The 72,089-nt window shown below is 36.1% G+C and overlaps 3 protein-coding genes and 1 long non-coding RNA gene across 10 annotated transcripts in view; 2 read left to right on the top strand and 2 right to left on the bottom strand.

The window, feature by feature from the left end:
- Nucleotides 1-1,187, top strand: part of LOC107797276 (prohibitin-3, mitochondrial-like) — a 3,468-nt gene extending 2,281 nt beyond the window's left edge. For 2 of the 3 annotated variants that reach the window (XM_075226571.1, XM_016620144.2), the window contains exon 2: nt 839-1,187. The gene's annotated coding sequence lies outside the window, so the exon portion shown is untranslated. Of the gene's footprint in view, nt 1-156; nt 269-838 lie in introns of all 3 variants that reach the window. The other variant, XR_001650656.2, reaches the window with a different exon arrangement.
- Nucleotides 1,188-35,509: 34,322 nt separating this feature from the next.
- LOC107789357 (uncharacterized) lies at nt 35,510-41,220 on the bottom strand. 3 transcript variants are annotated; one of them, XM_075226570.1, is made up of 5 exons: nt 40,463-41,220; nt 39,144-39,182; nt 37,907-38,008; nt 37,456-37,779; nt 35,510-35,747 (listed from the first exon to the last, which is right to left on the bottom strand). In XM_075226570.1, the coding sequence occupies exons 3-4, from the start codon at nt 38,006-38,008 to the stop codon at nt 37,489-37,491; spliced, it is 393 nt and encodes a 130-aa protein (XP_075082671.1). In that variant the 5' UTR covers nt 39,144-39,182; nt 40,463-41,220; the 3' UTR covers nt 35,510-35,747; nt 37,456-37,488. The 3 variants fall into 3 exon arrangements, 1 of the variants encoding a protein (XP_075082671.1); XR_012697322.1 differs by lacking the exon at nt 39,144-39,182 and having other exon boundaries at nt 40,463-41,210; XR_012697323.1 differs by lacking the exons at nt 39,144-39,182; nt 40,463-41,220 and adding an exon at nt 39,240-39,865.
- An 11,289-nt stretch (nt 41,221-52,509) lies between these two features.
- On the bottom strand, nt 52,510-66,571 carry LOC107789359 (O-fucosyltransferase 10). 3 transcript variants are annotated; one of them, XM_075226567.1, is made up of 10 exons: nt 66,011-66,571; nt 62,604-62,682; nt 62,112-62,179; nt 61,499-61,587; nt 59,131-59,328; nt 57,845-58,064; nt 57,574-57,741; nt 54,817-54,984; nt 53,946-54,136; nt 52,510-53,217 (listed from the first exon to the last, which is right to left on the bottom strand). In XM_075226567.1, exons 1-10 carry the CDS (start codon nt 66,317-66,319, stop codon nt 53,025-53,027), a joined length of 1,683 nt encoding a protein of 560 aa, XP_075082668.1. In that variant the 5' UTR covers nt 66,320-66,571; the 3' UTR covers nt 52,510-53,024. The 3 variants fall into 3 exon arrangements, with proteins under 3 accessions (XP_075082668.1, XP_075082669.1, XP_075082670.1); XM_075226568.1 differs by having other exon boundaries at nt 57,845-58,049; XM_075226569.1 differs by lacking the exon at nt 54,817-54,984.
- Nucleotides 59,819-61,492, top strand: LOC107789360 (uncharacterized). Its single transcript, XR_001648830.2, has 3 exons — nt 59,819-60,161; nt 60,288-60,325; nt 61,068-61,492. It is a non-coding gene; the product is annotated as an uncharacterized LOC107789360 (long non-coding RNA).
- Nucleotides 66,572-72,089: the final 5,518 nt, after the last annotated feature.

Here is a 72,089-nt window from a genome sequence, read left to right as displayed (position 1 = left end):
GGCTATTACACCAGTCTCTCAAGGTTCTTTGATGAACTAGTTTCTACTTCCAGAATTTTTCTTGGTTGTGTGCCAAACAAGGTTTGCATCTAATTTGTCACATTTTGCGAAGCTCCATTGTATTTTTAAACCTTATTAAACTAGCAAGTTCCTCAGAGAGACTGGAGATAACTTTCATTCAACTTGGCGACTTGCTATATGCTTAGGAGTATTTGTATGTTCAACAAACCTGCTGTTTCTGTGCGACCTTGGAGTTCTCCTATGGGAGGTACTCGATCTCTCTTCTCTGTTCATGTTCTTTGCTCTGGTGGTTATCAAGATTTGTTTACTTTCTGGTGATCTTATTGTTGTAAATTACTAAAGAATTATTCAATATTACTGATCAAAAAAGAAAATTATTCAATATTAGCTATCGGCTATAGATCCTAATGGTTGGATACTAAGATATCAATCATAGCCTAACATGTGTGGATTCAAGAGATGGGGCCTACCAGCTTTTAAAAGTTGAAGCTTTTCATGAACACTTGCATCAACTGCCGAAATATGACCCAATTTTTTGATCTTGTTGTTTCATTTGCTCTTATTACTGAATTGAGGTATTATTTGTTTTTTTGAACTATGCTAGCAATTTGAGGCTATTGAAAAACCTGTATTAGATGGTGGGGTTTTATCGTGGGTTTAAGACCAATGCTTTTGCTTGCTTCCTCAAATGAAGCAGAATGTTTCATTTCATTCTACCTAATCCTCTGGAAATGGTGCGCTTTATTTGGTTAAATACTTGCCTATCTTTTGCTTGTTGCCTTGTGCAACGTTTAATGTGGTTTTTGTTCTCTTTCAGGTGGACTCTTTAATGGTGGTGTATTTTGCTGTTATTCTTGGTAACTTCTGCAGCCTCTTTTTACCAGTCTTTTTCCGGTTCAAAGATGGACAGCATTGATTAATCCTGGATAGCTTATGTTAGCATCGAGCGAAGAAACCAGGAACATTGAGCATGGAGCATGTTTCTACTTGGCTCCCTTTATGATATATGCAATAGTGTTTATTTAGACAATCTCATCACTCTTCTCCACAGCTTACCCTATTTGCTAACTTACTTTAAATAATTTTCATGTCATGCGACATTTTGAAGAGCCTAATGGCTCTTGCACGTGAATCTCCGAATAAAAAATCAGTATTTTCTTGCTTTACGTTTATCCCAGGTCTGAGTTAATTCTTTGAAGTCGGCATGGTTTTTGCAGCGAAACTTATTAGTTCTTGAGTTTCTGCAGAAAGTATTTGTTTGCTCAAACATAGCTTGCAAAAACTAAAAAAAGAACTTTGCGGACTTTGTTCTGCATTTTTTTTAAATAAACACCATGAAATAAAAATATTCCTAAAGATATGGGTAATACTAACAAGTCCAGTATGCTTCCCGCAAGTCTAATTTTCCAATTTAGCATGCAACTAATCTAATTCTTGTTTGATCCTTGTTAAGCTAAATTTGATTGTTATACTCAGTTTTCATATGAGCATTCTGTAAATCAAGATTGTCTTTTCACTAAATCAAAAAGCTTTCAACAAGTTCATCAATCGATTCAACCATTTTTTATCATAGAACGTTACTTAACCTCTCTTACCAAATCAAGATATGGGACCTCATAAAATCATTTTCCATGTGTTAAGATATTGAAAACGGGGAAGAAAATACTTCATATATAAAAAGAAAAAAAAAATGGGAAAGCAAATAAAACTCACAACTTTAATCCAACAACAATGATCGAACTTACACTCCAGAAACAAAAAAAAAAAAAATGGTCAAACCACTTTTATCACAAGTTTCATGCCTTAGTATGAATTCGGAAGAGGAAGAAAGAAGGTCAATACCCAAAAAAAAAAAAAAGTGAATGAGACAGTTACCCACAAAATTAAAATTATTTACCCTTACCTACCCATTTATTTTTCTACCCATCAAACTAATTACATTTTACATAGTAGTTTTTGTGGGGAATTTTCCCCAATTCTTTTTTATTTCTATGATTCTTTTGTTTTTTCTTTTTTTCTTTCTTTTCTCCTTTTCTTTTTTCTCGTTTTCTTCTTATTTTTTTCTTTTTATATTTAATTTATTTATTTTTGTCCAAATCGTATTATTGTTATTTTTACCATAACTTATTTCACACTCAAATTTGACTCCTTTATTTTTTTCTTTTTATTTATTTTCTTTATTTCTTGTTCCTTTTCTAATTCCACGTGATTGCCATGCAAACCTTGATCTCCTTCCGTACAAATATCAGTATACACTCTACCATTAGCAGTAACACAACCAGTTATGGAGCAAGAAAACATAATATACGACCACCAAATCTCCATATATACTAGTTAGAATAGAAATGATAATAAAATATTAAAAAATGCAATAAAAATATAAGTAGCAAAAAAGACTTCTAGTACCATATGATACCAATATGGTATACATGTATACCAACAAAGTATATGATTGCTCTAGAATATTGCTACAACTATCTGTGACTATACTACTGAACCAAAACATCAAAGGATGCAATAAAAGTATGAGAAAATTACATGCTCACATTGCAAGCTAAATATTCGCAAAGCTATTTGCTCATTCCGCATAGTAACATGGTATATAATTGTATGGGATCGTTCCAACAATTGCCTATAACTATAAAAACTATTACAAAATACACATAATCTATGTCCATCGGCACACAAAAATTCCAGCACTGCAAATCATGTTTATATAAATAATTTCAGAATAGAATTCACTTAAAAATGTAGCTAAAACAACCAAAAAATGTTCAAACTACCATATGATACCAATATGACCTATAACTATACCAACACGGTATACAGTTTTACTTGTTAATTCCCAGCAACTATATGACTATACTACTATTACATAATACACATACATATAGAGAAAAATAAAAAATAGTGTACCACATATTAATATAATAAAATATTTCAAGATATTGTACTATATTACTATTATTAAAGAAAAATCAAATAGTGTACCAATTAAATGCAGTTAATACAACCAAAAAAGGATTCAACTAACATATGATATCAATATAGTATATAGCTATACTAATAGGGTATATAGTTGTACGGGGTCATTCCAACAACTGCATATAACTATAAAAACTATTACATAATACACAAAATCTATGTCCATAGGTACAAGAAAATCCAACACAACAAAACATGATCATATAAACTATTTCAGAATAGAATTCACTTAAAAATGCAGCCAAAACAATCAAAAAATATTTCAACTACCATATGATACCAATATGACATATAATTATACCAATAGGGTATATAGTTCTATCAATTAATTTCAGGTAACTATATATGATTATACTACTATTACATAATACACATGCATAAAGAGAAAAATCAAAAAATAGTGTACCACATATTAATATAATAATATATTTTAAGATATTGTACTATAATACTATTATATAAACCAAACGCATAAAGAAAAAATCAAAATGATTACATAATACACATGCATAAAGGAAAATTAAAAAAAATCAAGATATTGTACTATTCTACTATTACTAAAGAAAAATCAAATAGTGTACCAATTAAATGTAACTAATACAACCAAAAAAAGTTCCAACTAACATATGATACCAGTATAGTATATAGCTATGCCAACAGGGGTATACTGTTGTACGCAAAGAGTTTAAAAAAGATTTTTTTAATTCAATTATTAAACACTCATTAGTCCTCTATAATACCCACATGATATATATCATATGACGTTAGGATATCTTAGAGGACTGGTTCACTCCTTCAAAAAATACTTTAGCTTAAATTTAATATTTTAATTTTTATAATATTCTTAGAAAGTTTTACTTGTGAAAAAAATTTAAAAAATAGATTCATATTTTAGATATAAATATAAAGTATCTTTTGTGAAGTTCATACTGATTTGCTTAGCTTATCATCGAACCATATCAAATTTCAGGCACCGAAATCACAATCAAATTTTGAAAAATGACTCGAACAATGATAAAGAGTTACGAGAAAATATGAAATTTGTAGGGAGGGAGAGAGTGTTTTGTGGTGATGAAAGGCATTCAATAGGTGATGTCACACCTCTTTTTTCCCGAGGGATAGGGGAGATTTTTCAATTAAAGTGATATTAATCGAAATGAGATTATTTATTTAATTCAAAATCGCCACTTGGAATAATTGTTATGGTGTCCCAAGTCACCGATTTATTTTAAAATCCCAAATCGAGAAAATTGACTCTTATTTATGGTCCGCGAATACAGAAGACCGGATAAAAAATTTTGTTAACCCGGGAGAAGGTGTGAGACACTCCCGAGTTCCGTGGTTTTAGCACGATCTCTTAACAATTAATATCTGGCTCAATTATCTGATTTATTACATGTCTACAACCTATTCTGCATTTTTACTTTTTAACCGCTTTTAATTATTTTTAGCACTTTTAGTATTTATGAAATTTATTTAAACAAGTCGCGCACTTGTCGTTTTTGCACACATCACAAATCACGCCGCATGAAACGCACCCGCAATATACGAAATATTTATTTTATTATTATTTGAAGTTGTGGTCAAGTCGAGTGAACGCGCACTTGAGTTGGGATTTACATATCATGACCATGCCACGGGAACCGTACTCATAGTCACGATGATTTATTTAAACGCGCCTAAAGCAGGTTACGATGTTTATAAGTTGTTTACTCAAACTATTTTGAAATTGTTGTAAGGTTATGAATTATGGAATTATTTGTGGAAGAATTGAATTTATTATTTATAGAAATGTGGGCTAGCTTAGAGAAAGATGGGCCAGCTATGTTATTTATTACTTTGGGTCTGATGAGACTAAATCTTTTTGCCTAAAATTCTTTTTTCTCCAAAAGCCCAAAAATCAATTTCCTTAGAAACATGCCCCAAGCAAATTATTCAACTCAATATCCCATATTCTATATATTTCTTAAACAAAACTAATGACACCACAATCTCATGAATAAAATTAGTAAACAAGCCAAATTACAGTGATTCAATAGACTCTTTATCCGGTTAAATCAACCTAGAACAAAACTTTGCAACTCTAAAATTAACATCATGGTCCAATAAACATATGAACAAGGAAACAATCAGATTCAAATGATCCAAATATCAATAGAGTGAACTACTACTTCATGCTACCCAATAATCACACCGACAGACAAGAAGGTAAATGGACAAAATAATCAGTGAAGAAAGGGAAACAAACAGACCTTTGAAATAAATTAACAGAGTTAAAATTACAAGAGAGCTAAACAATTCGACGAGTGTTGATTGGAGCTTTCACCGGCCACGGAACCTCGAACGAAAAATCGCGACTTGCAACCCCGATCGACCTTGCAAAACCGGTGATTTAGTGTCTTGTTTTTGCTAGGTTTAAAGTTGTTTTTGAGGGGTGCTTTTGCTGGATTTTTCGAAAGAAAGAATGACACGAGTAGAAATTCCCTTATCATAGAGGAAGAAAAATAAATTTCTCTCAATTTCCTCCCCTCTATTTTTTTTTCTTTCTCACATTTCTCTTCTATTTATAAAAACATTTTCGGAATTTGTTCAAATTTTGTTTTTTAATTATTTTATTATTTTTTAATTAAAAAGAATTCCCATTTCCCATTTTTCTTATTTTAAAAACAAAATAATTTCCCACTTTCCTTTACTTTTATTTTTTAATTTCTCACTTTTTTACTTTTATTATATTTAAATTCCCACTTTTTTTACTTATTTATTTATTTTTTATTTTCAACTTTTTTTTATTTTCCACTCTTTTTTACTTTTTTAAAACAAAAAAAACATTTCAGCAAACTTTTCCTATTTTTTATTCAAATCCGAAATATTTTTAAAAGTAATTTTTTTTCCGGGTTTTTAATTTATTTTATTTTAAAATAAAGATAAAGATAAAAATAAAAATAATATTAATAGTAATAATTGACCTTTTAAATTATTTTTAAATTTTACCATATATATAAAATAAATGTCACAAAGCTAAAAATATATATATTAAATTTCTAAAAATATTTACACAGTAGAAGATGATAAAAATTCAAATATATTCAAAAATTAGGTACTCACAGGTGATAATTTCATTCAACAAGAGAAAATTAAACTACATGCACGTAGTGAGTTAATTGAATCGTAATTTGTACATATTGAGCAAACCTCTTTTGCTGTATACACAAAATCATCACATAACTAAATAATAGTTATTCCTTACCCATTAATTTGTCAATATTTAAACTAGGGAGTGGAGACCCTATGTTGGAAAAGGCAACTAGGGAGTGGAGACCCTATGTTGGAAAAGGCAACTAGGGAGTGGAGACCTTATGGTTATAATAACATCAACTAGGTAGTGGAGACCCTATGTTGGAAAAGAGACTAGAGAGTGGAGATCATATGTCTAAAATAACATCAACTAGGGAGTGGAGAACCTATGTTGGAAAAGAGACTAGGGAGTGGAGATCCTATGTCTAAAATAACATCAACTAGGGAGTGGAGAACCTATGTTGGAAAAGAGACTAGGGAATGGTGACCCTATGTCTAAAATAACAATCAACTAGGGAGTGGAGACCCTATGTCTAAAATAACATCACCTAGGGAGTGGAGACCCTATGTTGGAAAAGTAGACTAGGGAGTGGAGACCCTATGTCTAAAATAATCATCAACTAGGGAGTGGAGACCCTATGTTGGAAAAGTAGACTAGAGAGTGGAGACCCTATGTCTAAAATAACTTCAACTAGGGAGTGGAGACCCTATGTCTAAAATAAAATCAACTAGGAAGTAGAGACCCTATGTTGGAAAAGAGACTAGGGAGTGGAGACCCTATGTCTAAAAATAAAATCATCTAGGGAGTGGAGACCCTATGTTGGAAAAGAGACCAGGGAGTGGAGACCCTATGTCTAAAAATAAAATCAACTAGGGAGTGGAGACCCTATGCTGGAAAAGAGACTAGGGAGTGGAGACCCTATGTCTAAAAACATCAACTAGGGAGTGGAGACCCTATGTTGGAAAAACGACTAGGGAGTGGAGACCCTATATCTAAAAACATCAACTAGGGAGTGGAGACCCTATGTTGGAAAAGCGAGTAGGGAGTGGAGACCCTATGTCTAAAACATCAACTAGGGAGTGGAGACCCTATGTCTAATACATCAATTAGGGAGTGGAGACCCTATGTTGAAAAAGCGACTAGGGAGTGTATACCCCATGTCTAAAATAATTATAAACTAGGGAGTAGAGACCCTATGTTAGAAAAGCAGACTAGGGAGTGGAGACCCTATGTCTAAAATAACTTCAACTGGGGAGTGGAGACCTTAGACTAAAGAGTGGAGATCCTATGTCTAAAATAAAATTAACTAGGGAGTGGAGACCCTATACTACCATGATTTGGAGCTTTCTTTCTTTTTCCTTATTTTCATTTTCATCATTTTATTAAGAGAATGAGTAAAATGCGGGAAAGAGTTTGGAGAAGACTTCCCTTTTTGGAGTCATTGCGGCAGAGCTATTTTAGTCTCTGCGCGTTTTTTTTTGTTGCACCTACTTCTTGAAAGGTTGCCTTGGATTACACCTGTTTCTTGTAGTTCAAACAAAGGACAATTTGTCAGTTTGAAACGGTGGTTGGTTTTGCGGCCTTGTGTGTTTCAATCATTTGATCTCGGCCCGGTTCATTTGATGATACTTTCAACTGCAACTGGTTATTGCCTGAAGACCGATTTATTTTCTGGCCCCGGAGAACCTTTGGCTTTTCCAAAACTTTACCATGACGGTTAGTCACGTGGGACTTAACCTTTTCAACTTTATTTTGCCTTTGTGGGCATTTTACTTTGATTTTCTTCTTTCAAGAGTTTTTGATTTCGAGTCATCGGCCATCATGGCCAATCGGAGTCGACTTGATGCCCATGCCGAGGCTGGGTGCCTTTTCTCCATATTTATCCCGTATCAAGTGATAATCCTGTAAATCCGTCTTGCCATCCCTTCTTTGTCTTAGTTTCGGAACAGAGTTAGACCGAAAGGGATGTAAAGAAAAACAAACAATGGAAGGACAAATGAATTTGGACGAGAGGTATCCCTTTTGTGGAAAGGAAAGAAGGACTTATCTGGAGTGCATGTGGACTTCAATGAACATAACAAGCCTTTTGGGCTGGATGCCTCATCTATGTAAACCATCCAACTCTCAGAAATTCATCACAACTTATGCCTCAAAATCGAGAAACCTTGCCAGGACTCTGTCGATGCCGATGGCTGTGAGGATCCCCTTTTTGATCAGTGGCGCCCTTTGCGGGTTTTCACCAGCTGACCTCTCTCATTTCTCTTCTCACTATCACCTTATAGTGCTCTTTGCAAGTTTTCACTAACAAAACTCTCTCATTTTCAATTTCTCTGCTTACCATCGCCTTATGGCGCCCGTGAGGGTTTTCACCAATAAGACTCTCTCATTTTATTTCTCTCATTTTGATTGCATTGGATCCAAGTAGTTGTATTCTCCGATCCTTGAACATTCTCACCCATTGATCGGAATGACTTGAAAGGATTTGGGTAAAAAGAATTTGGACTGAATTACAACTTTGGAACCTTTCAGGCGAAAACATCGCCAAACCATTATATCATCTGCCCTAGTTTCACTTTTGGGGGAATTTGAATTTTTATTTTGGTGTGCCTGAACCCCAGAGAGAGGCTGCCTACGTATCGTTTCATAATCAAGTCAAACGTAGTCCAAGAACTTTGCTTTTGATTTTCTTTTGTTTTTTTTTTCTTTTGCTTTTTCTTCTGTTTTGTTTTCTTTTCTCATTTTTTTTCTTTTCCCTTTTCCCTTTTTTTTCTTTTTCTTTTTTTTTCTTTGTTTTTTTTTCTTTCTTGTTTTTTTCCCAATAACTCCTTTAGGTTCCAAAGAGGGTAATCAAAGAAAGGTAACCAGCTCAAAGGGTTAGAAAAAGTGTTAATGATGTTTGGATAGCAAGAATGAAAGCCTTCGTCATCTCAATCAGAGAACATTAATGCTACATAGAGGGTAAAACATAGTACCTTTTGACTGCATCCACATTGACAGTTGTTTCAGGGACATTTCCTTCTATGCTTCCCAGGTACAACGCTCTCTTTTGACAGTACTCTCATTACAATGTACGGACCTTTCTAATTTGGAGCCAATTTTCCTTTAGCTTCTTCATGAGGTGTGAGGATACGTCTCAGAATGAGTTGTCCTATTTCAAATTTCCCGGGCCGCACTTTCTTATTGTAGACACGGGCCATTCTTTGTTGGTACAACTGCCCCTGGCAAATTGCGGCCAATCGTTTTTCATCAATCAGTGTCAATTGTTCCAATCGGTTATTGGCCCAATCTTTATCCTCAATCTCGGCTTCAACAATGATCCGAAGAGAGGGAATTTCAACTTCTTCCAATTTCATTCAGACTTGGCTTAGGCCTACTGTTCCAATTCTTTATTTATTTTCTCACAAGCCTTATCTTTAACACATTCTGCTTCTTGATTCATTATTTCGAGGTTTGACAACATTTTAAGATCTGGGCATGAAGTCCGCAAGTATGTCATATTATTAAAATCTGCATTAACAGAACTAAAAAGAGAATAAGGAAGGTGGCAAGATTAAGAAAGCAGACACTCCCGGACAATGAAATATTAATTTCATTTGGTTTTTTTTTTTTTTTTTTTAATTTTTAAAGATAGAAAGGTTTACATCAGAAAGTAAGATAATAAAAGTAAAACGTCCGAATTACACCCTGAAATAATTCGGACGCAGAAAAGATAGCAAGACCGGCTACCGAGACTCCCATCTGACAGAGAACTTTTCAGGTTTGGCGCCCGTTTTTAGGTTTCTCTTCAGCCGCGGCAATGGCTATTGTTGCTTTCAATGCTGGATCATCAATTTTTCAACTTCCCTTTTGAGGGTCCAACAGTCCTCTGTATCATGTCCCACTGCTCTAGAGTGGTATTCACATCTAGCATCAGCTTGGTGCGAGGGTGACTCAGGGTTTGGCCGGTTCGGGGCCACCGACCGCAGTAGATCTAGCCCGATTAGCTTTTGAAACAAACTTGAATATAATTCACTAATAGGGGTTAATTGATTCCTTCTGTGGGGCTCTCTTGGGCGAGGATTGTATTGGGGAATATTTGGTTGGGGATTATATAGAGCTTGGTAGGGACGGGCATTTCTGGGAGGTGGAGCTCGATTTTGTGTATAATGTTGTGGTCGCGTGTAAGGTTGCACGTTCATCACCGCATAGGGAGGCGGTGCCACGGCATAAGTTGTATCTTGATGGGGATAATAGTGTTATGGGACCTTAGGAAGCATATATGATTGGTTGAATGACATGCAGGGCCCCTCGAGCTTGAAGCCATCATGGCTCCCTCTTCTCTCCCGTTTTTGTTCATCAAATCCCCCGAACCATTCATAACGGCCTGTGATGTGGCCGTAAAGGCAACATGACTCAAGATTCGGTCTGTTTTTAAATTATTTTCGATCATCTCCCCAATTTTGATAGCCTCGGCGAACGGATTACCCATAGCGGACATCATGTTCTGGAAGTAGTCCGCCTCTTGGGACTGTAGGAAGACCATAACCATTTCTGCTTCGTCTATTTGAGGCTTTACCCTGGCGGCTTGCTCGCGCCATTTGACAGATCTTGCGTAGTTCGGGAGATCGGGAATAGACTGACCCATTTTTTTTTATATAAAGACTTTTAAATATTTCTTTTATTTTTTTTCTTTTTATGGAATTTTGAATTTTTTTATTTTTTATTTTTAAAAAGAAGGAATTCTAAAGAAGGAAAAAAATATTTTAAATTTTGATTTGAAATTTTTTTTTGTTCTTTTTTTTTCGAATGAAAGACTTTGGAAAAGAAGGAAAATATTTTTGTATTTAATTTTTTTTTTTTTATTTTCTAAGGAAAGAATTCTAAAGAGGAAATCAAGGAAAGGGAAAATATTTTTAAATTTGTTTTGAAAATTGGGTCGGAACCGATGAGGTCTGCCTACATATCTCGCATCCGGTGAGAATTAGACCCGCGTAGTTCGGTAAGTTTTGACGCAGAGGAAAATATGACTTATTTTGAAATGACTTCTTTTTTTTTTCTTTAAAATTTCGGCAGAGTTTCGGGATATTTTGAATACCGGAATTTTCAGAACTGGGCATTTTTCTTTCCTATCTCACTCTTGGTTTTCTTGATTTTCTTTCCCTATTCTAGAAACCGGTCAACATACAAGCCGAAGCAAATAAATGCACAAGTAGCACGTAAAAATGCATCAGGATAGTCTTTTGATTTGGTACACCTATCCTAGACGGACCCAGTCCTTCTGTTGAGTCCCCAAAGTCAAATGCACGTGATGCAAACAAGCGTACCTACTAGGGATTCGGCATGAGGTTATGTCATTCTAAGTTTAAATCCTTGATGTATTGTTCTAGACCTGGTTTACCCGAGCGGACAACTCGAGTCGGGGGAGGGGGCAGCGTACCGGGAATACAGAAGCTTCACCGGCTTTGCAACTTGTCCGATCCTCGTTCTAAAATTAGGGTATAACTCTAACAGAAAAGAAGCCACGCGAAGCGTACGCTTCCCAAAAGATTTTAGAAGATTCAGAGAGAAGAAGGGTTTTCGTAACAATTTATATACAGTTCACAAAATATCAAAACGGTAAAAAGCGGTATTTAGCACATTAGGTTCAAACACGTAAAAATCAGATAATAAACAAAAGCGAAGTATAAAAGTCATATAAGCTCGAATTCTGAACCCTGAACCAGAGATTCTGGGTTCTTGATCCCTAGCAGAGTCGCCAGAGCTGTCACACCTCATTTTTCCCGGGGGATAGGGGAGTTTTTCCAATTAAAGTGACATTATTCGAAATGGGATTATTTATTTAATTCAGAGTCGCCACTTGGAATAATTGTTATGGTGTCCCAAGTCACCGATTTATTTTAAAATCTCAATCAAGGAAATTGAATCTTATTTATGGTCCGCGAACACAAAAGACCGGATAAGGAATTCTGTTAACCCGGGAGAAGGTGTGAAGCACTCCCAAGTTTTGTGGTTTTAGCACAGTCGTTTAACAATTAATACCTGGCTTAATTATCTGATTTATTACATGTCTACAACATATTCTGTATTTTTACTTTTTAACCGCTTTTAATTATTTTTAGCACTTTTAGTATTTATGAAATTTATTTAAACAAGTCGCGATGTCGCGCACTTGTCATTTTTGCACACATCGCAAATCACTCCGCGTGAAATACATCCGCAATCTATGAAATATTTATTTTATTATTATTTGAAGTTGTGGTCAAGTCGCGTGAACGCGCACTTGAGTTGGGATTTACGTATCATGACTATGCAATGAGAACCGTACCCAGAGTCACGATGATTTCATTTAAACGCGCCTAAAGAAGGCTACGATGTTTATAAGTTGTTTACTCAAACTATTTTGAAATTGTTGTAAGGTCATGAATTATGAAATTATTTGTGGAAGAATTGAATTTATTATTTATAGAAAAGTGGTCTAGCTTAGAGAAAGATGGATCAACTATGTTATTTATTACTTTGGGCCTGATAAGACTAAATCTTTTTGCCTAAAATCATTTTTTCTCCAATATCCCATATTCTGAACATTTCTTATACAAAAGCAATGACACTACAATCTCATAAACAAAATTAGTAAACAAGCCAAATTACAGTGATTCAATAAACTCTTTATCCGGTTAAATCAACCTAGAATAAAACTTTGCAACTCTAAAATTAACATCATGGTCCAATAAACATATGAACAAGGAAACAATCAGATTCAAATGATCCAAATATCAATAGAGTGAACTATTACTTCATGCTACCCAATAATCACACCGACATACATAAAGGTAAATGGACAAAATAATCAGTGAAGAAAGGGAAACAAACAGACTTTTGTTATAAATTAACAGAGTTGAAATTACAAGAGAGCTAAACAATTCGACGAGTGTTGACTGGAGCTTTCACCGGCCACGGAACCTCGAACGAAAAATAGCGACTTGCAACCCCGAACGACCTTGCAAAACCGGTGATTTAGTGACTTGTTTTTGCTGGGTTTAAAGCTGTTTTTGGGGGGTGCTTTTGCTAGATTTTTCGAAAGAAAGACGAAAAAAGAATGACACGAGTAGAAATTAACTTATCCTAGAGGAAAAAAATAAATTTCTCTCAATTCCCTCCTCTCTACTTTTTTTTTCTCTCCCTTTTGTTTATCCTCACATTTCTCTTCCATTTATAGAAAATTTTCGGAAGTTTTTCAGAATTTTTGTAATTATTTTATTATTTTTTAATTAAAAAAAATTCCCACTCCCCATTTTTCTTATTTTAAAAAAATAATAATTTCCCACTTTCCTTTGCTTTTATTTTCCACTTTTTATTTATTTTTTATTTTCCACACTCTTTTACTTTTAAAAAAAAAGATATTTCAGCTACCTTTACTTTTAGTTTTTAATTCTATACTTCTACTTTTCCTATTGTTTTTATTCAAATCCGAAATATTTTTAAAAATAAAAAGAAATTATTTTTTTTGGGTTTTTAATTTATTTTATTTTAAAATAAAGATAAAAATAAAAATAAAAATAATATTAATAGTAATAATTGACTTTTTAAATTATTTTTAATTTTTACCCTGTATATAAAAAAATGTCACAATGCTAAAAAAATATATATTAAATTTTTAAAAATAATTACACAGTAGAAGGTGATAAAAATTCAAATATAGTTAAAAATTAGGTGCCCACATGTGATAATTTCATTCAACAAGAGAAAATTAAATTACATGCACGTAGTGAGTTAATTGAATCGTAATTTGTACATATTGAGCAAATCTCTTTTGTTGTATACACAAAATCATCACATAACTAAATAATAGTTATTCCTTACCCATTAATTTGTCAATATTTTAACTAGGGAGTGGAGACCCTATGTGGGAAAAGGCAACTAGGAAGTGGAGATCCTATGTAGGAAAAGACAACTAGGGAGTGGAGACCCTATGTTAGAAAAGGCAACTAGGGAGTGAAGACCCTATGTCTAAAATAACATCAACTAGGGAGTTGAGACCCTATGTTGGAAAAGAGACTAGGGAGTGGAGATCCTATATCTAAAATAACATCAACTAGGGAGTGGAGACCTATGTTGGAAAAGAGACTAGGGAGTGGAGACCCTATGTCTAAAATAACAATCAACTAGGAAGTGGAGACCCTATGTTGGAAAGGAGACTAGGGAGTGAAGACCCTATATCCGAAATAACATCAACTAGGGAGTGGATACCCTATGTTGGAAAAGTAGACTAGGGAGTGGAGACCCTATGTCTAAAATAATCATCAACTAGGGAATGAAGACCCTATGTTGGAAAAATAGACTAGGGAGTTGAGACCCTATGTCTAAAATAACTTCAACTAGGTAGTGGAGACCCCATGTTGGAAAAATAGACTAGGGAGTGGAGATACTATGTCTAAAATAAAATCAACTAGGGAGTGGAGACCCTATGTTGGAGTGGCGACTAGGGAGTAGAGACCATATGTCTAAAACATCAACTAGGGAGTGGAGACCCTATGCTACCATGATTTGGAGCTTTCTTTCTTTTTCATTCTTTTCATTTTCATCATTTTATTAAGAGAATGAGTAAAATGCCGGAAAGAGTTTGGAGAAAACTTCCCTTTTTGAAGTCATTGCGGCAGAGCTATTTTAGTCTCTGCGAGTTTTTTTTTGTTGCACATGCTTCTTGCAAGGTTGCCTTGGATTACACCTGTTTCCTGTGGTTCAAACAAAGAACAATTTGTCCGTTTGAAACGGTGGTTGGTTTTGCGGCCTTGAGTGTTTCAATCATTTAATCTCGGCCCGATTCATTTGATGATACTTTCAACTGCAACTGGTTATTTCCAGAAGACCGATTTATTTTTTGGCCCCGGAGAACCTTTGGATTTTCCAAAACTTTACCATGATGGTTAGTCACGTGGGACTTAACCTTTTCAACTTTATTTTGCCTTTGTGGGAATTTGACTTTGATTTTCTTCTTTCAAGAGTTTTTGATTTCGAGGCATCGACCATCATGGCCAGTCGGAGTCGACTTGATGCCCCTGCCGAAGCTGGGTGCCTTTTTTGCATATTTAGATCGTATCAAGCGATAATCCTGTAAATCCATCTTGACATCCCTTCTTTGTCTTAGTTTCGGAACAGAGTTAGACCGAAAGGGATTTAAAGAAAAACAAACAACGGAATGGACAAATGAATTTGGACGAGAGGTATCCCTTTTGGGGAAAGGAAAGAAGGACTTATCTGGAGTGCATGCGGACTTCAATGAACATGACATGCCTCTTGGACTGGATGCCTGATCTGTGTAAATCGTCCAACTCTTAGAAATTTATCACAACTTATGCCTCAAAATCAAGAAACCTTGCTAGGACTTTGTCGATGCCGATGGCTGTGAGGATCCTCTTTTCGATCAGTGGCACCCTTTGCGGGTTTTCACTAGCTCACCTCTCTCATTTTTCTTCTCACCATCGCCTTATAGTGCTCTTTGCAAGTTTTCACTAACAAGACTCTCTCATTTTCAATTTCTCTGCTTACCATCGCCTTACGGCGCCCGTGAGGGTTTTTACCAATAAGACTCTCTCATTTTATTTCTCTCATTTTGATTGCATTAGATCCAAGTAGCTGTATTCTCTGATCCTTGAACATTCTCACCGATTGATCGGTAGGACTTGAAAGGATTTGGGTAAAAAGAATTTGGACTGAATTATAACCTTGGAACCTTTCAGGCGAAAACATCACCAAGCCATTATATCATCTGCCCAGTTTTATTTTTGGGGGAATTTGGATTTTTATTTTGGTGTGACTGAACCCTAGAGAGAGGCTGCCTACGTATCGTTTCGGAATCAAGTCAAACGTAGTTCAAGAACTTTGTTTTTGATTTTCTTTTGTTTTTCTTTTCTTTTGCTTTTTCTTCTGTTTTGTTTTCTTTTCTCATTTTTTTTCTTTTCCCTTTTCTCTTTTTTTTTCTTTTTATTTTTTTCTTTATTTTTTTCTTTTTCTTTTTCTTTCTTGTTTTTTTCCTAATAACTCCTTCAGGTTCCAAATAGGGTAATCAAATAAAGGTAACCGGCTCAAAGAGTTAGCAAAAGGGTTAATGATATTTGGATAGAAAGAATGAAAGCCTTCGTCATCCCAATCAGAGAACATTAATGCTACATAGAGGGTAAAACTTAGTACCTTTTGACTACATCCATGTTGACAGTTGTTTCAGGGATATTTCCTTCGATGCTTCCCAGGTACAACGCTCTCTTTTGACAATACTCTCGTTAGAATATACAGATCTTTCCAATTTGGAGCCAATTTTCCTTTAGCTTCTTCATGAGGTGGGAGGATACGTCTTAGAATGAGTTGTCCTATTTCAAATTTCCTGGGCCGCACTTTCTTATTATATACATGAGCCATTCTTTGTTGGTACAATTGCCCGTGGCAAATTGTAGCCAATCATTTTTCATCAATCAGTGTCAATTGTTCCAATCGGTTATTGACCCAATCTTTATCCTCAATCTCGGCTTCAACAATGATCCGAAGAGAGGAAATTTCAACTTCTTCCAATTTCATTCGGACTTGGCTTAGGCCTACTGTTCTAATTCTTTATTTATTTTCTCACAAGCCTTATCTTCAACACATTCTGCTTCTTGATTCCTTATTTCGAGGTCTGACAGCGTTTTAGGATCTGGGCATGAAGTCCGCAAGCATGTCATGTTATTAAAATCTACATTAACAGAACTGAAAAGAGAATAAGGAAGGTGGAAAGATTAAGAAAATAGACACTCCTGGACAATAAAATATTAATTTCATTTGGTTTAATTTTTTTTTTAATTTTTAAAGATAGAAGGGTTTACATCAGAAAGTAAGACAATAAAAGTAAAATATTCGGATTACACCCTGAAATAATCTGGACGCAGAAAAGATAGCAAGACTGGCTACCGAGACACCCATCTGACAGAGAACTTTTAAGGTTTGGCGCCCGTTTTTAGGTTTCTCTTCTGCCGCGACAATGGCTATTGTGGCTTTCAATGCTGGATCATCAATTCTTCAACTGCCCTTTTGAGGGTCCAACAGTCCTTTGCATCATACCCCACTGCTCTAGTGTGGTATTCACATCTAACATCAGCTTGGTGCGAGGGGTTTCGGGGTTTGGCCGGTTCGGGGCCACCGGCCGCAGCAGATCTAGCCCGATTAGCTTTTGAAACAAACTTGAATATGATTCACCAATAGGGGTGAATTGATTTCTTCTGTGGGGCTCTCTTTGGAGAGGATTGTATTGAGGAACATTTGGTTGGGGATTATATGGAGCTTCGTAGGGACAAGCATTTCTGGGAGGCGGAGCTCGATTTTGTGTATAATGTTGTGGCCGCGTGTAAGGTTGCACGCTCATCACCGCATAGGGAGGCGGTGCCATGGCATAAGCTGCATGTTGATGGGGATAATAGTATTTTGGGACCTTAAGAAGCATATATGATTGGTTGAATGACATGCGAGGCCCCCTCGAGCTTGAAGCCATCATGGCTCCCTCTTTTCTCCCGTTTTTGTTCATCAAAACCCCCGAACCACTCATAACGGCATGTGATGTGGCCATAAAGGCAACATGACTCAAGATTCGGCATGTTTTTAAATTATTTTTGATCATCTCTCCAATTTTGATAGCCTCGACGAACGGATTACCCATAGCGGACATCATGTTCTGGAAGTAGTCCGCCTCTTGGGCCTATAGGAAGACCATAACCATTTTTGCTTCGTCCATTTGAGGCTTTACCCTGGCGGCTTGCTCGCGCCATTTGACAGATCTTGCGTAGATCGGGAGATCGGGAATAGACTGACCCATTTTTTTTTATATAAAGACTTTTAAATATATTTTTTTAGCTTTTTTCTTTTTGTGGATTTTATTTTTTAAAAGAAGGAATTCTAAAGAAGGAAAAAAATATTTTGGATTTTGATTTGAAGTTTTTTTTTGTTCTTTTTTTTCGAATAAAAAACTTCGGAAAAGAAGGAAAATATTTTTGGATTTTCTAAGGAAAGAATTCTAAAGAGGGAATCAAGGAAAGGGAAAATATTTTTAATTTGTTTTTGAAAATTGGGGCCGGAACCGATGAGGTTTGCCTACGTATCTCACATCCGGTGAGAATCAGACCCGCGTAGTTCGGTAAGTTTTGACGCATAGGAAAATATGACTTATTTTGAAATGACTTCTTTTTTTTTTCTTCAAAATTTCGGCAGAGTTTCAGGATATTTTGAATACCGGAATTTTCAGAACCAAGCGTTTTTCTTTCCTACCTCACTCTTGGTTTTCTTGATTTTCTTTCCCTATTTTAGAAACCGGTCAACATACAAGCCGAAGCAAATAAATGCACTAGTAGCACATAAAAATGCATCAGGATAGTCTTTTGATTTGGATACACCTATCCTAGACTGACTCAACCCCTGTGTTGAGTCCCCAAAGTCAAATGCACGTGATACAAACAAACGTACCTACTAGGGATTCGGCATGAGGTTATGTCGTTCTAAGTTTAAATCCTTGGTGTATTGTTCTAGACCTGGCTTACCCAAGCGGACAACTCGAGCCGGGAGGGGGGGGGCAGTGTACCGGGAATACAGAAGCTTCACCGGTTTTGTAACTTGTCCGATCCTCGTTCTAAAATTAGGGTATGACTCTAACAGAAAAGAAGCCACGCGAAGCGCACGCTTCCCAGAAGATTTAGAAGACTCATAGGGAAGAAGGGTTTTCGTAACAATTTATATACAGTTCACAAAATGTTAAAGCGGTAAAAAGCGGCATTTAGCACATTAGGTTCAAACACGTAAAAATAAGATAATAAACAAAAGCCAAGTATAAAAGTCATCTAAGCTCGAATTCTGAACCCTGAACCAGAGATTCTGGGTTCTTGATCCCCAGCAGAGTCGCCAGAGCTGTCACACCTCCTTTTTCCCGTGGGATAGGGGAGTTTTTGCAATTAAAGTGACATTAATCGAAATGGGATTATTTATTTAATTCAGAGTCACCACTTGAAATAATTGTTAGGGTGTCCCACGTCACCACGTCACCGATTTATTTTAAAATCTCAAATCGAGGAAATTGACTCTTATTTATGGTCCGCGAACACAGAAGACCGGATAAGGAATTTTGTTAACCCGGGAGAAGGTGTGAGGCACTCCTGAGTTCCGTAGTTTTAGCACGGTCGCTTAACAAGTAATACCTGGCTTAATTATCTGATTTATTACATATCTACAACCTATTATGTATTTTTACTTTTTAACCGCTTTTAATTATTTTTAGCACTTTTAGTATTTATGAAATTTATTTAAACAAGTCGCGATGTCGCGCACTTGTCATTTTTGCACACATCGCAAATCACTCCGCGTGAAATACATCCGCAATCTATGAAATATTTATTTTATTATTATTTGAAGTTGTGGTCAAGTCGCGTGAACGCGCACTTGAGTTGGGATTTACGTATCATGACTATGCCACGGGAACCGTACCCACAGTCACGATGATTTATTTTAACGCGCCTAAAGCAGGCTATGATGTTTATAAGTTGTTTACTCAAACTATTTCAAAATTGTTGTAAGGTCATGAATTATGGAATTATTGGTGAAAGAATTGAATTTATTATTTATATAAAAGTGGGCTAGCTTAGAGAAAGATGGGACAGCTATGTTATTTATTACTTTGGGCTTGATGAGACTAAATCTTTTTGCCTAAAATCTTTTTTTCTCCAATAGCCCAAAAACCAATTTCCTTAGAAATAACTCGTGCCCCAAGCAAATTATCCAACCCAATATCCCATATTCTGTACGTTTCTTAAACAAAACCAATGACACCACAATCTCATGAACAAAATTAGTAAACAAGCCAAATTACAGTGATTCAATAAACTCTTTATCCGGTTAAATCAACCTAGAACAAAACTTTGCAACTCTAAAATTAACATCATGGTCCAATAAACATATGAATAAGGAAACAATTAGATTCAAATGATCCAAATATCAATAGAGTGAACTACTACTTCATGCTACCCAATAATCACACCGACAGACAAGAAGGTAAAATGGACAAAATAATCAGTGAAGAAAGGGAAACAAACGGACCTTTGATATAAATTAACAGAGTTGAAATTACAAGAGAGCTAAACAATTCGACGAGTGTTGACTGGAGCTTTCACCAGCCACGGAACCTCGAACGAAAAATCCCGACTTGCAACCCCGATCGACCTTGCAAAATCGGTGATTTAGTGGCTTGTTTTTGCTGGGTTTAAATCTGTTTTTGGGGGGTGCTTTTGCTGGATTTTTCGAAAGAAAGACGAAGAAAGAATGACACGAGTAGAAATTCCCTTATCCTAGAGGAAGAAAAATAAATTTCTCTCAATTCCCTCCCCTCTACTTTTTTTTCTCTCTCCCTTTTTTTTCTCCTCACATTTCTCTTCTATTTATAAAAACATTTTCGGAATTTGTTCAAATTTTGTTTTTTAATTATTTTATTATTTTTTAATTAAAAAGAATTCCCATTTCCCATTTTTCTTATTTTAAAAACAAAATAATTTCCCACTTTCCTTTACTTTTATTTTTTAATTTCTCACTTTTTTACTTTTATTATATTTAAATTCCCACTTTTTTTACTTATTTATTTATTTTTTATTTTCAACTTTTTTTTTTTATTTTCCACTCTCTTTTACTTTTTTTTTAAAAAAGTTTTAGCTACCTTTACTTTTACTTTTTAATTCTATACTTCTACTTTTCCTATTTTTTATTCAAATCCGAAATATGTTTCAAAATAAAAAAATATTTTTTTTCGGGTTTTTAATTTATTTTATTTTAAAATAAAAATAAAAATAATATTAATATAATAATTGACCTTTTAAATTATTTTTAATTTTTACCCTATATATAAAAAAAATGTCACAAAGCTAAAAAATATATATTAAATTTCTAGAAATATTTACATAGTAAAAGGTGATAAAAATTCAAATATAGTAAAAATTAGGTGTTCACAGGTGATAATTTCATTCAACAAGAGAAAATTAAGCTATATGCACGTAGTGAGTTAATTGAATTGTAATTTATACATATTGAGCAAACCTCTTTTGTTGTATACACAAAACCATCACATAACTAAATAATAGTTATTTCTTACCCATTAATTTGTCAATATTTTAACTAGGGAGTGGAGACCCTATGTTGGAAAAGGTAACTAGGGAGTGGAGACCCTATGTCTAAAATAACATCAACTAGAGAGTGGAGACCCTATGTTGGAAAAGAGACTAGGGATTGGAGACCCTATGTCTAAAAAAAATAAAAATTAACTAGGGAGTGGAGACCTTATGTTGGAAAAGAAGACTAGGGAGTGGAGTCCCTATGTCTAAAATTAAATCAACTAGGGAGTGGAGACCCTATGTTGGAAAAGAGACTAAGGAGTGAAGACCCGATGTCTAAAATAAAATCAACTAGAGAGTGGAGACCCTATGTCTAAAAAATAAAAATCAACTAGGGAGTGGAGACCCTATGTTGGAAAAGGCGACTAGGGAGTGGAGACCTTATGTCTAAAATAATATCAACTAGGGAGTGGAGACCCTATGTTGGAAAAGAGACTAGGGAGTGGACACCCTATGTCTAAAATAATCATCAACCAGGGAGTGGAGACCCTATGTCTAAAATAACTTCAACTAGGGAGTGGAGACCCTATATTGGAAAAGAGACTAGCGAGTGGAGACCCTATGTCTAAAATAACATCAACTAGGGAGTGAAGACCCTATGTTGGAAAAGTATACTCGGGAGTGGAGACCCTATGTCTAAAATAATCATCAACCGGGGAGTGGAGACCCTATGTTGGAAAAGCAGACTAGGGAGTGGAAACCCTATGTCTAAAATAACTTCAACTAGGGAGTGGAGACCCTATGTTGGAAAAGTAGACAAGGGAATGGAGACCCTATGTCTAAAATAAAATCAACTAGGTAGTGGAAACCCTATGTCTAAAAATAAAATCAACTAGGGAGTTGAGACCCTATGTTGGAAAAGAGACTAGGGAGTGGAGACCCTATGTCTAAAAATATCAACTAGGGAGTGGAGACCCTATGTTGGAAAAGCGACTAGGGAGTGGAGACCCTATGTCTAAAAACGTCAACTAGGGAGTGGAGACCCTATGTTAGAAAAGCGATTAGGGAGTGGAGACCCTATGTCTAAAATATCAACTAGGGAGTGGAGACCCTATGTTGGAAAAGCGACTAAGGACTGGAGACCCTATGTCTAAAATAATCATCAACTAGGGAATGGAGATCCTATGTTGGAAAAGCAGACTAGGGAGTGGAGACACTATGTCTAAAATAACTTCAACTAAGTAGTGGAGACCCTATGTTGGAAAAGAGACTAGGGAGTGGAGACCCTATGTCCAAAATAACATCAACTAGGGAGTGGAGATCCTATGTTGGAAACGTAGACTAGGACTGTGGGTATGCAACAATATTCCAGGGTTCTTGTGGATTCTAGGATTTGGTGTGATATGTGGGATTCTAGCTATGGAATGGAATTGGATCTCCTGAAGTTGGGGTAGGTCTTAGTGTGTTTATAGTAGTATTGAAATAGAGTAAGGCTATTGCAACAGGCTACTGAGGGTGTACTAATATTAGAGTGTTGTGCTGATATTTGTTGGTGTGTTGTTTCCCATTACCTACAATAAAGGATAGTTGCATGTAACAACTCCAAAGACCACCACTCTTTATAGTATTGAAAGACCTCAAATAGACTGAGCACCCAAGGTGCTAATACCATGACTTGGAGGCCTATCAATGTTATGAGTATGCCCTTAGTACTTGTACATAAAAACAAATAAGTTAATGAAAGCGAGACTATCAAAAGGTGTTGCCATTTCCTACTCATGATACTGTGATGATGTTCCATGATGTTCACTTGGACAAAGTGGTATGCTCCCATTACTTTATTTTTATTGACCATAACCATGACCATGAGAAGTAGTGGAAGCCAATTGTGGTGGTGTAATGATTCTTTGAACCTTTTTGGGTCTGAAAGCAGGGGTCCCCAAAAATTCTTGCTGGATTTGGCCCCTGATATGAGGAGGTAGATCAGAAGTGTTGGGAAAGTATGTTAATGGATTGAGATCATGGCTGAATTTGGACAATGAATCAACAGGGGTATTGACTTCTCTGTAAACCTGGGAATATATGACCTCCTCACACTGGAGACAAAGTGCTCTCAATTTCTGCAAATTCATCTTGATGGCCCAGGGAGGATCATTATTTCTTGTTAACCAGTTGATCAATAACTCAAAATCTGCTTCCAAATGCACTTTGTTGTAACCATAAGCAATGCACCACTGAATGCCCATGGATGCAACTTCAGTTTCAGCCAAATTGTTGGTACCCTCATCCAATAGGAATGCAATTGCCTGAATGAATTCACCTAAGTGATTTCTGATAATGACACCACCACCTATCCTCCCAGGGTTGGTCAAAGCACTCTCATCACTGTTAACTTTTACAAAACCAACCTTTGATCTGTTCCATCTAACCTGTTGGGTAGATGTGTGATGCTTGATATTCTCAATGATTGAGTATAGATTCACCCATCTATAAGGCCAGTTAATAGCTGAAAATTTAGTGTGTAGCAGCAAATGTACATTAGAATTGATGAAGAAGATTACTCTGGCTATGGTGGAGGTCTTTGAACCATACTTAGCACTACATCTGTTTTTCCATAGATTCCAACATATGATAATGGGTATAGTGGCTAGGCTCAACTTCTGCACTTCATTGTTATTCTTCTAAAGCCACCAATTCATCAGGATTTATCTGAGAGGCAAATTATCAGTTTTAATTCCAGTTGGATCTCCATATTTCTTTCACACAGTCTTAGCAAGATTGCCTTGAATGAAAATATGTTCTATTGACTCATCTGTAGGTGTGGTACAACATACACATCTTGATGCAATAATACTTCCAAAGGAACTAATCCTTTCATCAATAGGTAGTTTGTTTCTAAGAGGTCTCCAGAGGCAAAAGGACCATTTAAAGGGCATTTTTTTGTGCCATATCATTTTATTGGTAAAATTGGGATGCTTCTTTTTCCTTAATACTTCCCAGGCAGATGCACATGTAAAGTTTCTAGATACTGTGGGTATCCATATAGGTTGATCCTGGGATTGTGGCTTGTAGTAGATGGGAGTTTGCATTTAGTCTTGAATCTTGTGAGTTGGGGCCACTATGTTCAGTTCCTGTAGATTCCACTTACCATTCTCCTAGAAGTGAGCCACGTGAATATTTTCATGTCTGCCTCCTTTAATTCTGTAAGTAGCAAGAGAACATGTGCCCAACCAATTATCCCACCAGAAACTGCAGTTGCCAGAATGCAATCTCTAAAGAATGTGTTTCTCAACCTCTTTATTTTTTAGCATCATTTTCTTCCAGGCTTGAGACTGCCCAGTATTCCATTTCTTGGATATAGGATTTGACCTTTGGCAATATTTGGCCCTCAGAAATGTGCTCCACAATGACTTCTTGGTTCTAAATAGCCACCATTGTTAGTATTTCATGGATTGATAAACATCTTCCATTGTTTTGAAACCAACTCCTCCTTCAATCAATGGAAAAGATAACTTTTGCCATGTTGACCAGTGATATTTTGCTTTGTCATTCTTCACTCCCCAAAAAATGTAGCAGCTAATCTTTTGATTTGTTTCAAGACAGTTTTAGGAGGAGAAAGAGCTGACAGAAGGTGTATGGGTATTGACTGTAACACATTCTTGATCAAAGTAGTCTTGCCTCCAAAGAAAAGAATTTTGTTATGCCAGCCTTTGATTCTGTTAACTATTTTATCCACAATGAAGTTGAAGTGAGCAATATTTATTCTACCTGTGTAAAGTGGGCATCCCAAGTATGTGAGAAGAGATTCTTTCTTGTTTAAACCTGTTACTTGTTGTACTCCTCATTGTAGTGTTGAAAGCAAAAGGGAAAGTTATGAAATGACTCTTCTGTCTGTTGATTTTGTTGGCCAAAATTCTCTTCATAACTAATGAGAATCTCCATGATCTTCTGTAAAGAAGTTCTGGCCCCAAAGGTGAAAATTATAATGTCATCAGCAAATCTTAGGTGATTGATCTGTGGGACTCTTCTTTCCATGTAGAAACCATTGAAGAACTAATCATGGGTTAAGTTGTTCAGCATTCTGGACAATAGTTCTACACCAATGATGAATAAGGATATGGCCAAAGGGTCTCCTTGTGTCAGACCCCTTGTTGATTGAAAAAAATCTCATCTGGTACCATTAATAATAACTGAGTACCAATTGTTAGACATAGTTCTCCAAATCATGTCAATGATCATCTCATTGAAGCCCATTATTCTCAGCATTATGTAGGTGAAACCCAAACTCTGTCATAAGATTTAGTCATGTCAAGCTTAATGGCCATATTTGATCCAATGTTGAATTTTTTGATACCATGAACAATCTCTTGTGCCAGTATTATATTTTCTAAAATGTTTCTACCTTTAACAAAGCATGTCTGATTAGCACAAATGATGCTAGGAAGGATAGGAGCCAACCTAGAGCTTATAACTTTGGAGATGATTTTGTTGATGAAGATGCTGAGGCTAATTGGCCTAAACTCTGTTAAGGAATTTGGGAAATTCACCTTGGGCAGTAGGACTAGGCAGGAACTAGTCATATATTTTGGCATAGTAGCACCCCCAAAGAAAGACAAAACCACATTCAACAGATTAGAGTTGATAATGTTCCAACATGATTGGAAGAATTTTTCATTCATACCATCTGGACCAGCAACACTGTATGGGTTCATGGAAAAGACAACTTCTTTAAGTTCTGCCATAGTTGGATCCTTAGACATTAGCTCATTATCTTCCTTCGTTATCATGGATAGAATACAGTACAATAGGTATTCTCTGATGGCACCTCCTGTTTGGGTAAAGAGATTTTGAAAATAGTTGCTGCACCTATAGCTTCATCACCCTGAATCCATTTCCCATCATCATCCTTGATTTTGTGAATCAACAATTTCCTTTTTCTGCCTCTAATCAAACAGTGAAAATATTTGGAATTAGCATCCCCATCTCTAAACCATTGTTGCTGAGTTTTCTGTTTCAGGATGGATTCTTCTAGCTTCATGTATCTCACATATTGAGCATGAAGCTCATGATATGCTACTCTGTCAGTATCATCATTTGTCTGAGCCCAATTCATATCAGCCTACTTTAGGTTCTGTTCATATTCTTTAGCCTTATGGAAGATGTTCCAATACTGTTGTCTGGACCAAACACTTAAAGCATTGGACAATGCTTTAAGTTTCTGATGGAATATCCACATAGCATTGCCATTGACCTCTTTATCCCAAACTTCCTACACAAGTGGGATAAAGCTCTCATTTTCAACCCAGCAATTGAGGAACTTGAAGCATCTTTTGCCAGAATCATGTCTCATATTCATCTCTATAAGCAAAGGATTATGATCTGAACCTGCTGAAGATAGATGAGTGATAGTTGTAGCAGGGTGGGAGATCAGCCAGTTATCATTGAACAGACCTCTGTCTAATCTCTTCCACACTATAGAGCATTGACCCCTTCTATTAGACCAGGTGAACCTGCTGCCATAGAAACCTAAATCCACTAAACCACAGTCTTTAATCATGCTTAGGAAATCTAGGATTTTGTTCATCTAGTAAGGGAGGCCTCCAACTTTTTCTTCTATGGATGTTATTACATCGAAGTCACCAATGACACACCATGGAATTGTGCATGTACCAATGACACAACATGGAATTGTGCATATCATGGACTTTTAATTTAATACCTCCCAAAGAGGTCTTCTCGGTGCTACTTTACATTTGGCATAGACTATGGTGATCTGAAATGGTTTCTCTCCTTCAGAGTCCTGGAGTTCCATGGTCAACAGTTGTTCATCCTAATCAATAACATTGCTTATAAAGTCTTGATCGCAGAATACCTAGATTTTATTATTGACATTGGAGGATGAGTTTTGCATGGATATGTGGAGTCTATAATGGTTGATATGAGTGTCATCAAGAAATGGTTCCAGCACTGCAATAAAGGATAATTTGTGAAGTTGTTTCAAGGTTTTGAGACTTTCAATGGACCCTTTAGTTCTGATACCTCTTGCATTCCATATGATTGTGCTAATCATAAAAATGGCTTAGGAGTTGGTGTTTTTGGTGTTACTTTGGAGCTGCTTGCTTTGCTTCTGGTGAGGTAATGAGAGGTGTTACCTCTATGTGACAGGCCCTGAGAATCAACCACATTTTCCAATCCAGTAGCCCCGTTGATACCATTGAGTAGCTGTGTACATGTGTCATTTGCCTCCATATCATCACTATGTTCATCACCTGCCTCATCACCAAAAATTCTTTCATCTTCAGATTGTATGTGATTGTACTCATCTTCCACCATTCTAACCTGTTGGTCAGTATCTGGGGCAAACTATACAGGTGGGAGAGTAGTTGTTTTCTAAGTATTAGTTTCTGTTGAAGAAGGTAAATGTGCAGCCTGTGAAACTTCCTCAACATGGGGTGTAGAGGCTGACTCGTTCATCCTAATATCAGGTGGGATCTTAACTTGAGTACTATGAGGATCAGAATCAGTAAAAGCCTGATGAGCCAAGGATTGATTCATACTGCTTACTGGGGTGCAGCTTATGTAGTAGCACCCCTCTGTTTCCTCATTTGTCTTCTTTTTTCTGACTAGGATTGCTCCTTGATTTTGTTGCCACATCTTCAGGAATTTGAGGAGAAGCTCCTTCAACTGTCTTGTCATTATGATTAACATCCTTGGAGCTAAGAATCACATAAGTTTCTGCCTCTTCTTGGATTACAATCGATTAATCAATGGTTGCAGATGAAATTTGTTTATCAAGATTCTCAACTTGATCAGTTACCTAAACATTCTTCCTTCCCTCAGTACTTTCAGTAGTAGGAATGTTAGGAGTGGACTGAATCTGAATCACAAAATCATCCCCTAAATTGCTTGTTGATTGAGAAATGGCTGCAGGAGATGTTTGATCCTTCAACTTTTCAACTTGGGCATTCTTCTGATCATCCTCTCTTCATTTCCTCTTTTTAATAGGTGGACTATGAGGGATGGACTGGCCCTGATTCACAGGAGCATCATTCCTCTCCTGTGTAATTACATGATTGTTGGAGATAGTATCTGAAGCTTGTAGCATACTGGAATCTTTTGCTAGTGTTTCTGATTGTTGATTGTTCTGTTATTTTGGAATGTAAATTGTTTGTGATTTCTTGGTGTGGTTTTGTATTCCTTTGAAATGCTTCTTCTTCTGAGTTTGCTAGTTTTTGTTTGAAGGGTCAGCCCCTGCATTTTGGTGAACTTCTCCTACCTGCTCATTGTTGATCTGATTATTACTCTTGTCATTGTTCTGCTCAGGCCTTTGATACTGTTTGGATAGGTTTAGTTGCTTTGGTACTGTTTGACCACTTGATGGTCCTTCTTCTTCTTCTAAACTCATTTCCTTAGAGGCCATGAAGGCTCCAGTTCTCTTCTTTATTTCCTTATCATTCAGTTTCTTTGGGCATGTATGTGACAAGTGACCAATGTGTTTACAGTATAAACAATAATCTGGTACACTTTCATATTGAACTTCTAACCACTTGCCATTCCCATTAACATCTTGATCTTCATCAAATCCTAACCAAACATGTGAGGGTCTTTTCTTGGTTAGGTCAATATGCATTTTGACCTTCGCTACACTACCTCTTGTTTTTGAAAAAGAAGCCAAATCCAAAAACAAAGCTTTGCCAACAGATGATAAGGGAGGAGTAAGTATCTCCATGTAGTAGAAATGCCATGGAAGTTCTGGAATGACTACCCGTACGGGAACTATTAATGAGTCTTCATTAGGATTGAATAATAGAGACCAAGCCTCAATTTTCATCATTTTCCCCTGAATATACATATATTGCTTGTTCCATATAGTTACATGGTCGTATTCATTGTCCAGATCTATGTAAACAGTCTTGGAGTTGAAGTGTGCAATATTCACACCTCCCACCAACTCTGTTTGAGTGATAAAACTTCTCCTTAAGATCTCCATTCTGGGCATTGTGTTAGAAAACTTTCCAACCATAGTGTATTGGCATCTGGTAGCCAATTTGATCATATAGTCTTCCTTTTTGAAAACAACAACCGGCAGACCTTGTTAGGTAGTGATCTTTTGTGGAGTGAACTCAATAGGAATTATTTCTTCAGGAAATTTGGCTCTCATTTTGGTAGCATATGAATGAGTGACAGTGGGAAGTGGTGGTACTATGGGATTCTGGGTTTTATTAATTTGGTCTGTTGTTGGTGCAACTTGTATGCGAGTGTTATCAGAGACTTCATCAGATTTGTGGATTGGTTGTTTGGGATTTATGGTTTTGGTAGGTTTATCAAAGTTTGTTGATACTTTTGGATGTGTGTGAACATAGGCAGGTTTGATGTGATTCTTTATCTGGTTGTTTTGTTCATTTACAATTCTAATAGGACCCTGATTAACCTTGACTAAGAACTGATTAACAACATTGTCTTTTGGTGCTATACCAGCATTGTGAATATTTGATTCAATACACTCCTTGGTCACTTTAGACTTAGAACTATTTACTTGTTCCCATGTTTACTTTTGAACTCCATTGTCATTTATCTAAGCTTGTGGGAGAGTGGATACAACAGATGCTTGACTTCCATGCCTTTGGTGCTTTTCACTTTCATCATTAGCAGAATCTTGTTGTCTTGCATAGGTGTCTCTGGCATTTTTCGAGCACTTGGGATGCTAGGCTTTGCTGGGGTATTCCTTTGCAGAATTGTGATATTTTGCTGATTGGGTTCTGGTAAAACTGACTTGGACCACTCCTCCAAAGTATCTGAGGTCATACCTCTTCCAATGTGGTCAGTTTGGACCACCGCAACATCATTTTTGGTGACTTCTTCAAATACAAGATTCACTTTGGAGTTTTGCATGTGGTCAGAGTTCTTAGCTCTTACGATATTGTGACCTATGGTTTGATTAGCGGCTACATCTTCCATAGGTGAGCAATCTCCTGAATCAGTTACTGCAAGTAGAGTATCTGTAGTGGCTGGGATAGATTTTGTATAAATTGTTTGATTAGACTTGTCCGCAACTCGAAGGGGGTTCTTTAGAGGTTGGTCCGGTGATTTCCCACCATCGTACAGTGGTGCATTTTCCATTTTCCGGCTCGCTGCTACTGTCCTCTTTGGTCTCTGCGGTGTTTGCTCTCCCTAGAGAGAAATTATATGTGTAGATAAGTTGAATCCCATTTTTCACGTGATTTTCCATACTTGTTGGTGGAGGACAATGGCACTTTTTGGAGGTGCTTTGTACTGGATTGCAACTATAGTTGGAAAAGTTAATATTTAGAGTAGTCTGTTTCTTGCATGTTCTGATCTTGGAAGTCAAAAAATTTCAGTAGTTGCCAATGCCATTTCCTTGGGGTGTGAGCATGCGTGTGAATTTGGACATATTTCAAGAAAGTCTTTGTTTGTTTGTAAGTCAAATTCCTCTCAATGAAGATGATATCATGTAAATACGTTTTGTATCAAATAAGGTTGTCATATAAGTGATGAAGGAGAATGTGTGGGCAAGCGTGAGCTAAATTTGATTAGTTTGAAGTATTCGAAGTACACCGTGAGTGTAATGACTCGGACGGTCGTTTTGAATACTTTAGCCCTATTTTCCCTATTTCATACTTTACATATGTGTATTTGTGGTCATGTAACTTGTCGGGGTCATTGGTCTGGTTTCGGGAAGGTTTTGGAGTGAATTGGGATACTTAGTCCCAAGGTTAGAAGCTTAAGTTATAAGAGTTGATCGAAGTTTGACTTTAGTGTAAACGACTCTGGAATAGAGTTTTGATTATTTCAATAGCTTTGTATGGTAATTTTTGACTTAGGCGTATGTTTGTATGTAGATTCGGAGGTCCGTAGGTTGGTTTGGTACTTTTTGGCGAAAGTTGGAAAGTTAAAGATTTGGAAGGCTAATAGGTTTGACCGAGAGTTGACTTTGATGGTATCAGGTTCAGATTTTTGTTCTGGAGTTGAAATAGGTCTGTTGTATCATTTGGGACTCGTCTGCAAAATTTGAGGTCATTCGAAGTTGATTGGTATGGTTCGGCTTGAGTTTTGGAAGTTAAAAGTTCATTAGTTCATTAGGCTTGAATTGGTGTGTGATTCGTGGGTTTGATATTTTTTTATATAATTTGAGGCTTTCAGTAGGTTAATGTTATGTTTCGAGATTGGTTGGTGTTTTTGCACGGGGTCTCGGGAGCCTCGGGTATATTTCGGATTGATGACAGATCATTTTTGGACTTAGAGGAATTGCCAAAGTTTCTGAGTTCTGATGCTTTAGCACCTGCGATGGATTGGCCGCAGGTGCGAGGCTCAGCTGGATGACCGCAGATGCAGAGTTAAGCTAGTTGAGGCTAGGTTCGCAGGTGCAGACAAGGAAGCGCAGATGCACTTGCGCTCGAGCAGTAGGAGTCCGCAGAAACGGACTCGCAGACGCGAAGGAGGATCTGCAGAAGTGGTCCATTGACCGCATAAGCGGCACCGCAGGTGAGGTTAAGTGTCTGCAGGTACGGGATCACTAGCATTGTTATATTTCAAAGGGTTTAATTGCTTTTCTCATTTTGGAAGTTGTGGAGCTCGGCTAAGGGCGATTTTTGAAGTGCTTTTCATCACTATTGAAGGGGTAAGTGATCTAATTTTGGTGTTAGTTATCAATTACCCATTGATTATTACACCTAATTTTCATGAATTAAAGGCGGGATTTGGGGATTTTTGGACTATGATTTTGGAGAGTGAGATTTGATCATTTGAAGGTGGATTTGAGGTGGGAATTGAATGAAACACATGTATTTGGACTCATATCGAAATGGGTGTTCGAAATTTGTGAGTTTGGTCAGGTTCCGGGGGCAAGCGCGAGTTGACTTTTTGATTTTGGTTAAGATCTTAGATTTATTATTTGGAATCGTTCCTTATGCCTTTTATTGATGATATTATGTTATTTTGGCTAGATTTGAATCATTCGGAAGTTGATTCACGTGGTAAGGGCTAATTAGAGGATTTATTTAGCTTGCTTGAGGTAAGTATTTTACCTAAACTTGGTTAAAGCAATAGTGGCCTGAGTTATTTATTATAACTATGTGCTATGGGTGGTGCACATGTGTGAAGCTAAGCCCATGTGCATGCACCGATATATTATCCATGCTCGGGGTAGTGCTTAGGCTATGATATGCCTTGAATTGATTACTAAGCTTCATGTTGTGATGCCTCTCTTATTTGTACCCCTGTTATGAGGTAGTTGAGCCATGTTTGAGATTACATAGAGGTTAATCTCCTGATTGAACCTGATAGTTGCTATTTCTATGATAAATGTTTTGATTTGAGCTATGATAGCATACTTTGCACATGCATACACCTTAACATGTCATTTATACCAGTCTAGGAGCGTGAAATCTAATATACATTGATCATATACATGTATTCTTGTATATTTGCATTTTGTGTGATATGGTTTGGACTGGTAGCATGTGACTGCGCTGGGAAAATTGTGATATTATAGCATGTGACCATGCGGGGCGGATTATAATATTGTGCATGTGACCACACGGAGCGGGTTGTGATATTGTGCCTATGACCACACCGGGGGGATTCGTGATACTGAGCCTATGACCACGCCAGGTGGATTATGATATTGAGCATGTGACCACGTCAGGCAAATTCTGATTATTGCACGTGACTACGCTGTGCAGCGTGTGGATATGGATCTATCCCCCTAGGGTCACCCTCTTATGTTTTTTCTTGATGGTATACACGCGGATTGAGAAAAATTGATCAGTGGTTTGGTACTATTATGGAAATTCTGAGGAAAAATTGGCCAGTGTTTGATTTGGTTATTCCATTTCATCTTTACTTGCAACTTCCTTGACTACTATCTGTTTTATTTGCATATCTTCTTTATATGCTGGATTTTTGACTAGGCAAAGTACGTTAAGTAATTGTATGCACCAAAGGGGTCCTTTTTGTGATTCATGACCTGATCATATTATTGTTCGGTACTTGTTGCATTTATGAACTGTACAGATGATTAGCAAGTATCATTTATAATTCTTGCTTCTATTACCTCACCGAGGTTAGTTATGATACTTGTTGAGTACATGGGGTCGGTTGTACTCATACTACACTCTGTACTTAATTGTGCAGATCCATATGTTAGGCTGAGCCGCCAGTAACGGGGTTTTGCTTGCTGAGTTATCCAAGAGACGAGGTAGAGTTGCATTTCGACTGCAGTCTTGGCGTCTCTTTTCATTTTATATTGTTGTCTTTATTTCGGACAGTATTGTTTTTTAGATTTTCAAACATGTATTTTTGTTTTAGAGCTCGTGACTCTGTATTTACTAGTTCTAGTTTATTTATCATGTATAGGCATTATTATGTTATGTTAAAGGCTTTAGACTTGTACTATTTTGTTAATACTGTTATTATGATTCGTCTTTGTTATGTTCGGCTTGCCTAGCAAGTGCGTTAGGTGCCATCACGCTCAATTGGTGGTTTTGGGTTGTGACAAGTTGGTATCAGAACCCTAGGTTCATAGGTTCTACAGGTCATAAGCAAGTTTAGTAGAGTCATGCGAATCGGTACGGAGACGTATGTACTTATCTTTGAGAGGCTACCGAATTGTTAGGAAACTTCACTTTCTTGCATTCTTGTCGTGCGAATTTGTTATTTTTTAAGTTTGAACCTTAATTATATTCTCTCACAAATGGTGAGGACACGTTCAGACAGATCAAGCGGACGGGCACCATTACCACTAGTTAGGGCCACGAGAGGTCAGGGTCGAGGTCAGGATCACGCTGCAGCTAGAGCAGCACCTGTAGAGCCACCAGTCACTCCGGTAGAGGAGCAGGTTCCGGATACTGTTGAGCCAGTGCGACCAGCGCAGACACCGACGGTACCTATTATTATACCTGGTATTCATGAGGCCTTGGCTTTGATCTTGAGTGTGTGCACGAGCTTGGCTCAGGTGGTTATAATACCAGTTGCACCAGCTACCTCGTAGGCTGGTGGTAACATCTGCCACCTTCTTAAACATGGCATCATCCAAACATTGGTGGATGAGCGTGAGGGCTTGTTGATCATTCTTTCTCGTCTTTGCCAAGACCTCTTTTTTATTTTGAGCCAGAAATTCCTCATTATCGGGTTTTGCATACCCTCTGTCTATGATTTCTCATACATCCTGAGAGCGAAGAATGACTTTCATATGTAGACACCATTTCTCATAATTATCTTTTGTGAGACGGGTATACGGAAAAGACAGCGAACCATTTACTCGCCATGGATCTGATACCACGTTGTTGGAAAAAAATAATATCCCACCCAGGAATAATATCCATAGTAAATAACAATAACACAAGAGAGTAACAACGACACCAAATCTTTTAACTAGGTAAAATACAATATCCAAGTGGAGAAATATAATATTACTATAATATTACAACTTGGTAGTGTCAAAAAACTATTACAACTTCAAAATAAATAACACTCTTTATTTTAAACACATCACTACAATATTACTACCACTCAATATTTATCTCACAGACTACAATCTGTGAATTACTCTCTCTAACTCTCTCCGTCTTCTCTCGATTTTGGTGTGTTTTGAAATGAAACTGAATGGCTCTATTTATAAGGAAAGAAGCCGTCCAATTCAGCCAATCAGACTCATTTGTTGCAATTTGCAAATCTGCAAATTATCATCTTGTTACTGTCCATTTCAACTTGTTGCAGCTTTTGTTTTGCCTTTTCTTTTATTTATTTTTATTTAAATGGGTCCCACATTTTATACTCAGATCTAATAGCTCCATGACTTAGTCTATTGTTGGGCTATATGGGATGTTATTCAAATATTATGTTATACATCTACACCTTATTTATCTTAGTCGGTTGAGTAGTATTCACTACAAAAAAAATAGGTAAATTGCGGAGGTTAAAATTGCAGTTTGCGGAGGTTAGAAACCTTCGCTATTTGTTATCGCGGCGGTTCGGGAAACCCCCAAATTTATCATCGCCACTATTAATTTGTGGCAGATAAATACGAGGATTTTCCGAACCGTCGTGACAGCAAATAGCGGAGGTTTCTAACCTCCGCAAACTGTAATTTTAACCTCCGCAATTTCATGCGTAAAAATAGATTTTTATTTTTAAAATATTTTTTTTTTAGTGTAGGGGTTATAAATCCCCACAATTTCTTATGTGTATACCATCAGAATCTCTTCAATTTCTTTTGGGGGTTTTAACCTCATATATTTTTAAATATATTATAGAATTGATTTTTATCATCAATATGCCATACGTTTTCCCTATTATCAATTGAAATATTTATGCTTAAACCAAAACATTAAAATTAAGAAACATCAATATTTCATTAATCGTGAAAATTACTGTGACAGAGTAGTATCATATGCCATCAAGCTAAATTAGAACATAGTTAATCATCTATATTAGTCAGCTATTACATTGTCCTAATACATCCATTTCAATTAAAATGAATCTCAATGGTTGTCACTTGGATTACAAGCGCCAGAAGATCTTCTTGCATCCGTTGGTGAAACGGGTCCACTAGCTGCATCACTTGGCTGAAGCAAAAAGTAAAAAAAAATACAACTATTAAAACTGACCAAATATTTAATATGGGGGGGGGGGGAGGTTCACATGAGCCTCACTCTCCACTCCCCCCTCAACTCAACTATCAATTTAAAGACCCTGCAGCAAAGTACACAACTTAAAAATCATCGAAATTTTGACAAATTAAAATTGACCACAACTTAAAGCTAATACTTATGCATCTTGTAATTGTGTCTGCTGCTACAGGAGGGACAATTCACTATGCATGACTCATCCTTAAACCTCAAAATCCAAGAGAATACAAATTTTATACAAGGAATAAAGAACTCCAACTGTTGTCTCATCTAAAAAGCTCAACATCACATCAACATCACTTTTATGGATGTTGTGAGCAAAGTCATCTGCATCATTGCATAGAGGGCATTGCTGACTGATGTTCATACCCCAAGCTACCAATCTAACGTATCCAGTAGTTCTCACATATTTGGAGGTATGTGAATCCCTAGATCACTTGCTGATTAGCAAAGCGATAAAGGAAATTTATTCATGTATTTGGAATCAGAATAACAATGTTGGATTTTGCTGACCTATGAAAGTATAGTATATTTTTCGTTATCTGTTTTCTAGTTAGTAGTCCTCCCCATTAGATGAATTAATCAGATCTTTTTTACTGGCAAACTAATAATAGATACTCTGGTGTTAGTCACTTCCAATCAATCCAGAGATACGCAGACAGAAGCAACTCACAATGCCCTTACAGACAGATCACTTCCTACTCCAAAACTTTCGATGATTTACCAAGTGTAATTGTGACATAAATAATGTGCAGTACCTCTTTGATATGTTAGAATAAAAAGAATGAGAAGAAAAAGAAAAGGCAGCGACTCGTGTCTTCACAGTAAGTGAAGACTTTGGTTTGAGGAGTTACAGTTCATCAAAATAATATCATTTCTATCTATTTTGAGTTGGCAATGACTGAATTCATGCATAACTATACAACAGAATTGTCACTGTAATTGGCACTCAGCTACTCAATACACAATGAGCTATAAACAGACATGATCAAAAAATATAGCAAAAACAGAAACATATGCATTTAAATATAAAATACTAAAATATGCAATAAAGCATATTATCAATTCATAAGCTGTAGGTAAACATATCTGACAGCTCAACCAGAGACACTTTCAACAGAACTAGTCTATTTTTACTTAGATCAATAGGTACATATCAATTTGTTGCATTTGGTGTTTGTCAGAATCATTAGTGAGGCTGTTAACATAATATAACATTTGGGAACCATGGATGGTAGCTTTTCAATACACTAGGCCTTAAGAAAGCAGCAGTCTTAATTAGACTATAAAGATCTTCAATGCAAGTTTACGGCTTGAATCAGTAGAGCACTTTAAGACCTTCAAAATGTAAATATTGATGATATTATGCTAAATTCCTATCATATTTTCTTGGAAAACAACTAGAAATTTTTAGTCGGAGACGGTGAATACCTGCTAGATATATAGGGTTCTAGGTAGAGGAAATACTCAAAAATAGGAGGGAGTATAAAAACTTCCACCAAGATCAAAAGCAAAGATATTTGAAGTGATCAATATCACTCCCAAAACTCCATAGTCGCACCAGTTATTATAGTGACTCTCAGCACTTCACAAATAAAAAATAAAATTGCACAATACACCAAAAATAAAAGAACTTAGCATTTACCGTTGTAGGAGGAGAAGCAAAAATCCCAGCAAATTATTCTGGTATTGACCCTTCCTTCATTATCATGTATGCTTTAAGAGTATTCATCAATTGATTGTACTTCTCTTGGCATCCAGAAGAAGAACATCTAACATTATTACTCACAATTCTAATATTACCAAGACGAAAATTTGTCTCTCTGAAAGTATTGCTTGGAGTAGCTCCTAATCCCAAACATCTTACCCTTCCAGGATGCCCTTTGCCTAGCACCTTACCAACAACATCATTTGGAGTAATTTCAGATTCATCCATTTTACTTTCACTCACTGCTAGCTCAATTGTTTCCTAAACACAATACACATCAAAAAAATCAAGTAACTGGAATTAACAATTGCCTGTAATGCAACTATCTTTTATCTATTAAATTTCATGAAAATCATCTATATTTATAACAATCATGAATATAACTTACACATATTTCTTTTGCCTCCTCATTTACATATGATCCATCTTTTTTCGTATGTGTAGCAAGATAAAGTGTTGCTCGTCTAGGCTTTCTCCCTGTCTCAGCCATCTATGTATGAAAATAAAGATAAGTCAGAATAGTTTAATTAAAGATAAAGAAATAGATACAATATCTAAAATATAAACAGTAAAGTAAGATAAATAATGTGACATCTTTCATCATTTCAGTCTGCCACTTTGCGAATCCACATTTAGGACAAGGACACTTTATTCTATCTCCAACAACAGCATTAGCAAATGCAAAATCTAAAAATTGATTTAAACCAAATAAATATTCCGTGGTGTTCCCTGGCTTTCTACTCCAAGATTTATCCATAGAAAAGTATTAACTTTCAAGTGCGGCTGATGAACCTTTCAAAATATAAAGAGAAAATATCAGTTCTCTATTATTAGAATACAGAATATTAACTATGAAGCAATAAATACATAAAACAAAAGCCATCTATAATTATAAACACTACCAAACTTGAAAATCCTATAAGAAAGAATGCATTTGCATAGTCATGGTCATAGATATGATACATATATATTTTTCACTTGTATTAACTACTAGCCAGTTCTAGCTATCAGGGAAGACAACTGAATCAAAGAAAATCTATTAGCTTTACCCAAAGTAAAAACACTTTTACCTTTATAAATTATATTATACGCCTAGCATTCATCTTTTTTTTTTTAAAAGAAAGAACTTTCATTCTATACAAATAGCAGTAAACTCCCCAAGACAATGACAAGGCTATGCATTGAACAAATATCCAATCTTACTCTCAGGGAAACACTAAGATATTCTCAAGCATTAGCATGCACTTACAACATGCTCAGAGAGTTCTAATCTTAACTGGAAACACCAAGTCAACTCCTTTTCAATCATAGTCTAGGTTTCAGGTACACACTACACTTCATTCAAAAAGTGGAAATCAGCTCCATTGCAAAGGAGTTCATACAACTAGGTGGACATGGCACTTAAACGACATAATTGAGCTTCAACAATCAAATTTTGTTAGCATATACAAAATTTACTCCTATGCCACAGGTTATTGTAGCTATCCCTATCCCCTATGGCACAGGTGAAACCAGAGAAATTTTCTTCAGAAGCTAGAGGTTTATTTAGAATAGTTCCATAGAAATAAGAGATGACCTACCCATGTATATCATGTATTATGCGTGGGTGAATAATTTATCATTACCTTACTGAAACACCGGCAAGCCAACAGTTCCCATACCCACTGTCAGAATAGTGCAAAATCAAATGTTGTAACCAAACACTAGATATATCTTCTTACCAATAAAAATACTACTACCAGCAGTATTTCACTAGATCTTGTGCCATTCTTCTCAATGTTTGTATGAACTAGTACTACATTACAGAACAGAAAGGTTGCAATTATGGCACATATGTGGAGCTATAGGAAAGAAATAAAATCAGAAATCAATTGCCAATATGTAATCTCCAGTGGAAAATACAAGGATCCACACACTTCATTCCATTTCCTCAGAATTTACATCCCAATCAAATCATTAACAGAGAAAAACCACTCAAATATAACAGATCTTTACAAACTACACATATCAACTGCTTCAAAAATCCAAAAATTCTCTGTTATGAATGTGGTGTTTTATCCATTTTATCCTATGATTGCTTAAAATGCTATGGACTAATAGACTTGTGTCCACTGAAGACTTGTTTTACTTCTGTACCTTGTAGCTAATTAGAACTTTCTGCTTAATTTATGCTCATTATTTCCCTTGAAATAATTTGATTATGTGTTGTGCTGTTTCATTATCATCATCCTCAATATACTAAGATTCTTCTCAACAATCAGAGGTGTGATACGGTATTTAGTATGCTGCAAGACACCATTCTGAGACAACATACAGTCACCGCCGACCTTGCATGCCATTGTCTAATATTATTTTTGTAACAATCATAATCATCTTCTTTAAAGGAAGAAATTTACATGAAAAGTGTTTCTTCTTACATCCATTAAGGATAAATGAGAGGAATCTTTGTTTATTGAAGATGATGTCTAAGTAAGAACATTGTTCTTTAAAACATGAATACTTCTTTAAAGGAAGAAATTTACATGAAAAGTGTTTCTTCTTTCATCCATTCTTTTTGAATCTTTCACACAACTAGCACCACATTTCAGAAAAACAACTTGAAAGAGCCTAGTAAGAGGTCAACAGCTTATGAATAACCTAGTGCAACAACCATTTATGCAGATAATGTCACATACATACAAAAGAAAAGCTCTCGAACTAAAGGCTCACAGATGCTTCATTGAACTAGGGGTCGATTCGACCATTAAACCCAAAAGCACAAAAAAAAAGTAAGGGAAAAGCACACAAAAATACATACAGATCGACCATTTAATACACACAAAAATTCAAAATTAACAGAAAACCCATGAGGGGAAATAAGGTAAGAAAGAGAAATCTTAAAATTGTGACATCAAATCTTGAAAATTATGTATACATATTATAGCACATGAATCTAGAAACTTACCAGAAAGAACTGGTTGGACACTGTTCAAAAGTATAGAAAATGCTAATAGAGGAGATAAGTGATCCACTTCTTTAGCTACATCTTCACTTTCAGTGAATAAAAGCGGTGGGAGTATTTTGTTGATTAATGAAGAAGAAGAAGAAGAAGCAAAGAACTTGACTAATGAAGAAGAAGCGGTGGGAGTATTTTGTTGTTGTTGAGGCGGAAGTTTCTAGGGCGAAAAAGATTGGGGAAAAATTGGAGGAAGTGTGAAATAAATTACCCGTTATTATTTTAAAGTTGCTGATGTTTTTAGATCCCCATAAATTGTATAATTTTGTGGGGGCTAATATATTGCCGTAAAATTATGAAAATGGCGGAGGTTACTTATACCCTCCGCAAATAAACCTCCGCAATTTACCCCTTTTTTTGCAGTGATTTCTTTCTCAATTTGTTTATGTTTTCCGAATATTTTAACTTAGAATGTCGCGGTCTAGATCCAGATTTGGGTCATGAAAGAATTTGAGAAGACAACTGAGGAATACCATGCAGTCATATTGAAATATTAGAGAAAAATCTGAAGCAGGTTCTCCTTCATCTCAAATTTGGAAGATTGAAGATGAAATATAAAATCTAAAGAAACAAATGGCCGGCCTGCATCTCAAGACAAAAGGCCAAACATAGGCAACAACAGCTAGGAGAAGACACCCTTTAACTTATGTGATAGCTTCAGCAGAAATATCTGCACGGGGCAGACGTCGAGTGAAGGTGATGCAAGCGCTTGGTAATCTGAAAATTAGTTATAACAGTTCGCTTAGAAAATAATTTCGGGCTCAAAGCAGGAGAAGGGCTGAAGGGTTGACTTAGCGCAAAGTGATCAGGAGGCCACGAGTGCAAGCCGTAAATATAACTTTTGCAGAAATGCAAGGTAAAATTTCACATAATAAACCTTCCTAACATTTTGACATCAACTCATTTATTTGTGAAGGAAAATATGATTTTGTTTTTAACGTTCGAATTTGAAGTTAGTAAATATACTATTAAGCCTGGCCAATATGAAACAGTTGCTTTTCTTCCTTCACTTGCGTATATATATCACTTTTAGCTCGCGCCAGAAACTATTTACATTTAATAGCCGAAAAAATCCATAAAATTTATATAATTTTTATATATAACATACAGAATGTATATATATACAAAAAATATATTTTTTTCGGCTATTATTTTGAGAGCGGCTATACAGTGTCATTTTCCCTAACCATTTCCTATAGAAGTGATTAGCTTGCAAAGTGTAAGCCTTATTCCTTTTGTGCTAAGGTAATCAATTTAAGATTGCTAATTTGTTTATGGCTGGAAAAGTTTCTGTTTTGCTAGCATCATATTGAAATGATTAGTTTCATTCGTGTTCTTAATTTTTCCATTGCTTCTTAGCGAGTTTAAAAGTTTCAAATTACACCAAAAAGGTAAGAAACATTTGAAGTATGGCAAGACTGTGTCCTCTGCAGAGGTCAGAAACTTTACACACTATTTTGTCAGAATCTGTAAGATTCTTATTTCTTAATTTCAAAGGAATGGATTTGACCAATCAAATGTGGTTGCATCCGTTGTTTTAGTTCTCAAGTGTGTCTCTGTGCAAGTATCTTTCTAACCAAGTTAGAGAGCAATGAAAGGGTGTGGAGTTATATTAAGATGTTTGCTTTGTTCGATAAGATTAAGAATTAGCTGGTCCACTTTCATTTGCTATGGCATCATAGGATGCTCATTAGTTTACTTTTCCCTTCTATGTCGGAGTTCAGCTGTAAAGCCATGAACAACCTCGACCACCGTGAAAAGCTCCATAGAAGACCTTCTTTCTCCATTAATCCAGCAAAACCACCTAACACTATCCTTAAATAACCATTAAAAACATTTCAAAAAACAACAGCAGAATCCATAAAAATCAGTCTAAAACCTCCCATAACCATAGCTTAAGCCGGCAACGGAAGAGGGATTAATGGTATAAAAGCTAAGGGAGGCTACAGAGGAAGGGGGAGAGATGAGAGGATAGGTGAAGATTATAGTTAGTTTTGGTTGAAATTTCAAATTGAAAATTAAAGAGGAAGAAGACAAATAAAATATATATAAACCATATACAAAATAAATACAAACGACATATTGTATAAAATTTATATGAAATTTTTTATTTAAGTTTTATGATGTTATAGTTGTATTTAACTTGTAAGAATGATGTATGAAAGTTGTGAATAAGTTGTATATTGTATAATTATGTATGCGATTTGTTTTTAATTTGTATGTTGTTGTGGATGTATCAACTTTGTATTAAATTTATACGAAATTTTTATTTAATTTGTATGTTGATGTATCATATATTTTTCTTTTCTTGCTCGATTTGTTAAAGAAAGAAAAGAGAATAAAATCCAAATCGATTCATTTGCGCTGATTCGTGTTCCACCAAATCGAAATTGTCGCACTTCGAGAAAATCAAATTTTGTCCGAGACCTGAATTTTGTGTGAGAAATTAACAGGATAATATAGATACTTGTTCGAAACACTAATACGAAGCTGAATCTGAAGGTTGGAGGCGATTGAATCTGATTTGCTAGGCTTGGGTTCGAAATTCCGAAGTCATTTTCTGCGAAGAAGAACACTAGCTGCTAACTATATATACAAATTAAGTGTTGGGGTTTGATTCAGAGCTGTAACTGGAGACTAACTATATAGGTGATGTTTGGCTATAATTTCATATTTTTAGGGCATTGACTTACCTTACATTTTGGGGTTTTAATGCTAAACTATATTATATTAGTGCTTAATTGAGTTATTTTATGTGTAGGTACGTTGAAGTATTCATAATAGTATACAAAACTACAATACTAGAATTCATAACCAATAATGGAAATAGGAAGAAGGAAGTGAAAAATTCGTAGAAGAATTTCCCGCCTTGCTCCTAGTGTGTTCTTGCCTCCTTAGGTCAAATTTCCGGTCTAATCCCAGTCTCCCTCTCCATCTCCCTTAAAAATGGTGCTTAATTATTATTTATATGTGTAGGGTAAAGACCTAGACGAAATAACTAAGTCCAAAACTAAATAGGAGAAAAAATAGGCCTGAAACCCGGAACACCCTCACGACAGACCGCGCGTCGCGAGGCAAAACGCGCGAAATCTCTCGCTGAAACCCTCGCGTCGCGCGCCCAAACGCGAGCATAGTGGCTCGCATCGCCTGCTTCATTGCTTCATTTTGAATTTTGATTTCTTCTTCCTACTTTCCCATTCACGTTTTCTCTTCTTTTTCAATTTGTTATTTTGTATTTGTCTCTCGAATCATTGCTCCATAATATCATTATAATATTTCCAATCAATAAATGATCATGAATCATTCTTATAGTGTATAAAATACACATAAAATCTCTACTTTACTTTTAATTTCGTCTTCAACGTACCTACACATAAAATAACTCAATTAAGCACAAATATAGTATAGTTTAGCATTAAAACCCCAAAATGTAAGGTAAGTAATGCACTAAAAATACGGAATTATAGTCAAACATCATTACTCCACACTTAAACGTTGCTCGTCCTCGAGTCAACTAACAATTCACACTATCCTTGAGTTTTACACAATTGAGGCACACTACACCAATTGTCGGAATCCTTCCCGCTATGCCTTCTATAATTTCGCCTAAGTTTTCTCTACCGATCATGAGCGTTCTGAGTGTCGTAACTCTCTCCCGAGTAATTACCACAATTTACTAGACATATTCTCCCGAATTACGCTAGCTGGCATTAAGTACGACTCACTCAGATCGCACCAAGGTTTCGTTATCCCTAATCCCACCTTTAAACCCTTCGCATTGATCCCTCATATACGTTAGGAGTGATATTGTTCAACACCTACCTAAATATGCACTCTCTCCCAAGTAATACACACTAAATAGGCACAGTCGATTGAGAGCTCTTCAACCAACCACAATAATAACGTAGTTGAACAAGTAGAGAAATTCAACGGCTCAATTATATAAAAACATAACAAGAATTTATCCTATAAAAGATTCTATCAAAACTCTAGATAACAAATTAGCTATTCATAATAGTATGCAAAACTACAATACTAGAATTCATAACCAATAATGGAAATAGGAAGAAGGAAGTGAAAAACTCGTTGAAGAATTTTCCGCCTTGCTCCTAGTGTGTTCTTGACTCCTTAGGACAAATCCCCGGTCTAATCCCAGTCTCCCTCTCCGTCTCCCTTAAAAATGGTGTTTAATGACTATTTATATGTGTAGGGTAAAGACTTAGACAAAATTACTAAGTCCAAATCCAAATAGGAGACAAAATAGGCCTGAAACACGGAACACCCTCGCGACAGACTGCGCGTCACGAGGCAAAACGCGCGGAACCTCTCGCTGAAACCCTCGCGTCGCGTGCCCAAACGCGAGCATAGTGGCTCGCGTCGCCTGCTTCATTGCTTCGTTTTGAATTTTGATTTTTTCTGCCTACTTTCCCATTCACATTTTCTCTTCTTTTTCAATTTGTTATTTTGTATTTGTCTCTCCAATCCTTGCTCCATAATATCATTATAATATTTCCAATCAACAAATAATCATGAATTATTCTTGTAGTGTATAAAATACACATAAAATCTCTACTTTACTCTCAATTTTGTCTTCAACGTACCTACACATAAAATAACTCAATTAAGCACAAATATAGTATAGTTTAGCATTAAAACCCCAAAATGTAAGATAAGTAATGAACTAAAAATATAGAATTATATCAAAACATCACTACCCCACACTTAAATGTTGCTCGTCCTCGAGTTAACTAACAATTCACACTATCCTTGAGTTTTACACAATTGAGGCACACTACACCAATTGTCGGAATCCTTCCCGCTATGCCTTCTATAATTTCGCCTAAGTTTTCTCTTCCGATCGTGAGCACTCTGAGTGTCGTAACTCTCTTCCGAGTAATTACGATAATTTACTATACATATTCTCCCGAATTATGCTAGCTGGCATTAAGTACGGCTCACTCGGATCGCACCAAGGTTTCGTTATCCCTTATCCCACCTTTAAACCCTTCGTATATATCCCTCATATACGTTAGGAGTAATGTTGTTCAACAACTATCTAAATATGCACTCTCTCTCGAGTAATACACACTAAATAGGCACAGTCGATTGAGAGCTCTTCAACCAACCACAATAATAACGTAGTTGAACAAGTAGAGAAATCCAACGTCTCAATTATATAAAAACATAACAAGAATTTATCCTACAAAAGGTTCTATCAAAACTGTAGATAACAAATTAGCTATTCATAATAGTATGCAAAACTACAATACTAGAATTCATAACCAACAATGGAAATAGGAAGAAGGAAGTGAAAAACTCATAGAAGAATTTCCCGCCTTGCTCCTAGTGTGTTCTTGACTCCTTAGGACAAATCTCCGGTCTAATCCCGGTCTCCCTCTCCGTCTCCCTTAAAAATGATGTTTAATGACTATTTATATGTGTAGGGTAAAGACTTAGACGAAATTACTAAGTCCAAAACCAAATAGGAGGTAAAATAGGCCTGAAATCCGGAACACCCGCGCGACAGACCGCGCATCGCGAGGCAAAACGCGCGGAACCTCTCGCTGAAACCCTCGTGTCGCGCGCCCAAACGCGAGCATAGTGGCTCGCGTCGCCTGCTTCATTACTTCGTTTTGAATTTTGATTTCTTCTGCCTACTTTCCCATTCACGTTTTCTCTTCTTTTTCAATTTGTTATTTTGTATTTGTCTCTCCAATCATTGCTCCATAATATCAGTATAATATTTTCAATCAATAAATGATCTTGAATTATTCTTGTAGTATATAAAATACACATAAATTCTCTACTTTACTTCAAATTTCGTCTTCAACGTACCTACACATAAAATAACTCAATTAAGCACTAATATAGTATAGTTTAGCATTAAAACCCCAAAATATAAGGTAAGTAATGCACTAAAAATATGAAATTATAGCCAAACATCACTACCCCACAATTAAATGTTGCTCGTCCTCGAGTTAACTAACAATTCACACTATCCTTGAGTTTTACACAATTTAGGCACACTACACCAATTGTCGGAATCCTCCCGCTATGCCTTCTACAATTTTGCCTATATTTTCTCTGCCGATCATTAGCGCTCTGAGTGTCGTAACTCTCTCCCGAGTAATTACCACAATTTAGTAGACATATTCTCCCGAATTACGCTAGCTGGCATTAAGTACGGCTCACTCGGATCGCACCAAGGTTTCGTTATCCCTAATTCCACCTTTAAACCCTTCGTATTGATCCCTCATATACGTTAGGAGTGAGGTTGTTCAACTACTACCTAAATATGCACTCTCTCTCGAGTGATACACACTAAATAGGCACAGTCTATTGAGAGCTCTTCAACCAACCACAATAATAACGTAGTTGAACAAGTAGAGAAATCCAACTGCTTAATTATGTAAAAACATAACAAGAATTTATCCTACAAAAGGTTCTATCAAAACTCTAGATAACAAATTAGCTATTCATAATAGTATGCAAAACTACAATACTAGAATTCATAACCAATAACGGAAATAGGAAGAAGGAAGTGAAAAACTCGTAGAAGAATTTCTCGCCTTGTTCCTAGTGTGTTCTTGACTCCTTAGGACAAATCCCCGGTCTAATCCAAGTCTCCCTCTCTGTCTCCCTTTAAAATGGTGTTTAATGACTATTTATATGTGTAGGGTAAAGACCTAGACAAAATAACTAAGTCGAAAACCAAATAGGAAATAAAATAGGCCTGAAACCCGTAACACCCTCGCGACAGACCGCACGTTGCGAAGCAAAACGCGCGGAACCTCTCACTGAAACCCTCGCGTCGCGCGCCCAAACGCGAGCATAGTGGCTCGCGTCGGCTGCTTCATTGCTTCATTTTGAATTTTGATTTCTTCTGCCTACTTTCCCATTCACGTTTTCTCTTCTTTTTCTATTTGTTATTTTGTATTTGTCTCTCGAATCATTGCTCCATAATATCATTATAACATTTTCAATCAATAAATGATCATGAATCATTCTTGTAGTGTATAAAATACACATAAAATCTCTACTTTACTCTTAATTTCGTCTTCTACGTACCTATACATTAAATAACTCAATTAAGTACAAATATAGTATAGTTTAGTATTAAAACCCCAAAATGTAAGGTAAGTAATGCACAAAAAATATGGAATTATAGCCAAACATTACTACCCCACACTTAAACGTTGCTCTTCCTCGAGTCAACTAATAATTCACACTATCCTTGTGTTTTACACAATTGAGGCACACTACACCAATTGTCGGAATCCTTCCCGCTATGCCTTCTATATCTTCGCCTAAGTTTTCTCTGCCGATCATGAGCGCCCTGAGTGTCATAACTCTCTTCCGAATAATTACCACAATTTACTAGACATATTCTCTCGAATTACGCTAGCTGGCATTAAGTGCGGCTCACTCGGATCGCACCAAGGTTTTGTTATCCCTAATCCCAACTTTGAACCCTTCGTATTGATCCCTCATATACGTTAGGAGTGATGTTGTTCAACAACTACCTAAATATGCACTCTCTTTCGAGTAATACACACTAAATAGGCACAGTCGATTGAGAGTTCTTCAACCAATCACAATAATAACGTAGTTGAACAAGTAGAGAAATCCAACGGCTCAATTATATAAAAACATAACAAGAATTTATCCTACAAAAGGTTTTATCAAAACTCTAAATAACAAATTAGCTATTCATAATAGTATGCAAAACTACAATACTAGAATTCATAACCAATAATGAAAATAGGAAAAAGGAAGTGAAAAACTTGTAGAAGAATTTCCCGCCTTGCTCCTAGTGTGTTCTTGACTCCTTAGGACAAATCCCCGGTCTAATCTCGGTCTCCCTCTCCGTCTCCCTTAAAAATGGTGTTTAATGACTATTTATATGTGTAGGGTAAAGACCTAGACAAAATTACTAAGTCCAAAACCAAATAGGAGGTAAAATAGGTCTGAAACCCGGAACACCCGCGCGACAGACCGCGCGTCGCGAGGCAAAACGCGCGGAACCTCTCGCTGAAACCCTCGTGTCGCGCGCCCGAACGCGAGCATAGTGGCTCGCGTCGCCTGCTTGATTACTTCGTTTTGAATTTGGATTTCTTCTGCCTACTTTCCCATTCACGTTTTCTCTTCTTTTTCAATTTGTTATTTTGTATTTGTCTCTCCAATCATTGCTCCATAATATCAGTATAATATTTTCAATCAATAAATGATCATGAATCATTCTTGTAGTGTATAAAATACACATAAAAACTATACTATATTCTCAATTTCGTCTTCAACGTACCTACACATAAAATAACTCAATTAAGCACAAATATAGTATAGTTTAGCATTAAAACCCAAAAATGTAAGGTAAGTAATGCACTAAAAAAATAAAATTATAGCTAAACATCATTATCCCACACTTAAATGTTGCTCGTCCTCGAGTCAACTAACAATTCACACTATCCTTGAGTTTTACACAATTGAGGCACACTACATCAATTGTCGGAATCCTTCCCGCTATGCATTCTATAATTTCGCCTAAGTTTTCTCTACCGATCACGAGCACTCTGAGTGTCGTAACTCTCTCCCGAGTAATTACTACAATTTACTATACATATTCTCCCGAATTACGCTAGCTGGCATTAAGTACGGCTCACTTGGATCGCACCAAGGTTTCATTATCCCTAATCCTACCTTTAAACCCTTCGTATATATCCCTCATATACGTTAGGAGTGATGTTGTTCAACAACTATCTAAATATGCACTCTCTCTCGAGTAATACACACTAAATAGGCACAGTCGATTGAGAGCTCTTCAACCAACCACAATAATAACGTAGTTGAACAAGTAGAGAAATCCAACGGCTCAATTATATAAAAACATAACAAGAATTTATCCTACAAAAGGTTCTATCAAAACTCTAGATAACAAATTAGCCATTCATAATAGTATGCAAAACTACAATACTAGAATTCATAACCAATAATAGAAATAGGAAGAAGGAAGTGAAAAACTCGTAGAAGAATTTCCCGCCTTGCTCCTAGTGTGTTCTTGACTCCTTAAGACAAATCCCCGGTCTAATCCCGGTCTCCCTCTCTGTCTCCCTTAAAAATGATGTTTAATGACTATTTATATATGTAGGGTAAAGACCTAGGCGAAATAACTAAGTTCAAAACCAAATAGGAAATAAAATAAGTCTGAAACCCGGAACACTCTCGCGACAGACCGCGCGTCCCGAAGCAAAACGCGAGTAATCTCTCGCTGAAACCCTCGCGTCGCGCGCCCAAACGCGAGCATAGTGGCTCGCGTCGCCTGCTTCATTGCTTCATTTTGAATTTTGATTTCTTCTGCCTACTTTCCCATTCACGTTTTCTCTTCTTTTTCTATTTGTTATTTTGTATTTGTCTCTCGAATCATTGCTCCATAATATCATTATAATATTTTCAATAAATAAATGATCATGAATCATTCTTGTAATGTATAAAATACACATAAAATCTCTACTTTACTCCCAATTTCGTCTTTTACATACCTATACATAAAATAAATCAATTAAGCACAAATATAGTATAGTTTAGCATTAAAACCCCAAAATGTAAGGTAAGTAATGCACTAAAAATATGGAATTATAGCCAAACATCACTACCCCACACTTAAACGTTGCTCGTTCTCGAGTCAACTAACAATTCACACTATCCTTGAGTTTTACACAATTGAGGCACACTACACCAATGACCATAGTTGATAGCAACAAATAGTAATAATTAAACCTTAGCATATGCAATCACATACACTTCCCTTTTCTTATGCCATACTTCAAAAATATGCAAACAAAGACAACATGCTCATATCCATCCTAGCCTCAAAAACTAACTCAATTTCACAATGTACTCATGGCTTGAACACCCAACATCATAGAGAGAAGTCTAATCAGTTAAGACTTTTTCATGGTTATAACGTGGGCTAAGGGAAGGGTAAGATATATTTTGGATTAGTGGTTTATCCTCCCAAGCACTTTAATACGTTACATAATAACTTTAAGCACAAATTCTTCAATCCACTTCAATTTCACAAACAAGATCACACCCCAAAAATATTTCCTATTTCTTTAAGCACTACTTTACTTTATATTCCACTAGCAAGAACAAGACAATAATTTATTCATCTATATTTTTCCTTCTTTTTTTTTTTTATTGGTTATGAATTCTAGTATTGTAGTTTTGCATACTATTATGAATGGCTAATTTGTTATCTAGAGTTTTGATAGAACCTTTTGTAGGATAAATTCTTGTTATGTTTTTATATAATTGAGCCGTTGGATTTCTCTACTTCAACTACGTTATTATTGTGGTTGGTTGAAGAGCTCTCAATCGACTGTGCCTATTTAGTGTGTATTACTCGAGAGAGAGTGCATATTTAGGTAGTTGTTGAACAACATCACTCCTAACGTATATGAGAGATCAATACGAAGGGTTTAAAGGTGAGATTAGGGATAACGAAACCTTGGTGCGATCCGAGTGAGCCGTACTTAATGCCAGCTAGCGTAATTCGGAAGAATATGTCTAGTAAATTATGGTAATTACTCAGGAGAGAGTTACGACACTCAGAGCGCTCATGATCGGTAGAGAAAACTTAGGCGAAATTATAGAAAAATTGTGTAAAAACATAACAAGAGTTTAAGTGTGGGATTTTAGGCGAAATTAATAGGGATTAGGATGGAGGTGAGAGGAGAGAGAAAGGAAGATAGAAGAGATGAGAGACAAATGCTATCATAATTACGAATGTATATAATTTGTAGAAAAACTCCAGTCAACTTTGGTAAATAGCAAACTTTAGATATTTAGGGTAAATAACTTTATAATTTAGTATATATACAAAAAAGTCCTCATTGATTTCCCGTCTTGGACTTTGCCCCGTTCCTTATGTCAAGTGGAGGAGGAGAGAACAGTAACCACATTTTTTTCTGCTCTACAGCTCCGTTTGGTAACATTGGGAGGTATTCTTCAGCATATTTGAGCAAAGTTGGATTAATTCAGACTGTTACTGTACTAGAGCTGTGACTGCCATAACAAAGCAATGAAGAAGCTGTGGGACACAATTCTAGCATGTACATGTTGGATTCCATGTGCGATTATCCACGCAACACATATTCACTTTATGACTTGTAGTACTCATTTTCTCATGGAACAGTTTCAGTAACTCAACATCATAAAAGCAGACGTGACAATTTTATCCAACAATGTCCAGTTCAGTAACTATTTCAGTACCCCTAAATATAATATCCGTTCTGAACAAAACAAAATTAAAGCCACCGTCGCAGTGTGTTCATAACTCAATATCTTTAAGCCCATACATAAACTAAAGTAGATAATACAAATAACAAAGAACCTATGTTCTGCACCAAACTACATAAGTCGCATGTAAACTATATGGTTTACGTTATACCACTAAATATATATCTTTCGAAGCTGAAATTTTAGATATACATGAAATTGGAACTAACACTGTAATCATCACATAAAAATGATATAGCTATACCGCGTAAAAACAATCATAATTTTAATGCATAAAAAGATAACTGAGTTAATTTTGCAATAAACATACCCCATTTAAATATTTTAATAGGATGGAAAAGAAGAGGTCATGTAACTTTCTGTTCATCTAAAAGATTAAATAAAGAGGAGTAAAGATCTATCATTTTTGAGGTCTCCATCTTCATTATTAAGCTACAATGAGTGGATGGAAAGGGGCTGGAGTCATGGATTCTTAATATACCCCCTTCTGTTTTCCCCTTACATAACCACTATGAAGTTTAAACCTCCTTCTCGGCTCTCTTACCTTGACGAAAAATACCCAAGCAAGTTGGAGTCAACTATATGAATCCTCACTCTCCATGCCGTTCCATTTAAGTTCATATTTGTCCAATATTATATAAACTGCAAAAAACCTCAATACACTTGCTAAGGTAAAAACAATTGGCACAATAAATCGTGAAATTCAATTCACTAAAACTTATAGCATATAATAGGTAGAGTATGAGGAGTACAAACTTCCAAAAGCAATGTGAAGGCAGTAACAAAACCAAAGAAGAAGAGAGAAAGAACCAAGAATCTACACTATAAAAAAGAATAACTGAATCCTTTAGGATCTGAGAAACTGATGTATCAACTCCAGATAGATGATGGCTAAGGAAAAACTGGAAAATAAATTCTCATGATCTCGACTGAGATGCTGTAACAATCTTTGGTTCCTGTAATCAGTATTGGACTTAGAGCCTCAGATCTTTTCTACCACATTCTATTGGCACATAAACTGGTATACCCCAATATGATAAGCTGGAAGTATACTGATTTCCATGGATAGCATGGCAGCACGTGGAGACTTTGTTATCATTACGCAAATAACAACCAAAATAGAAGAGTAAATGGTGCTTGCAAAAGGATCCCAGATTAGTTGATCAACTTAGACTGCTCAAAATCAGAGGAAACTTAGAACCAGGGACGATTCTCAGCGAGCTACCATGAGGTACGAATTGCTTCGGTTGGTAGCTCTTTTTGACTCCCAAAGGCACCTGCATTCAGGTAAAGGATTCGAATAGATAGAACCTTTTCTGGTGGACTTCTTAACTCTAGGTACCATTATGCCCTTCCTGTCACTTTCGGCCAGCATTGATCCCATTTGACCCTTGAATTCAATCCAGCTGTTTAGCAGTACAAGAAAAAATAACAATTATGAAAAAAGAAAACAAAAAGAAGAAAAGAAATGATGTTATGCTCTGGACAATTATGATAAAGTTGCCTGGAAATTGAAGAGAAGTGGGATGAGTAAAGATGAGATGAACTTAGAGATGATACTAGATTGGTGAGAGTCAACCTAGAATGTATTCGGATCGACTCATACTAGAACTTGTTCCTCGTGTTTCAAAATCAGGTTAGATTTAGCCTCGGAAACATTCTGAAATGATCAACTTTTTAGGGGTAGTTCATTCCATTTCATGCCCTTTAGTTTGTTACTATGCACATTTGAGCTCACCATTCATTTTGCATTTCAACTGTTCTGGTTCAAAGGAGGCACAAATCCTTCCTGATTCAGGTAAATGATCACATCTTACTTTAATTCCTATAATGGCAACAGAATTAGGAAGTTAAATAAAAAACTTAATCTTTTTTTTTTTAACCTGCAGTATTCAATTTTTTTGCCATTAGATAATATCATGATCTATGAGCAAATAAGTTGACTCATATGCATAAAAATGCATGTAATTCTAACTTTGGGATCATGTAGTGTCAGCAACTGATGCTTTTCGTGGTCAAATCTTATTATACCTATCAGTGTATAATGCAGGAACAAAATCTGGATTGTACTTTCAGTTATACAAGAAGCAGAAAGAAAAGAAAATAGAAGACAGCTATAGGAAAAGGATCTGACCTTATACTTGTGTTCTGCAATAAAGATACAAGCTTGATTTTATCAGGTTTGATAGTCTTGGCGTGTCCATTAAAAAGGTACCTTCTATGACCAATCAAAAAATGAGGGAAGTTTCCCCCTTGAGTGGTTACAAATACCTCACTAAACAAGCATACTAGGTAGTCCACAGCTGCGAGTCTTGATGAATAACCCTATAAAACAAACATAAAATGGAATGAAATGAAGTGAACTTGTTTATACGCTTGGACAATCAGCTAGTTGCTTCCGCTAAATAGTAAATTAGTAACATAGAACTCCAAAAAAATTCCAATGACACAACACGGCTATGGCATGGTTCAGGATGAAAGTTCCAGTCACTAGAATCCTGTTGGCTGGTTTCTTTTTATGTCAAACTGAATAAATTCTCAAATTTTAGAAATAGCCAAATTATTACTTCTGCTAAATCATTAGCTTGTTGGCACTAGGAGGTGCTTCTGGCATTAGATGCAAATCAATGTTGGTTGAATTGGCTGTGCAGAGAGCACTATATCTCTGTGATTCAGTTCAATTTCTTAGCCGTGGTAATTTGGAAAATCGTAGCGTGGGAAGAAATATTTTTTTTATGAAGTAAGTAGAATTCATTGCTGGCATCAAGAAGATGCAAAAAGTAACAAAAGTTAGGAGAGGAAAGAATTTTAAACTACTATGTACTAGATACATCCCTCGAACAAATACTTGTCCAAGAACTTAGAGTTAGAGCAGAAATAGACAGTGGATATGTCCATTACTGAGTTGGTCCGATACTAGTGCATTCGATGGTGGTACTGGAGGTGGTCAACCATGTCCCACACACTATTTCTAGAAGAAATGACTTCTCATCAACAACTTATACCTCAAATGGAGCAAGCTCATCTTTGGTTGCCAAAGTCTCCTTGGTTTGTAGGAGAGGAAACATCTTTCGAAGAGGTGCTAGATATCTATCGGCCTGGTAAATCTTCCCAGAAGCCAAATAGATTGGAGAATCTTTGGCAAATCCCATACCCCTGAGCATCATCCCGACCTATCCTGACAAAGAAAAATATATGAAACAAAAGAGTAACTGAAGGCTACAACGAAGTACTAAATGCAAGAATTTGTATACCTGCAGCTTGAGCAATGAAATTGATATTATAAATAAACTAGTGTTAGAAACCGCGCGATGGGCAGATAATTTGATAAAATAGTAATCTTATAAAATTATGATTTAATAAATCATATTATTTTAATAAATATTAGTTGTTATTTTATTATTTAATATAGTGTACAGAAATATAACAAAATCAAAGGATACACATTATATGGTAATCAAATAAATTGTTTGTTCCACAATTATTCTTTATTATTATTAAATTAGCAAGTACTTAGTACTATACATTTACTAATATGACTTTTTATTAACTTGTCAATTGGCTTAATATTTTGATACTACTTCTCTTTTAATATAATACAGATATATATTTTCTTACTCTGGAAATATTTTTATATTTTTTAAACTTATGTTATACTGTTCAAAGAATTTCAATTGTTTAAATTTATCAATAATTTTCTTGAGTGTTATTTATTTATCTTTTATTTATTAATTAATTCAAAATATAAATATCATAAAATTATCTTTATCCCTCTTTTTCCGTACATTCTTTTCTATTGTTTTTTATTACTTTTCTCATTTTGTATTTTACTAAAAATTTAATTACGTGTATATGTATGACTTTTCTCATCATAATTCTAATTATAAGTCTTATACTTTATATTTTCTCACAAATTTATATTTTATTTCTTTTTTTGTTTCTTGCTTATCTAATGGTATTATCAATTACTTAATATTATTAAATTGACATATGAATTTTAATAAATAATCAGTTTAATATAATACAATAAATATAATTTTGTATTACTTTTGAAATTTAACTTGACTTTATCTTGTATGACTTTCTGAAATTATATCGATATTTAAATTTATCAATAATGTTTTCGAGTATTATTTATTTACTTAATTTTATCAAATAAATTTAAAGTGTGGATAGAATCACATAATATCTATTCTTCTCTTTATACATTAGTTTTTATTCTACAATATTTTAATTTTTTTCATTTAGTGTTTATCTACAATAAGAATATTATTGTATTATTTTTCTAAATGGATGGTGTTAAATTAATTCAAAGGTTAAATAGAGAAGTTCTTTTATTATATGTCATAAATTTACTAATATCTATATATTTTGAAGGAAACTATTATAAAAAAAGAAAAAAATGTATAAATAAATAACTTCAATGTAGAGATATTTAATTACTTTTAATTCAAATTAAAAAAGAGTAACTAATTATTAACTAACCTAACTAATTTTGTCCTAAAATTTGACATTTGTTGAATTTTTATTGTGACACTTGGCATCATGAAATTGATGTGCTTCTCCTATTCTATAGATAGATGGGAAAAGGCATAAGTACCCCCTGAACTATACTCGAAGTTCGAGGGACACACCTTATCTTTACGGGGTCCTATTACCCCTCTGAACGATTTTAAAGTGTAATAAATACCACCCTAAGTGATGGCGTGGCATAGATACCAAACTCTTGGTAGACAGTGAAATACACGTGCTGCCACGTGTAATTTTGCAATTTCTTATTATTACTTGTTTCTGTTTCTAAATTTGTCTACATTAAAGAAAACATTTGGCAGCACTCTCATTATTCTTCTTCACTTCATGATATTCCTGGCAAGATAGCAGCCCCCACAAGGTGAAAAATGATTTTACTGAATATAGTTAGAAAAAATATTTCTCAGCATTCACGGTCAAACATATGCAATTATTGTAATGTCTCTCAGTTTATGAAAAGGGGTAGAATGATTGAACAAGCCCTAGGACTATCCATCTAAAAGCTTGTCAGGAACAGAATAAGGTTTTAGTTTGATAGCTAGACATAAAGCTTCTACAAGTTATACCAATAATATATTCACCTCTTTTGATTACCAGAGTAGTTAGGAAAACCAAAAAAATAAGAGAAAGGTACATTTACTCCCTGTATCTATCCTAACCCCAGCCCCTATTCATCAAGAAAGATCATTGAGAAGAAACACACAGTGTTTGAAGCAGAGAAACTAAAAATGATTCACAATTTCCCGACTCCTCGGAAGGTCAACATTGGCATGTGTCCCATCAAGCCTCATAGAGACCTAGCCATTCTAAAAGATACATTCAGCAAAAGAGTGCACTAAGATGAAATGCCAGCCTCTAACATTTGTCTGTTTCTAAAATGCAATTTTGACTTGTAGCAATTTGTAGTAGACGCTCCAAGTATTAACAAGTATAACAAATAATTTCTTCCAGATCTACTCTGAAAGCTTCTCAATTGTACAATTTATTTCTAATTGAGAATTGGCTGGTGTTCAAGGCTGAAATACAGCACGTTGGTGCAATATTTTCACTTTTAGCACTTAAGACATAAGAGCTGCATTCAGCCTATAGGAATTACCTTCTCCCCTGAGGAGAAATATAACAGTTAGATCAGGATGTGACTTAGGTAATGTAATACTGATACATCCATTTTCTTGCTCCAGATAGGAAGCCCAATTGTATTTGAAGGTAAACAGATAAAAATAAATTCTAACCTCTACAGGGGTCATAGGACATTTTCCATTTATGCGGTTGAGACCAGGTGCAATAACACGATATTTTTGTTTGAACTTCTTCCCCCATCCCTTCTCACGTACCACATCCATTTCTGACTTTTCAACCACTCCTCCATCATAAATACAACATGAAAAGGCTACCATGTCCTTCACATGTAAGATGGAGTTTGCATCATTAGATTGTAGATCAACAGTGTCAATGGACTTCCAGAAAATCCTTTGCAAGCATAACTAGGAAGAGAGACTGTACCTCCTCAAAGCGAAGGTGGATAGAAATATAATTCCCACCAGAGTTAGAGCTCCTCTCAATCATGCGCTTGACTAACTTCTTTGCAAGTGTCGATATGGCCAAGGAGAACCTCAAAGCTTCATAATTGGAAAAGCATCTCAGGAATTGAAGATGAGATGGAAGATGCATTGATAATCTATTAGCAAATGGGGAAATATGAACAACCCTGCATATAAAGTAACTAGTGAACGGATAATGTAGGTCTGCTTAAGTAACAAAAGTGATATTTATAGCTAACTACATTCTTCTCTGTCAATGCCAGCTCTTAACATTCTTTCCTACTAGGAAAATGAAGTAGCATCCACTAGAAATTGAAAAAGAGTCATGCTAGATACAAGACTCTAAGAATAATAGTTAAAACTTAGGATTAAATAGAAAAAAACATTTTTCTTCAACTTAACATTTTTTTTTACGGAAGAGCTATCATTTTATAACACTTTGAATAGTTTAAAAAATATATATAACATAAGGTTTAAAATTAATTTGAATTATAATTTGCTAAAAAGAAATGAAGAAATTATAATTTGCTTAAACTACCGAAACTACTTATAGAAGCTTTTCCTTGGAGCTTATATTTTAGACTTTTAGTCCTACAATAAGACACATTGGTTAGTCAAGCAAAATAAAAGCAAAGCTCGAGAGCTGTGTGAGAAACGGAAATCTCAAGTGGACCAACATGATCACACACGTGGCAATCTAAAAAAGGCTGCAACCGACGTGGAACATGCAAAGTTCAGTCCACTGGTTCAGCAAAATTCTGCACACGTCTACAATAAAATTAGAACATAGTAATCCTGAAATATCACAACTGCCACTTGTCCGTAAGCATGTTGGACAGCCTTTAAGCAAACAGCTCAAGCAGAGATGTTGACCCTAAGCTCCTCTCGTTTGTGGCTTCTAAATAGGTAGTAAAATGCACGCTATCAGATTTCATTAATCTTGTCCCATATTAATGAGCCGTCATAAGCATATGTAATCTTAGTAATTTGAGAATGAGATGCAAAATGATGTATCTTCTCACCCTGGCTGACATGATTGCAAAAGAGTCGTGTAAAAACATACTGATAGTATTAAGCTGACATGCTGGATTAGAAAAACCTACTAAATTTGTTCCTTCCAAACGTTAAAGAAGAAGACAGAAATGTAAGCTGCTTTCCGGTGGTCATTTGGCAGAAAGTTTTTGGGAATGTCTTCTACTAGTGCAACAAGTGATAAATTTAGATAACTGAAACCATAAAACTACATACCTCCGCTTAAGCAAGACAGGATAAACCTCTTCCAGGTAATAGCTTGGAGGTGCCCAAGCCTGGACTCGCAAATTCCGAATATTGCTGATATCGGAATCATATTTCTCCATCAGATCTGCTGGCAGTTCTTTAACCACTGTAATATAATCTTTAATGGTGGATATGAAATGGTCCTCATCATAAATATCAGCAAATCCGCTGCAATGTGACAAAAAGGGAAACACCAAAATAATCTTTGTGAATACAGAAGTTAAATGAATGCGATTATTGGTATTATTCGAAGCAAAAGAGTGATTTAACATGAGAAAACATGCACCAAGGTGAAGCACGTAGTGACTGAACCTGTACTATGCATTCTGGTGGTTAATAAAGTTTAAATTAATATTTCAACACGAGAATAAAAGCCAATGGAAAGGAATATTCTTCAATTACCCCACACCCATTTCATTGTAGCAGCACATGGTGTGCTCAGTTAGAAACAGAGAAGGTAGAGAATGTGAAATAACTAAATTATCATACTATATTATAAGTGTGAAAACTTTTAGGTGAATTTATTTTACTAATATATCCTTCAAAAACTGAATGACCAAATTAGCCTTTAGCCAAATAAAATCCATTAAATGATTATTTACCACAATCAATCATTTCTAGAATACTCTACTCATCTTCTGCTAATTATTCTCGGCCCTGTGGTATGTCAGCTTTATTTCAACCAATATGGTCATTAATCATTCGGCCAAAAGAAAATTAAGTTGGTTGTTACATTGGAACCCTATTAAATGATAAGTAATTACTACAATGAGCTGTTAATTGGAAAGAATATTTATCACAATCTATGAATCTTCACCTCCTAGCTTTAACAGTTTAACGTTAGCTGAAGAACTTTTGGTTTCACCTCCTAGCTTTAACAGTTTAACGTTAGCTGAAGAACTTTTGGTTTCATTTCTGATCAATGATCACTTTTATAAATGGAAATGTATAACCCTCACCATTAAAGAAACAATAGATCTGGAAAGCTGCATATTTACTAGGTATGTTCATTTTCTTTTGTTATTTCCTATGAGTATTCATGACACTATATATTTTTGTTTATGCTAATTTTTATTTAGTATCACTTTGTAATGTTATTAATTATTTCGCCGGATAATAAATTGCAGAAGTATCAGCTTTCGTAATCAAGCAAATTGACTAGCTGGTGAGTTTTTGAGAAATGATTTCTTATAATCAAGCTAATCGACTAGCTAATTTGAGAAATTTGGTCTTTTTAAAATAATGAGCTTTATTAGAAGTTTCATGACATTTCTTTTCTTCTTCTTTTTTTCTTCTTTTTTTCCTTTTTCTAAATAAATTTCAAATTCTTGGGAAGAGCATGTTCCAAGGATGGGGTGTGCAACTTACCGTCACTATTTTTTATCATTATCTTTCTTATTGATCCCTTTCTCGCTCATTGACCCATTTTATTGATGGATTAATTCTATATAGATGTTTATGTTTTCCCAGTACTCCTCTCTTGGCATAAAAAAATGAAATATAAGAAAGAAAAAAGAAACAAAGATTTTACTTTGTTAATAAGGAATGAGTTAATTTATGGAATTTTGAAAAACATAGCACTCAGTAGATACACATAAAAATGGGAACTGTTACATTACACTTTATGCAAGCTTATATAACACTGGCTTTACATCGTATCATTTTGTTCTTGTATTTACTCTCTTTGTCAGTACATAGTTGCTCTTTCAAGCGTGAAAATGAATATTTCTTATTTATTATGTAAATTGGGCAATTGCTTTTACTGGAGTAGGTACTTCAAGAACATTGTCTATAAGGAAGTATTAGATACGATTCGAATATATTTCATGTTTGCACCTAATAACTTGAAAATGTAACTCTTAATACATTTTACATACCTAACTAAATTTAGTTGTTTAATTTTGCAGATTCAGACAATATCTAATCATATGTCGTTCAACAAATACGTCATTCGAATAAGGTGATTGCTCATCAATTTAAGTTTGTTCTTTTTCTCTTTAACTTTTCTATTACTCATTACACTTCAGTTTTAATGTGATGCATAGGTCATTTCATTCGGTACTACTTGCATAGGATACACACGTGCAACGCACGTGTTTAAAAACTAGTAAGAAAATAAATATAGAAAGCTTCCTTAATCCAACACAACATTGCATTTCTTTGTCTTGCACATCCTTCCATTTTTTAGTAAAGGATGTTCTTGATTTCATTAAATGTGTAATTTCAGAGAGCATGAGATCTTGAGATCAAATAAGAATGGGTGAAAACGAGGTGTAATTATCAACCATTACTTCGTAGGATTTTCACAAGAACGGAAAGTACTATTCTGAAAACTTGCCTTGAATCCCTCCAGACATTGTGAAACTCCAGACGAGGAATAAGAAGTGTGGCATTCAATAGCGCAGCAATGACTACTGCATTGCATATCTGCACTAAAATCAACAAGGGTGGTTAAGCTAAATTTTCATTTTACATTAATGAATAAAGAAATACCAAAAAACGTGTCCTGATACTTGCTTAGAAACTTATAAGAGCTACTACATGACTTAACTAACAAACCAGTAGTGCCCCTGATCTACCCAACATTTGAGCAACTGAATAAGCATATCAAATTCATGTCAAGGTAGTATAGGTCCATCTAGCTATTCAAAATGGCCAATTGCAATCACCATGACTTCTGTCTTCTATACTGTTTCTCTAATTAGGTTAGGGTGCCGAAAACAACTACTTGGTGTTTATTTACAATGAAAAATCAAACTTGAAATAGGAATACAGTAGCATTGTACTTTGGTAATGACCTGACAATTTAAAAAAACATTGATAAATCCAGCAAAATAAGAGATAGAAAACTCAAGTACAAAATTAAGTATAACAAATTTGCAATTTTAACAAAAGTTAGCAGAAAATTACTTGGGAAATACAGTGGCATATTGACTCATGAAATTACATACCGATGATCGCTGCTGATTGAGGCCACCATTGGCATCAACAATTAAGTAAAGATTGGTTCCAGGAGAACCTGAAATGGAAATAAATTTTGTTAGGTTCCTGATTTAATGTAACTATCAGCATTCCTACAATGCCCACCAACTTAATAATTTTGACCAGATGAAAACTAGTAAATGCACAATTGATTATCAATCCTAGAAATTTACTCTATCCCATGGTTTCATCCATTTGGACTTGGTGAAGGTCAAATTTGATTTCCATCAGGCTAATATTCTGTACGAATTTATAAGGTGGTTCAAAAACCAAAACCTTCTTACTGATACTGGTAATTCGCCCTATAATATTTTTGTCATTTCATCGCGAAAATGAAAACTTCACTAAAATCCAGTCTGATTGTGGAAAGTTAAATGCACACAAATTAGTCAAAATGCAGAGAGCTGTTCTAAGGAAGAATAAAATCCAGCACAAGTCAACAAGACATGTTATTTTGATACCTTTAGTTGAGGCAGTATTTCCAGTGGAACAGTGTCTTTGCTCTTTTAGCTTCCTTTTGTATATCCAGACAGAAGACAGCTACAATAAGATTGACAGATCATCTCAGCTAATTACCACCATGATCTCACAAGTGGGGTCTGGGAGGGTAGTGTGTACGCAACCTTACCCCTACCCTGTGGGGTAGAGAGGCTGTTTCCGATAGACCCTCGGCACAAGAAGATGAAAAGAGACAACATAACATTATCAGTAGCAGAGGCCAAAAAGATAGTACCATCGATCTAAGGATCAAAAAAATATATGGTAAAAGCAATCTAAGAATCAAAAAAATAAATGGAAAAGGCAAAAAAAGCAATATGAGTGATTAGTAACAATGGCAAGGTACTAGGAAACCGGAGCAGAAAAATAATATGAACACAACACGTACCACATACGAAAATAAGACACTAACAGACTAGCCCTACACCCAGTACGGAAGTGGACAAACGCTCAACTACCTACTAACCTACAATCTTAATGCTCGACCTCCACATCTTCCAATCAAGGATCATGTCCTCAATCAGCTGGAGTCGCGTCATGTCCCGCCTGATCACCTCTCTCCAATACTTCTTAGGTCGCTCTCTAACTCTTCTCATACCCGCTAAGGCCAACCGCTTGCACCTCCTAACCGGGGCATCTAGGTTTCTCCTCTGCACGTGTCCGAACCATCTAAGCCTCGCTTCCCGCATTTTATCTTCCAAGGGAGCTACGCCCACCTTCGCTCGAATATCTTCATTCCTAATCTTATCCAACCTAATGTGCCCGCACATCTATCTCAACATCCCCATTTCTGCTACTTTCATCTTCTTTATATGGGAATTCTTGACTGGCCAATACTCTGCCCCATACAACATTGTCTGTCTAACCACCGCTCTATAGAACTTACCTTTAAATTCCGGTGGCACCTTTTTGTCACACAAGACGCTAGATGCTAATCTTCATTTCATCCGCCCTGCCCCGATACGATGTGTGAGATGCACGTCGATCTCCCCATTCCCCTAGATAACTGACCCAAGATACTTGAAACTTCCTCTCTTGGGGATGACTCGTGAATCAAGCCTCACGTCCATGTCCGCTTCCCCCGTCACGTCGCTGAACTTGCACTCCAAGAGTCCAAGTATTCTCTCTTAGTTCCTAAGTTGTGTGGTTCGTTTTTTGTACCACACCCATCGCGACACGGGACGGGAGCGGGTGTTGGAGCGGGATACGTCCCGTATTCGTTCAACTAACTTCGGATTCTTTGATCTGAGTCCATCGACAAATTTGGGAGGAAATTGAGATTTTGATTTCTCAAATTTAAAAATAAAATAGATGTAAGACATAGAAAATGGCATACCTTCAATATTGTAATACTTTTATCTCATATTTGCTGCTTTGTATTCCAGAAAAAACAAGAATTCAAGGGGTCGTGTTCTAAGTTCGGACTTTTGGTAGACAGTAGCAGCGATATAGATGGAGAGTTGGTGGAAGGCCTTGAATGGCTTTCTTTTACTCTTTATAGATCTATTTTTTGTAGTTTTGAATTTTGTTAGCTGAATCCACGCACCCGTATCCATACCTGGATCCGCACCCCTAAATCTTAAAATTAAGATTTTGCCGAATCCGAACTCGGATCTGTGCCCGTATCGGATGCCCGCACCTGAGTCCGAGCAACTTAGTTTAATTCTACTCAACTTGAAACCTTTAGACTTATAGCCCGTTTGGACATAAAATTTGATGGAAGTTTTTTCCAAAAAAAATTCACTTTTTTCCAAAATCAGCGTTTGTTCATAAAATTTTCAATTTTCACTTGAAGATGCATTTTGGAAATTTTTTAAAATTTGAAAAACTCCAAAAAGCTGTTTTTCAAAATTTTCACTCAAATCACTCACAAAACTTCAAAAACAACCCAAACTGAAATTTATGTCCAAACACAACTCTAAATTTCAAATACCATTTTCACTTGAAAAAAAATTTCATCATTTTTTCGAATTTTACAATTCTATGTCCAAACGCCTACTTAAGGGTCTGTCTCCAAACCTCCAACGACACCCGAGTCCGAGCAACTTAGCTTAGTTCTACTCAACTTGAAACCTTTAGACTCAAGGGTCTGTCTCCAAACCTCCAACCTCTCGTCAACACGGCCTCGCGTCTTATCAATCAGAACTATATCATCATCCCAATGCAAATAGGAACGGGCCGAGTGCGGATCCTTGGTGTAACCCCATAACCACCGGAAAATGCTCTGAGTCTCCTCCCACTGTCCTAACCCGAGTCTTAGCTCCATCTTACATGTCCTTAATCACCCGAATGTATGCTACCGGAACACCTTTTACCTCCGAGCATCTCCTAATATATCCTAGGGACCTTGTCATACGCTTTCTCTAGGTCAATAAACACCATGTACCGAGGGTCAATAATTACCAAAATGCAGAAAGCATTTCCCTTTTGGCTTACTGGTATAAAATGCAGAATGTATATGATGTTGATAGGCTCATAGATTTCCTCAGTTCTCTCACTGATTAGAAATGGAACTGAGTTTTTGTAAGGTTACAGTTGTAAACACTATGCGCCATCTTAATGCTTGTGATTAGTACAACTTTGCTTACCATTAAACAAAATGTACAAGATTTTGCACAATCACAGGACTAATTCATCATTACAGTAACCCAATATTTAATCAAAATTCCTCCTGTTCCTATGCAAAGTACTGCAAGAACAGAGAGGAGCTGATGGAGACATGGAAAAAAACAGAGGAGGTGCAAGTAATATGTAGATTAGTTGAGGTGTAGACAGGTTGACGCGGAGGACGTTATAAAAAAAATACATAATTACAGATGTGCGCTTTTTTCTTTACAGATGTGTGTGTATGTCTACGTATATAAAGCAATGAAGGATAGCTGCAATATATGCATTCGAACCAAACTATTAAATAATCCACCGGTCCCAAATTATTCCCCATTTTGTGCTCAAACTGACATCAAATGCGAACTAATTAGTCACGATAAAAAAAATGTGGTTATTTACAATAATGTTTAGAAAGAAATTACATTTTCATTTCAAATCATTTAACAAAATTCGTGTCAAAGTTTAAAACTATTGACCAAGCGAAAACTGGACAACTATTTTGGATCGTCGCAGAAAGTAACCAGCAATAGATCTTTTAACACTCAACTAAAACTTTCTCTTCATTTTTCTTTTCCCTTACGAGGTAAAAGGCTAGAAGTAACACTATTCTCTTCTCTCTTCTTTTCTTCCCTTTGCTTTCACGAAAGTAAAGTTCAATAGGGCTTTCACGAATTCCAAATTTAACACGAAGATTCTTCAGTGGAAGAGGCAGTTTCAGATCCGCTAAGCAAAGTAATAGATTAAACCAGGAAAGAAAAATTACCTGAATAGAGGAAGAATTATCAGCTTGAATGTCGGTCCAAAGCTTCTGAAAAATGTCATGGCTACGATATACAGCACCTGCAGGTGGTTGCAGCAGGGAAAAGAGTGGCCGCACGCAGCTGATCAGTCCCGAGAAGTAGAGAAGCGGCACAACCAGCAGCAAGTGCCTCCGACGGAAGCTTCCTCGCCTGCGTAGCCTCCTCCGGGAACTTTGCCGGTTTTTCGGCGATGTCGGCGGCGAACTTTGTGTGTTGTTGTTGTTGTTATTGTTGTTGTTAATGGCGTAACCATTTGCACTTTTCGAAGTCATGCTAGAAAGAAAGAGAAAAAATCTATTGTTTACATTACAGTAATGTCTGTTTTATGAAGTTTGTATTTTTTGAAGAATTTAGAGAAGAGTAATAGTATAAACAGAAAGAGTGAAAGAGAGGAGTAGTGTAATAAGTGGAGTGGCCAGTGGCCGTGGAGTATGGAGCCAACAATGTGGGAGGGAGAGTGAAGTATATGCTTATAGTTAGTCTTTTTGACTTTGAAAAAGAAAGGGAAAATGATTGATGTGGCGTTTGTTCGAAATTTTTTTAAACTGTCAAGAAACAAGGTGAGCTTTGGGGTTTGGGAGGGGGGAAGCGTTGATTGAACAAAAATAATTACCTCCCTGTTTATGTATCACACATTTTTTTTTTAGAATTTAAGTTTTATATATATATATATATATATAGTGATAAAGACTAGCCTATTTAGAATGTGAAATTTGAAAATAAGATAGATTAGTTACTAGAATAAATAAAGATGACTTGATAGCAAATTTATTACGATGAAAATAATGTTAGTGAAAATAATGTTTATTACTAGAATAGTGTATATAAATTAAACTCTTTTTTTAATTTATTTCAAAAATAATGATATTTCTAAATCTGCAAATAATTAACTTTACATTTTTCAGTTTATTCTTGATGACAAACTTTTCATAAATGTTAGTTTTATATTCAAACAAAAGATGTGACATATTTTAGATCACAAGTTCAAAAGTCTTTATTTTTTATAAACTTTGTGTCAATTCAAACTATGTCACATAAATTGAAATGGATGAAGTATTTTTTAAAAAAGATTTACTCCTTGGCAAGGCCTGTTCCTATAATTAGGGGTGTTCATGGAAAACCATAAACCTAAACCAAACCGAAAATCGAATCAAATCGATAAAAAAATTACCATTTTTTAAATTTAATTTAGTTTTACTTTTGGTTTTGAATTTTTTTTTTTTAAAAGCGACTAGATTTGATTTAATTTTGTTTTAAACAAAAAAATAATCGAAAACGATCGAACCAAACTAACTATAAAAATGCCCCTTTATAAATTATTCTCTCTCTCTCTCTCTCTGTATGTGTGTGAGAGAGAGTGTGTATTTTATATATTCTTTTTATTTTACGGTCCATATTAGTCGTTTGCACTATTGGCTTGTGTGACGATCTGATAGGTTATTTTAACTATTAGCCTTAATTTTAGTGTTCCGAGACTTTTTATAACTTTATTTGATGTTTATTGATTTGCGTGTGTGGTCTGTGTCGTTTTTCGAAAAGTTTTTACGTAAAATTTTGAAAAAAATGTGATTTTTGACTTAAAATGAGGCTAGAGTTGAACACAGTCAACATTTTTAGTATACGACCTTGAATCGGTGTTTGATGAGTCCAGTAGGTTCGTATGATATTTTTGGACTTGCAAGTACACGTTTGGTTGGGGGCCGGGTTAACCTGAGCGCATTTCGGTGCATTATGTGAAAAAATTTGAAAATTGAGTTTTCAAGTTGAAATTTAGAGTTTTGGTGATCGATTCTCGTTTTTTGATGATTTTGATGATTTGAGGTAGCGAGCAAGTTTGTAGTATATTATTATACTTGTGTACATATTTGGTTTGGAGCCCGAGGGGCTCGGGTGAGTTTTGGATGGGTTACGGATGGGTTTGCAACTGCTGGTGCTCAGCAATAACTGGTGCAAATCTGCAGATCTCGCATTTGCGAGTTCGCTTTTGCGGTTATTGGATCGCACTTGCGTAAAGGGGCTGGGCTAGGTGTCTTCACATTTGTGAGGACATGATCGCTTTTGCGGATGTTGGACATTGGCATTTGCAATCATTTTGGTCACATTTGCGATCGATGTCTCGCGTTTGTGGACATCGCATTTGCGACCAAGTATTCACAAATGCGACGTCTGTTGCTGGGTAAAAGAGGGGAAAGTCGGGACTTAGTTTATTTTATACCATTTTTCAACCCCAAGCTCTTTAGAGGTGATTTTTGAATAACTTTTTCTTCCCAAATTCATTAGTAAGCATGTTTAACTAGTTTTCAATCAATTGCAATTATTTTTCATGAGTTTTTAACATCAAATCAAAGAATTTCATGGTAGAAGTTAGAGGTTTTGGGTAGATTTTTAGAATTTTGTAAAATTGAGATTTAGACCTCAAATTGACATCAGATTTCGATACAAATTACATATCCGGACTTGGGGTGAATGGGTAATCGGGTTTTGGTCCAAATCTCGGATTTCGACCATGCGGGCTCGGGGTTAAATTTTCTTGACCTTTTAAAAAATGATCACAAATGAGTCTTTTTCATTCGTGGGTAGTTTTTAAATCTTATTTTGAATTGTTTGAATGACAATTGGCTAGATTTGATTGGTTTGGAGGCTTGTTCGAAAGGCAAGGCCGTGATTGGTTGTTGATTTGGTTGCGGAGTGAGATAAGTGTCGTGGTTAACCTTGACGGAATTAGGACTTGATTGGACTATCTGCTATTTGATTTATGTGTGGGGACATCGTATATGCAAGGTGACGAGTGTATATACGTTGTCATGGGTTAAGCATGCGAGGTGGGTCTTTAACTATGTATCTTAACTACATCATGCCTTTTTACTCTATGTTACTACTCATATCATGCCTTCGTTGTTACTTGCCTTTATTTGTTAAATACATGCTTTCTTTGTTACATGCCCTCTCTTGTGTTCTTGATCCGTGCATCCATATTTTTACTTGTTGTTCATTTCCATTTGTCATATGTCTTTAATTATTTATTTGCTTCTATTTCACTCTAATTTGTTATATTGGATTGCTTTAGAGTATTTACTTGCTTTGATTCCTTTCTCTTGTGTTGAGAGCTACGCCATAGATGTTAGGGGTCTCGAAAGGTTAAGCGCGAGGCCACAAAGGAGACTGGTGATGGGATGAGGAGGTCCAAAGGAAAGTAGAAGCTAAGAAAGCAGCATATTTGAAACTAGTAGAGAGCACGAACAAGGAGGAGAAGAGGATCATCAGAGAATGGTATAAGAGCGCTAAGAAGGAGGCGAAGCTGGCGGTCACGGAGGCTAAGACTGTAGTGTTTGCTCGTTTGTATAAAGAACTGAGGGACAAAGGAGGGGGCATAAAGTTATTATGGCTGGATAAGGTGAGAGAGATGAAGGATCGTGATCTAGACCAAGTGAGGTGCATCAAAGATGAAGACGACAGAGTTTTAATGGAAGAGGCACAAATCAAGCGATGGTGGTAGACTTACTTCCATGAACTCCTGAATGAAGAGGGGGATAGGAACATTGTGCTAGGCGATTTGGATCACTCCGAGAGTCATTGTGATTTTAGGTATTGTAGGCGCTTTAGTTTTGAGGAGGTCGTAGGGGCAGCACGTAAGATGAGAAGGGGCAGAGCGACCGGGACAGATGAGATCCCGATCGAATTCTGGAGGTATGCAGGTAGGGCTGGATTGGAGTGGTTAACTGGGCTATTTAACGTTATTTTTAGGACGAAGAAGATGCTCGAGGAGTGGAAATGGAATACGATGATCCCGTTGTATATGAAAAAAGGTGATATCTAAAATTATAACAATTATAGGGATATCAAGTTGCTTAGTCACACTATAAAAGTTTGGGAGAGGGTGGTAGAAGCGAGGGTTAGAAGGACGGTGTCTATTTTTGAGAACCAGTTCGGTTTCATGCCGAGACATTCGACTACGGAAGCCGTCCATCTTTTTAGGAAGTTTGTGGAACAGTACAGGGATAGGAAGAAAGATTTGCATATGGTGTTTACTGACCTAGAGAAAGCGTACGACAAGGTCCCTAGGGAGGTCGTTTGGAGATGCTTGGAGGCTATATGTGCCCATGTAGCATATATTAGAGTGATTAAGGACATGTATGATGGAGCTAAGACTCGGGTGAGGACTGTGGGAGGAGACTCCAAACATTTTTCGGTTGGGATGGGGTTACACCAAGGATCTGCGCTCAGTCCGTTCTTATTTTCTTTGGCGATAGATACGTTGATACGTTATATTCAAGGGGAGGTGCCATGGTGTATGTTATTCGCTGACGACATAGTACTGATATATGAGACCCGAGGTGGTGTCAATAAAAAGTTAGATGTTTGGAGACAGACCTTAGAGTCTAAGGGTTTCAAGTTGAGTAGGACTAAGACGAAGCACTTATAGTGCAAGTTCAGCGATGTGACGGGGGGAGCGGATATAGACGTGAGGCTTGATTCACAAGTCATCCCTAAGAGAGAAAGTTTCAAGTATCTCGGGTCAGTTATCCAAGGGGACGGGGGGATCGACGAGGACGTCATACAACGTATAGGGGCGGGGTGGATGAAATGGAGGTTAGCATCCGGCATCCTGTGTGACAAGAATGTGCCATCAAATCTTAAAGGTCAGTTCTACAAGGCGGTGGTTAGACCGACTATGCTGTATAGGGTAGAATGCTGGCCAGTCAAGAACTCCCATATCCAGAAGATGATTATAGCTGCAATGGGGGTGTTGCGATGGATATGCAAGCATACTAGGTTGGATAAGATTAGAAATGAGAATATTCGGGAGAAAGTGAGTGTGCCCCCCTATGGAGGATAAGATGCATGAAGCGAGGCTTAGATGGTTCAGGCATGTGAGAAGGATAATCCCAGATGCCCCAGTGAGAATGTGTGAACGACTGGCACTGGCAGGTAGGAGAAGGGGTAGAGGGCGGCCTAAAAAGTATTGGGGAGAGGTGATCAGGCAGGACATGGCGTGACTTCAGCTTACCAAAGACATGGCCCTTGACAGGAGGATATGGAGGTCGAAGATTAGGGTAGAAAGGTAATAGGTAGTAGTGTGTTTTTCTGATCTGTTCTAGGTTTATTAGGGCTAGTTGACTAGTACATTGCCTTAGATTCTTAGAGTGCTAGTATTAGAGTTGTCTTTAGTACTATCTTCCGATTCGGTTTGCTAGTACCCTTTTGTATTACTGCTTGTTGCTATTGCTATTGCTTTCTTCCATTTGTTTTTTTCCCGGTTCATACATTACTGGTATCATTTTCCTGGCCTTGTTGTTGTTATTTACTTGTTCCTATTCTTCCTCTCGAGCCGAGGGTCTTTCGAAAACAGTCTCTCTACCTTCCCAGGGTAGGGATAAGGTCTGCGTACACATTACCCTCCCCAGACCCCACTTGTGGGATTCCACTGGGTTATTATTGTTGTTTATTTGGATCGGGTTGTGCGCCGCAATAGATATTGGTATTATTGTATTGGATCGGGTTGCACACCACAACAGATGTTGGTATTATTGTTTTGTATCGGGTTGCACGCCGCAATGGATATTGATATGTTGTTTGGGATCGGGTTGCACGTCACAACGATAATTGTATATATATTTATGGATCGGGTTGCGTGCCGTAATGGAGAAGACTTATTGATTGTTCTTAATTGTTGGTTCTGTATCCGTGTTGTATTGAGAAAATTGAGCATAGATATCATTCTGGGACCCTCTGTTATGTACTTTTTGTTCCGGTTTTCATGTTAATTCTTATTTTCTCTATTCTGCTATTATTTCATTTATATTCGTGCATGTTTATAGTGAGTGCTTTGTTATAGCCTTGTCACTACTTCGTCGAGGTTAGGCTCGGTACTTACGGAGTACATGGGATCGGTTGTACTCATACTATATGTAATGACCTAACCGGTCATTTTAACTTTTAGAACCCCATTCCCTAAAATAAAACTTTCTGTAGGTGCTTGTAATGATTTATGACTTGCGAAGATGGTTGGTTCGGGATTTGGAAGTGTTTGAGATGAAACCG

Source organism: Nicotiana tabacum, chromosome 12 (assembly GCF_000715075.1).
Source record: "Nicotiana tabacum cultivar K326 chromosome 12, ASM71507v2, whole genome shotgun sequence".
Lineage (NCBI taxonomy): Eukaryota > Viridiplantae > Streptophyta > Magnoliopsida > Solanales > Solanaceae > Nicotiana > Nicotiana tabacum.
Note: the sequence above shows the minus strand (reverse complement) of the source record. Positions and strands in the feature narration are given on the sequence as shown.

Bases quoted from the DNA above. Each gene is read 5' to 3' on its own strand.
- LOC107789357 (XM_075226570.1), bottom strand. From the start codon at position 38,008: ATGGCTGAGACAGGGAGAAAGCCTAGACGAGCAACACTTTATCTTGCT. The intron at 37,780-37,906 runs GTAAGTTATATT...TATTGTGTTTAG, and splicing joins AGGAGGCAAAAGAAATATGT to GAAACAATTGAGCTAGCAGT.
- LOC107789359 (XM_075226567.1), bottom strand. From the start codon at position 66,319: ATGACTTCGAAAAGTGCAAATGGTTACGCCATTAACAACAACAATAAC. The intron at 62,180-62,603 runs GTATCAAAATAA...TTTCCATTTCAG, and splicing joins AAATACTGCCTCAACTAAAG to GTTCTCCTGGAACCAATCTT. The intron at 54,137-54,816 runs GTATAAGTTGTT...TTTGTTTTATAG, and splicing joins ATGAGCTTGCTCCATTTGAG to GGTTATTCATCAAGACTCGC.